The sequence below is a fragment of the Oryza brachyantha genome, chromosome 9, assembly GCF_000231095.2.
Source record: "Oryza brachyantha chromosome 9, ObraRS2, whole genome shotgun sequence".
NCBI classification, from domain to species: domain Eukaryota; kingdom Viridiplantae; phylum Streptophyta; class Magnoliopsida; order Poales; family Poaceae; genus Oryza; species Oryza brachyantha.
This window is the reverse complement of record NC_023171.2, coordinates 5,954,701-6,026,789: the sequence shown is the minus strand read 5'-3', so window position 1 is coordinate 6,026,789 and position 72,089 is coordinate 5,954,701. Positions and strand designations below refer to the sequence as shown.

Sequence of the window (72,089 nt, the reverse complement as noted above, 5' to 3'; positions counted from 1 at the left end):
TTTAGTTTGCATGACTCTTTCCTGGAGCAAAACAACATGTACTCATGGTACTACATATGTAGCGTGTCACAATGCAACAAATCAAAAGCTTTATTATCATTGTTACCACCAGATCAGGGACATATACATGCATGCATGACGCACATATCTCCTAGTCTTCAGTGACCAAGCAAAAGAGAGACAGTGAGAGTGAGAGAGAGAGAGGGAAAAAAAAAAGAACGTACAAAAAAGCAAAGGCAAGGAAGAGAGAGGAGAAGAGAAGAGAAGAGAAAGCAAAAGGAAAAAAAAACAAAAGGATTTACAAAAGGAGTACTATATTACCTACGTGGAGATTCGTGCAGATCGAGGTAAAACTAATTAAGAAAATTAAAACGGTTTGGATGGTACATATGTATGTATGTGGAAGGCTGAGCTGGCAAAAAGATTAATCTGTTCATGTATGTGGTGGAGATGTGTCATGGCATATGTGCAATATTAATTCCCTAGATATATGGTTTATTATTTGATGGCCTTGGCATTGTAGCAAAAATGGCGATGGAACTCTCCTCCAATGCAGCACTTCAGCCTCAGGAAGCTGGGCTCCTTTGGAACGGTCAGGGGCCTCGTCGACCTGTCAATATCAAATAATTAGTTAGTTCATGATATGAATGCATGGATATTAATTATTGGTGTTAATCATTTTTTTTTCTAGAATCAGATTGAAGTTAGTGTTTATTGTTCTAAGTTCTTATAGGTGGCTAGGGAAATCCATGTTCATGAACACTTGTGTTAGCATGAATTGGATATACTATTTAATTTGAGTTGGATTAAGTTACCTGCTGGCTGGTCACAAACTCATATGAATTTGCATTCATATAGGTTCCAAGTTCCAAACGACCTTGTGTAATTACTTGCCAAAAATGCCTTTGTAATAATTTAAGAAAGGTTTTAGCTAACTAGACTAAAACAACCTAAAACCAACCAATATAGTACTAATTTAATTCATGCCCATGCATATTCCTTCCTTAAATAGCATTGAATAATTCCCTAAGTTGTACCTAATTATTCCACTACATGCACCTTAATCCAAGTTTTGTAATATAATGCATCTTTCCAAAAGCCTGGCTAGCTAGCTAGCAACTGATCGTCCAATTTCTTCCAAGTTTTGTCCTGTTTAGTAGTACTGTTTTGTTTCATTCTTGCAATATCATTTTACTCCTTTCTTAAAAGTGCTTTTACTATGCTTATCACCCGTACGGTAGTCCTATTTTCACTATTATACACAGGGAGTGAGGTAGCCACATATATCGTGCAAGATCGACCTGTCATCGATATAGATGATATGATGATATGATATGATTATCTATAAGATATGGTGAGTCATTTAATTAATCTCTTAATTAACATCAATTAATCAGTTCAATTATCTCTGGGTTAATGATGTGATAATTGCCTTTGTGGGTGGAATGGCTTGTCAAATGCTGGCATGAGTTGGGCCTTTGGAACCATCTCCTTCCTCATCATCTTGATCTCACGCTCCTCCATCACCTGCATATATATTTCCAGAAACATATTAGATTAAAGAAGCTTTCTTTATTTGTTAATCATAATCCTAAAATGGTTTAAGAAACCATGCGTGAATGATCCTTCACCTTTGACAACTTCTCCTCAAATCTACGGATAATTTCCATGGTATTTATCTTGCTTGCAACCTGCCAACAATATATATATAACACACACGTACATATATTATATTTGTTCCTCATAAATTAATTTTACTATCTCAGGAGACAATGTATAATAAGTTTGAAAAATAATGTGGTGTTGATCATCAGTTTGTATATACTAACCTGATAGTTGAAGCCAGCTCGCCTGATTGCTCTCTCCTCAGTGTGAAGCCTTAAGTAGCTCAGTGGCTGCTCATGTTTTGGTGATGATCTCTGATGATCAAATAAGTAATAGATACACAGGAAATGTTGCAAGGTGATCAATATATAGCCAGTGGGTAAATTAAAATTCAGTATATATGCTAGTAAATGGGGTAACTCTCCTGTGCATTTTACTGGTAGTATTATACTACCAGTAGAAAATGGGTATTTTTGTAATTTGTTAATTACTTGATTAACAGTATTTTGTAATTTTTTTGCAATAGAGATTACAATAAAAAGGATGATATTACCCCTTCAAAGTTATATATAATTTAATCACAACCGTCCGATAAAAATAGATCAACGAAAAGGATTAAATTCTACTGCCAGTAAATGCACCGAAGTCACCCCATAGTAAATAATGTCAAACTTTGAATTATATATATATATATATATATATATATATATATATATATATATGAACCTTGGGTGATGTCTGTGAAGTTGGAGAACGGCGTTTGCTTTCTTCCTGACTTATCGAGTCTTGACCACCCTTACGGAAGATTTGCGGTTCATTTTTCCGTCCTCGAAACTACAAAATTTACCATTTTTAAATTAAAATAGGGGCAAATTAGGTTTTTTACTGTTACGAGACAAAAATTCCAGACATAGTTCAGAAACGAAATTTCATTCGGATATATGCGACTGGGTCGACATTTGAGAGGGAAGTGATTATTATGACGAATAATTAATGATGATGTTGATTATGATTTGCTTGAGAAACATCCATGCACGGAAAAGGACAATAACAGAATTAGATGTTGCACCTTATTTGACCTGCTACCTCTCTTTGTTTTTTCATGGAAAAATAATCATCATGATGATGAGTTCCACCTTAAAGTAATTATTTTTCTTTTGAACTAATGCAAATTAAGAATGAAAAGGACCATAACTAACTTGATATATATATCTTTCATATCGTTGGTATATATATCCTACTAATTTTACTATTCTTGGTACATGTTACATTAATTTGCTCTTGAAAAGGACACCAAGTACACATGGCAAGTGTGTATAACAATTAATTGAAATCTCTGTGAGAAGTACAGCCATCTCAACAAGTCATTATTAAACTGAAAGAGGTAAAGAATCTCCCAATGCATATATAAATATATTAAAAACAAAAGGAGGGTCATTATCTTGAAAATAAAAGGGAGGCTACGCAATCTCGACAGTGATTTCACTAGCATATTAAACAAACAAGTACAAAATTTTCTATTCTCAGATTTGAAAGAAAGAAATTACATTGCATATATGCGTGTGTTATATGTAAAAATGATAATATATAGAGGTGGAAACTATTTTAGCATAAATGTAACATCACCACGATTAATTCTATTAAACCATATTGGGTGGGACCGGAAGCGTCCTCACCGTGTTGCCTTCTTACATAAGTCCTAGAAAATGTGTTTATTGTCACATCACTCTTTTTAAAAAGTTCTTTAACTTACCAATATTTCCATATATATATATATATATACCCCTCCGTTTCATAATGCAAGACATTTTAGCTATGCTTAGATTCATCTATTAACCAATGTATATTTGTTTATATATATATATCTAGATTCATTGATATCTATATGAATTTAGGATACGCTAGAAAAACGGAGGTAGTGTGTATATATATATATATATATATATATATATATGCGTCTTCAGTGTAATCGAAAAGAAAGTAGCTGTGCATGTCGGTGTAAGCAAAACTTATTTTTTTTGTTGACCATTTTATTTATATATAAAGAAGGAATTTTGATGTGAGAACTTTTTTTAGACATGCAGATATGCTGGAGTGCACTGTGCACATGCATGGTACAAATTTACCTCCGTAGTGTTCTTCTTATGAGGAGGAGATCCTCCATTCCTTACTGGGCTCTTGGGCCCTGTGCTACTAGTCATTGAGCTCTGAAGATGAAAATGCATTAGTTAGTGCTAATGAAAACACCAATGAATTGAACAATAATCCAATTTAAGACAAAACTTGAGCATTAATAAAACCAACTAGTTAATTTAAATAAATAAAGTTTATAATATAAGCTTTTAAGCCCAGGTGTGAAATTAAAGAGCATGTGGATGTATATGTAAGCTTAGCTAGCTAGCAACAAAGAGTTCAGATTTTGCTTTGACCCCTTGGAAGATAGACTGTACAAAAAGTAAATTAAGAAAATGATGCCTAAGCTAACACAGAATCTTCTTCATACATGGGCTTGTTTAGAAAGCCTTTAACTAACTTGAAAGTAACTGACATATATACAAAATGACAACTAGCTACACATGTAACTAAATGAACACGACACACTCCGAAAGATTACACCTTTGCTTGCCTTCCATTGACAACAATTAATCTTGCTGAGAAATCTTAATTATTAACTAATTAAGATTCTCAAGCATGCATGAATGCACTCGAGGATTCTCAAGCATGCAGAATTAAAAACCTTACAGAAAGTACTCCGGATTGAGCTTGCATCTTGATTGGTGAATTAAGATTGCATGCTTTGAGCAGCTAGGTTAGCTTAATTGGCTAGAACACACACATATATATCCTCCCAGATAACTAGTTCTTCAGATGAATTAAGCTATGTGCTGTAGGCTAGTAGTAGAGCACACACCATACACACAAAGAGGCATGCATGCATGCTGGCATGCACAAGATGATCATTGATATATATATATGCAGAATGCTACTAATTAAGCTGCTAATTGCCTACCTTAGGGGAGGTGGCCTTCCTTGTCTTTTCCATAACTTTCTCTAGCTACCTATGTGTATATATCTCTCTGTTCAGATCCCCAGCTGCAGCAAGCAGAGAGAATTCTCTGAATGAATGCAGGTGAGGAATGAGATCGATATGATCACTTAAGCAACCAATAGTTGCACCTATTTATAGAGACCAGCAGAATGCCAATGCAATTAAGCACCAGTACTACTAGTAGTACTTGCTTGCTAATTAACTCTCTCTAGCTAGCTTAGCTAACCAGCAGCTAGCCAGCCAATTAGTGAGTGCATGCACACACTGTGTGTGATGGATGCTCATGCAAGGTAGCTTTCAGCCCTAATGTTGCCATTTCACCAGCCATCCCCCAATTCCATATAAGCTACACTTCCAATTTATTTATTAGCACAATCAGGTTAATTAATTAATTAGCTAAGTAGCTAGCTATAATTAAGTTAATATATCATCACACGTCAGCATATATGCAGGCAAGTACATGCGTGCGTGCGTGCGTGTGTGTGGGTGTGGGTGTTGGTGGTGTTACTACCAACCATCTGATGAGACGTTGCCGTCAGGGGAAACAAGCCTAACAAACTCGATCGATCGCCTCTTCCTTCTTCGACTCTCTGAAGAATATATGAATGAACTTTCAGAGAGGTGAGACTGAAGCTTCAGATCGATCGATGTCGTCGTCAGTCCATCGTCACCAACCTTCCTCCAAGAAAATATTCAGAGGAGTAGCTAGTAGCTAGCAAGCCATGGTGCCGCGGCGAGCGAGCGACGGCGAGGGCGACGGCGACGACGCAGCTAGCTAACCACGCAGTCGGCGTCGATCGATCGGTCTCAGGGGGTTTGTTATTAGGTCAGCAGGGCACCTCCTCCTCGTCGTCGTCGTAAGGGAAGAAGAGATGCATGATCTCGAGCTTGAAGAAGCTTCGTGCATGCTGGGTACGTATAGAAACACACAGCTTGTGCCACGCGCTACCTAGCCAGCCATGGCGCCGAAAGAGAGAGATGGAGATGGAGATGGAGATGATCCAAGCTTGAGGATGACAACTGTAACAACCTTAACATTGCCAAGACAACAGACTCATCCTGTTGGCGTGCGTGCGTAGCCAACGATTGGAATGGCTCATCTTTTCTCTTAGCTTAATTCGATTGATTATTCACATCTATATGCTACGTGCGTGTGTGCAAATTGAGCCCTAATACTGCTGTGTTTTCGTCAGTTTGTATGGAATTTGTCAAGATTCTAGCTTCAGGATTAAAGCGCGCTTTTTGTTGCTTAATTATGAACCTACCTTCTTGTTTTAAACAAAGTAATGATCAAATCGGTGTTATATATATATGGTACTTTTCAAGGGAAAATCAAGTATAGTTTTAGTCCTTCGAGCTTGGTGTTTAAGTGGCACTCTGTGGATTTACCAACTGAATTTGATGTGCTCGTTCGTATTAATTTCGTCGGGACATCTCAGCTTAGCTAGCTTAAGTTTCAGTCGTCCGAGCTAGCCCTTTCAAATTGTACAAGGACCATATGAATCTCTGGCAAGTTTAGAATGATTAAATTGGCAAAAACATTACAAATTAAAACCGTGAAACGCGGGATCGAAAAAATGGATGGACAGAGAAAACACAAGATTCTGTTGGAAATGCAAGTAAAGAAATAGATGATTGCAAAACACAAAAGTAGTCATTTAAATAAACTGCAGAAAAAACACACAAATAGGATGAAAGGAAAAGACTTTAAGAAAATTTTGCAAGAGATTGGAGCTCTTGCTAACTTTCATTCAAAATCTACATAGTACTTAAAAAAAACTCCAATCATTTGTTTCAAAAGACTATATTGAAAAAATTCATATAGGATTTGAATCCTACCCAAATCATTTGATTAAAATGGGCCCCTTGTATTATAAATTTTGTGGGAAAGGTAAAAGATTCCACTGCACACATCATGATACCATATATATATTGCTTTTTGCATGCAGTCAGATTTGACGTCAGGATTGAATTGAAAGGCTAACGAAACAATCTTGTTGTGCATATAACGAAACATCAAATCTATATATTACACTCGTTTTCATTTCGTTATATTTTACTTATGTCTCAAGTTTTGAATATATTATTTTGAAATGCGACCGATCGAATGGACGTCGAGCTGATGCATCAGCGTCTCAAGAGGTGGTTGAATTGCATGCTTACGTGCGTTTTACTCACCCATGCATGCTTTCACACATATATACATGTGACCTAAGTTTTTGACATATTTTAGTGCAAACACATTACCTGCACTGAGAGCAATTTTAATTAGTATGCGGAAGCGTGAAACTGTATTAATAGAAGAAATATAGGATTTGATTAACATCTATGTTATGTATTTTTAGGAAATCAAATGTTATATATATATATATTTGACTAAGTCAACAGGGACACCCGTCTGCGATTGACCATTTGACCCTATTTTCCTAGGGCACTGTTTTTTTCTTGGGAAATTCTTGAAATGTCAATTTTACGAACAATTTATATAAACTTTTGGTCATCCTAAGTGGTCAACAAAAACACCCTACAAATCGTCAAATTGAAAAAGTTACAATTTTAAGGAAATAAATTATGGCAAGTAGTTGAAATAGATCAATTTGGTTTTCCGTCTACGTACATATGTAATAGTCTCATTTCATAGTATAAGACTTTCTAGCACTATCTATATCCATATAAATGTTAATGAATCTAGACATATATATAAATAATATACATTAAATCATTAATTAAGGCATGAATCTAGACATAACGAAAATGTTTTACAATAGAAAATAGATGAAGTAATTATTTTGCAGATTTCTATACTTTAAGTGATTTGTAACATATTTTTAATCAGGATAATAGCAATTTATTAGTAATACTCAAGATTTTGCAGTTTGCCTGAATATATATACAAGTCAAATTTGCAACTAAGTTTTCGTGCTACAATATATTGCTATAAGAGTAAAGTATATGGCGGTCTTTAAACTTGTAGCACGATACCACTTAGTTTCATAAACTTAGAAAATGCACGTTTAGGTCCATGAATTCATTTTAACGTCTAAAATCATGGACCTGGATGGTACATTACAACGAGTTCATGGATCTGGATGGTACATTAAAACAAGTTCATGGACCTGGATGGTACATTAAAAAAGGTCATGGACCTAAACATGCATTTTCTAAGTTTATGGACCTAAATGGTACTGCGCCATAAGTTTAAGGACCAACCATGTACTTTACTCTTGCTATAATTAAGCCGCAGAATTTGAGACAAAACCATCCGTGGCCTCTCTCCTGTTTTGTCTATTACTGTATCATGACAGGTAAAGATTCTACATCGATCAGAATATAATATTGCACGGCAGATTTGGCATGAATCGAAAGGTTAACAGAATGATTGAAAAATTGTTGCATAACGAATCAACAATCTCATCGCCCCTGCAGATTAAGAAAAAATAAAAGATGGTCAATCTATTGTGTATATGTCGCACTCACGTTTTCGTTATTTTCCTTATACCTCAAGGTTTTGAAAATATTGCTTTGCTTGTTTGAAAATTTGATCGATCGATGTCGAGCTGATGCATCACTGTCTCAAGAGTGCGTTTCACTCATGCATGCAACTGAAGAAATATATATATATAAATGCTTTGCGGTAGAGAGGTACACCACAAGCTAATTAGTTACTAATCGGTAGCATATGCATTTCATAATTTTCAAGTATAATTAGTTACACATTCACCTGGCATTTTTTGTGTCATGTTCTTTTACTGGGTGTTTGGATGGATATTTGTGTATTTTTAAAAAAATATGTAAAATGTTCTTTTAAAAATTAAATAAATTTATTTTTAAGTTGCAATAGCTAATACTTAATTAATCATGCGCAAAAAAAGGCCTGCATTCGGTAAGGGTGTGGATAAGATAAATTACCCGGCGCAAAAAACATAGTTATAAATTAGTACATGATTAATTAATTATTAATTATTATAAAATATAAAATAGATTAATATGATTTTTAAAACAACTTTCTTATGGAAATTTTGTGTAAAAATACACCGTTTAGCAGTTCAGTAAGCGTACGCGTGTAAAACGAGGCGGTTAAGTTAACTCGTCGCCCCCGGCGAATGTGGCCTGAGTGTAGTTGTGGATGTAAGATTCCACATGCTATATGTTCTTTTTAAGCCAGCTTATTCTCAGTTTTTTCGTCCGTTTTTATTTGCACGTATCTCAAACTATTATTAAACAATGTGTTTTTTGTAAAAAAAAGTTTTTTAAATAGAAGTTCATCATATCTCACCTATGTAAAGTAAAAAATGAATTTTTCAATTTATAATAGTTAATTCCATCATTTATATCATTAAATAACTATCGTAAAAATTAGAAAATCTTTTATATTTCACGAAGACAGAACACAGTCTTACCTACCTATTGTACGTAAGAGTATTGTGGCACGCACACGTACACATGAAGGTCATAAGATCATGTATTTGTTTTTGGCATCTATTGTTCTAAACATTTCCTTAAGGTGTTTTTCCTGTGTTTAATTTTATCTGAGTCAATGTGCAGCGGATAGAACATTTTCTTAAGGTGGCAGGTCAGAAGATCGCCCGGGCTCCACCATTCCTTTCTCTTCCTTGTAGATTAATTCGCCCGCTTCTGTCGAAGGCTCGAGGCATGCATGGCCACTCAGAGCTAAGATCAATAGTAGCATTCGTTGTCTACTCTAATTTCATTCCATATCATACACAAGTAATTTTGTAGCTCACACATATAATAAGAGACTTTAATTTTCAGCTAATTCTATCATAATAATAATATTATATTCTTTATGTACCTTATCACATCTCTTCTTTTATCTTGTAAGTGGTACTTTTTTGGTTTGTGTGTACAGCCTAGTTATAAATTAAGCATCCATCCATCTTTCTCTCCCCTTCTTTGTTTTTGCCAACTCGGCAATATTTTTTTTGAGTTAGCTTAGCATCTCTATTGTACCTGCTCTAAGGCCGTGTTCGGCCAACTTAGCTCTCTCGTTTTCCATGTGCACACTTTCCAAACTGCTAAACGGTGTATTTTTGGAAAAATTTTCTATAGAAAAGTTGTTTCAAAAAATCATATTAATATATTTCATATTTTTAATAATTAATTAATTATGTACTAATTTATTACTTCCGTTTTCCACGCCGGGGAAGTTAACTAACCTCCTCCACCACCGAACGCGGCCAGCACAATTTGTTGTCCAGACTCGATCGGCGATGTCATTCACTCCTCCGTCCATGGTTTGCGCGTGTAATTTTTCAGAAAAAAAAAGTACGCATGTGTAATAAACACAAGAATTCATGTTCTGATATGTGTTAACTTTGTTAAGGTTGGTTTTGTGGAAAAAGGTCCAAATTAGGCGTTTTTGTATATACGTACGGATTATGGAAGTGGCGTACGTGATTGGAGCTAGCTAATAAATTAATTGCGGCGGTTGTGCAAAATGTTAATATGCTACTGCAACCTACCTTTGTCACTGTACCAAATTCTGAACATTCCAAAAAGTGGGAAATTAAAAATAAAGAAAAATTAATCGGATAATTTACATTGGAACTATTATTGGAAACTCATTGAGCAATCATTCTTCAGCGCAAAGTTGGCCATAATGATGATATACCTTTTTTTTCTCATGCCTGTGAGAGGAATTGCAATAATGACTCTGGTGAATAAGATTATCCCTCTTCTTTTTATTTTCTTTCAGTGGGTACAAAATTATGTGATGCCCCAGAGGTTAGACATGATTGGAATAGTTGGATTGGATTAAACTCTGTAAGAACACAATAGTTGAAACTTATTAGAGAAAAACTTTTTCCCTCACGAAGTAAGTTCTTTTTTATCTTACTATCTCCATCTCTGAATGTTTGACGTCATTGACTTTTTTATATATATTTGACTACTCGTCTTATTTAAATTTTTTTGTCAAATATGTAAAACTATATGCATAAAAGTATATTTAACAATAAATGAAATGATATAAAAATAATTAATAATTATGTAAATTTTTTTGAATAAGACGAGTACTCAAACGTGTATAAAAAAATCAACGGCGTAAAACATTTAGGGATGGAGGGAGTATTTAACAGTCAGTATTTACATTAGCAGGACCTCCCCTCAAGTAGAGAGATAAATCATAGTAACAGTGTGGACTCAACATATTAAGTAAGCATGACCACATTATCAAAGTTACATTAGTACATCAAAAGAAAATAAAGAATAGCAGTGGATGCAAGTTTTGCTTCTTCACGTATCAAACCACGTTTGTACGTCCGATAACCACAAATCTAGTGAAATTATCACAAAAAAAAATTGGTTTTGAACTTGACTGATTTTGCATACCGAACCATGTCTGTATTTGAAACCCCACTTGGACAGAAATCAAAATTGCAATACCTTAAACTGTCACAATTTCCAAAATCCAGTCCCTCTTAATTAAGCATAACTTAAGATGTTAGTACTTGTATTAAAGCCCTTAATTTGGGACTATTGCACCCATGATTGTATACAAGTGCAAGCCAGTGTGCATATTCTGAGCATGTCAAGCATTAACACCAACCAATGATGCACCATGCTTGGTGACCTACCAAAAGACATAGCAACTCTGCAACAACTACTAAGACAAGTTGCCTACCAAAGCCATTGACATTTGTACCTGAGACACTGAAAAATGTGAAACTTTTGAAAAAAAATACATTTATACAGATACAAAGAGCAACTAAATTGACACCAAATATATGTATATTATAAGTACTCAAGCAGCCTTCAAACATAAAAAGCAAAAAAAAAAACATGTAATACCTTATATATATTTTGCCTAGAGAATGAGAGAAAAAATAATTGTGTGCATATTTATATTTTATTATCTGGAAACGGTAGAACACCAGAGTCACCATTGCTTGTAACCTAAGCAGCCTTCAAAATAAGACAGCCTCACACAGATCACTGTCATTAGGAGAATAATATGACAAACAGTGTTACCAAACTTGATGTGCTTGTGCACTAATAATCCACTTGACCAGAAAAAATAAACAGATAAAGGAAGCAAAAGACAGAAGTTGAATTTCCCATGCATGGTAGACAAACAGGTAAACAGATGCATTGTTCCAACGCTCAAAAGACTCAAATGCTGAAAAGATACATTTCTGAGAGAAACAGAGTAAATGCATGCTTCTCTACTAAGATTGTTAAGTATGTCTGAAAAGATATATACACTTTGTTTCCATATTATAAGACGTTTTTATCTTGGCTAGATTTATCCATAGATTAATCTTTATGTTTTGTACATATAAATTCATTAGCATTTATATAAATTTAGGTAAGACCAGAATGTCTTATAATATAGAACGAGGCACTAGAAACACATCAGTTTAACTTGGTCTCTCTTCAGACTTGTATTAATTATAAGTATTGAACTGATTGCAGTAATCTTTCTTGGCAGTATATATAATGATGTCACTGTTTTTGCTCAAAATATATGTTTCTGAATTCTGACTAACTAGTAGTACGTCCAGATGAATGGAAGTGCTCTTTTATCAAAAAATCACCATACAATCTACCAGATTGAGCTATATAAAAATATGAATCAGAAAAAGAAAAGGCCCAGAGCTTAAGATTTTACATTTCAATTTGGCATATATCCTTGCAGGCAGACACAGCAAACAGCTAAAAAAACAGTTAGCCAATCAGTTTCATGTTGATATCCAACATTGCAAGTCAGACATGCATGCATCCTGAGCCCCTTGGCAATGGCAAAAGCTAGCTTTGGTTTCATTTGCAAACAAAAAAGAAGGGGAATAATCTGCTTGTGGCTTCCCCAAAGCAGGATAGGCTTTGCCTTCAAACACAAGTACTCAACAGTGCCTCATGTCCTTGATTACCCAACAAGAGCAAGTGTAGGCATCAAACCGTTAAATAACAATTCCCGGACAGATGACCACTAACCTTGCAAAATAGGGACATTTTGCTTGTAATCAATATGTATGCCTTTTCCCCACATCACAGAACAAATTACTAAAAAGGAGAATAGAATAAATGGACTAATTAGTTTTTGCAAATTTGCAGGTTCATCTTTCAGTTATACTTATGCTCAAATTTTAAATATTAAAACTTAAATTTGAAGTTGATTTTGAGGTTTTCTTTATTTTACTTTACTTTACCTTTTATTTTTAGATCCCTATGAACACAAATTTTACCTAAAAATTATCTTTTATCATCAATAAGTTATTTCGCTTATTCTTCTTATAAGCCAAAAGACGACCATCTGATCACCATAATTTTTATACCTTAAATTAAAGATCAAGATGGAGTCCGAATTTCAATATAGTTGTTGGTATTTGTACTTGTAGTTTCACTGGAGTACTTTGGAAAGCTAAGAAAAAAGGTTGTCAGGCTAGAGCACAAACCATGCAGTAAAATTAAATATGCATGAGTTCTGATATATTGAACTAGCAAGCACATTAACAACCCAATGAACTTTTTCAAAGATGAAATCTTAACAAACTCGACGGATATATGACAAATATTTGGTTGATCTCCTCCTTTTTATCAGAGGTGAGCAGTCACTCGATCCCGGCTTCGATCGATGTTGAGAAGACGACACAGCCAACAACCTGACGAGAGTGATCTGCACTTACTGAACCAAATTCAGCAAATCAGCAGCCGTTGACTAGCAGAGCAGGGCACAGCGTGTGTGTTAATTAGTACTACAAATTAATCCACACCAAATCTCCTGATTTATTTAGACTTGGTTAATTAAGTTTTTTTTAATTTCCTGCTGCTGCAAGCAATTAGTTTAAGTAATGTACGACGAATTAATTAAGGCGTGTAGTGCTTGCTAGCCTTGGATCTCAGGTGACAACAAGACGCGGCCATTTTCAGTATTCAGGTCAGGTGATATACTGCCGCCATATCAAATTGAGTGTTAAGAGGGTACTGTAATTAGTAAGATGGAGGGGTTGTTTGGTGGAGCCTTAAGTTACTCATGTTTGTTTGAGTTAAGGGTAAGGGTGTGTTTAGTTTCTGTCATACCTAGGGTAAGATTTTTTATTTATTATGTAGGCCCCATTCGTCAATGCTAACAAAAAAGTATGGCATGGCAAACTTGTGGCCTCAATCTTGTCACTCCGATTAGGGTTTACTATCATTTTCTTCCTCCGAAACTGTAGGCCGGCAGAGAAACGATTATTGGCAGTAATTGCATAGAACTCACGCGAATTTGAATTCAAATTCTTTTTAAATAAAATGTTATGGTTTATGTGGTCAAACCATTAGATATTGAGCAACAATCAGACGATAATCACAGCTAAAATATGGTGGCTAGCTTAGACAATTTGAGTTTACAAACCAAACAGGCCCGTAACATCCAAGATTATAGCTCGAAGTGAAGTTGAAATTTCCGATAATTTGAATTGATTCGAGTTTCCAATTTGGGTGTTGGGATTTGAATTCAATATAATAAATTTGTCTTATTCAGGCTTTTGATTGATACGGAAAAATAAGATTTCGGAAGTACGACACGATACGATCAACATCTTGTATAACACTATGCATAAACAATTGGGTTAATTAGATATGTGCCATTATAATTTATAAATATAACATCTGAAAGACTACAATTCACAATGCTAGATATTATTCCTTCTGTTTTATATTATAAGATTTTCTAGTATTATCTAGATTCATTTGTGTGCTAATGAATCTAGATATATATACAAAACATATACATAGATATATAGATAAATTTAGTCAAATTCAAAAAGTCTTATAATCTGAAACGGAGACAGTAGAAACGTGTCATTCCTCTGCATGAACCATGCCACCTTCTTCTTTATACTTCATGTGGTAGGCTGGTAGCAGATGCCATTCTAATGGCCTCTTCGTCTTCTTCTTCCTCTCTTCCAGATGAACACACGGCGACGCAACCAAGTGATGACAGAGAGGCAGACTACCGGCGCTGTGCTGCAGTTCTTCATAGAAGAAAAGGCTCAAGATAGGGGCATTTTTGTCCATGCAAAAATACAATAGCTATAAAGATGAGTCAAAACTTGTCGAGCTTGGCTAGGGTGCTCTCTACTGCTAAAATCTTACTACAAAGAATCTTAACTATTAATTTAGAGAGTTTTAGTACCACTAGAGAAATATATTTTATTATTAGTACTGGATGTGGCAGTAGATATATCCGATCTATTGGATTAAAAAAATAAATAGCCTAGATTAGTTCTTCTAAGAACACATATTTAGTTGTACATGGCATGTCATAATTCCAAATATGTGAATAATAATAATAATAACATATTTTAAAATCATTACAGTTATAATGGCATGGATCTAATTAAGCCTAAACAATTAGAGAGTAAATATAAGGGTACTACAACTTTAGTGTTCATTTATTAAATTGCTAGATTATTTGTTATCTTATCTCTACTACTTGAAACAGAGTCGATCATCCGTTCCTCGCGTATGTTGGTTAACTAAAAAACAGCTGGATGTAGTGCTCGGTCAATCCATGCTCCTAACCCATGCACAGCCGTACTGGCTCATACAACTCATCTATAACCGTATGAACCTGTTACGAGCATAGTTCTAGTTTTCTAAAACACGGTGGTAACAACAGGGACTTACACCCTGTTTGGATCCCTCCGTTTTTTTAAGTCCTGTCACATCAAATATTTGGATACTAATTAGAAGTATTAAATATAGACTATTAATAAAACTCATCTCATACTCTGTACTATTTCGTGAGACAAATCTATTGAGCCTAATTAGTCCATGATTAGTGAATGTGATGCTACAGTAAACATTTGCTAATTGTGGATTAATTAGGCTTAAAATTTTTTTTAGTGAAATAGTCTTTATTTATGTAATTAGTTTTGTTATCAGTCTATATTTAATACTTTTAACTAGCGTCTAAACATTCGATGTGACAAGAGACTAAAAAAAAGTCTCTGGATACAAACATCCACTTAGTCTATACTTTCTACTAACCTATCGTCCAAAAAGCCCATGTGTCATTTCTAATGATCCTTTTGTTAGGAAAAAAACAGGCCCATTTGCCTTTTCTAGTTACCTTTTGTTTTTAAAAAAAACTCTAAATAAGTCCAATATACATTCGTGTATATGGTTCCAGGGCTCTCCCAATTTTTGTTAGCTACTACCTCCGTTTCATATCGTAAGACTTTCGAGCTTTGCCTAAATTCATTCATTGATAAATGTATATAATTTATATGTGTCTAGATTCATAAGCGTCCATATGAATATAGGCAATGTTATAAAGTCTTGCATCGTGAAATAGAAGTAGTAGTTAATTAGTTGAAATAAAAGCAACTACAAACCACCAGAGTTTGGTTGTTGGGCTTTAGGCCCATATGAACCGTGAACCAACTTAAAAAAAGAAAGATTAGATAAGCACGCAATAACCGATATTAAATTCTTGTGCCGAGTGCGCTTATTGCTATGATAGAGTTGTAAAACATCATTGTGGAAAGGGGCCCCTACAAATTTATTTTGGCTTGTGTTTTTTGCCTCCATGTTAAAAGCTTCCCATTTAATTTGCATTTGGTTTGTTTGGTTCATAAGAGAGGTGCATGTAACATGTTTAAAGTGGCACACAATACATATATTTTTGAGTAAATTGCATCAACGGTATACGAACTTGTGAGAGGTACACCAACTTGAAAATGGGGTAATTTTGTACAATAATTTGTATGATGCATGCGTACTAGGGCAACAACAACCCATGCAACTAAGAAATTAAGCAATTTGTATCTAATTTCAAGCAATCAAATATTTCGGGAAGCGCACTCACAAAACTGTACCTAACAAATTAAAAGCAAATTGTATGTTTCAGCTTTTGCGCATGCTTCTCAAACTGCTACACAATGTATTTTTTTTACAAAAATTTTCTATGTAAAAGTCCGTCATCTCATATTTTAAAATAGATTTTCAATTTTGCATAAGTTAGGTTCATCATTTATAGCATTAAATAGATATCACAAAAGTCAGAAAATTTTTCATCTTTATCTTCAATGGAAAGAACACAGCCTAAATAAATATATTTCTACTTGTACTTTGATTGATTGGTAAGCTATAGCTATTACCCTGTTTCCCTAAAAAGCATTTCTATCTAAAATTCAATGAGTATATATAAGGAAATTTCAAAACTTTTTAGTAACCATGGGTAACTAAATAATTCACAAGGCAAAATCAGAAAAACATAGCAAAACGTGGGGATCTGTCTAGCCAGGACTCGGTCGGCCTATTTAGCTCACGGATATACGGCAATTTTCACATTTTAGTCTTTTTGAAAAACTTATTTTATAAATACATCCTAAAAAACTTATTGCATAAATAGACCTTTTTTACTGCGCCAACGTCATTGGCGCCGTCGTTGTATATGACGGCGCCAATGACATTGGCACCGTCCTCCAAATGACAATGTTATATTCGGTGCAATTTTCATATTTTGGTCTTTTTGAAAAACTTATTTTACAAATAGACCCATAAAAAAATTTATTGCATAAATAGACCTTTTTTACGGCGCCAATGTCATTGGCGCCGAATGACGTTGGCGCGGTCAAAAAGGTCCATTTGTGCAATAAGTTTTTTTAGAGATCTATTTGTAAAATAAGTTTTCAAAAGGACCAAAATATCAAAATTCCACGCCAATGACGTTGGCGCGGTCAAAAAGGTCCATTTGTACAATAAGTTTTTTCAAGGGTCTATTTATATAAGTTTTTTAAAAGAACCAAAATGTCAAAATATATATATACTCCTTTGTCCCGTAATATAAAGGATCATATCATTTTTCAAAAAAAAATTTAAGGAATATTAATAGTACACGTCATGTCAGGTGGAGAAATAAAATAATATAAAAGTTATTTAATGCGAGATAAAATGGTAAAGAATATATATAATAGTATAAAAGTTGATCGATGGGAAATAAATTATTGTCTCGAGTTCTCAAATATCTCATACTTTGGAACAAAATATAAATCGTAAGTACCTTATACTGTGTCGTCTAATTTATCGTACATTTGTCCTGATACGTGCAATGGAGGCTATGGAGCCCAATTGGATAGAAATTTTCTTTTGGAAGGTTCAGTCGTAATGCACGTACGGGTGTTTCATTTTGTTTTTTGTTTTTTGCAATTTGCTCGGATGATTGCATAGTGTAGCATAAGAGCATCATCAGTAGTTCATTATAACATCCTCTATCCTGAGAGCATAGGATAAAAGGTAAAAATTAAGCTTCAGTACAACATCTATCTTATTCTTTATTTTTAGATGTCATTAGAGAAACTCTATATTTATATATTCTCTCCATCCTCTAAAGAAATATAGAGGATGTCACACATGGATGATCTGCGGGAGTACAAAGAGATATGGAGGATGAAACTATTTTACACGATCATCTAAATAAAGATATAAATGACCAAATTAGATAATCTGCTGGGATGCTCTAAGTATCTGAGTCTGCACACCATTCTCTAGACACTGAAATGCGCCTATCTAATACTAAATCGTAGGGATACAAATTTTGGCCTGTTGATCTCTCCGATCAAGAGGTGACAGAGAAATTTCTTTTGAAGATTTTAAGATGAAATACGTACGGTACATTACAACCTGGTATTACACGACGTGTTTGGCAACTTTAGGAAAGAAGATTGCGAGTTTAGATAGGGGAATCAATGCACAAATTAGCAGGGGAATTTGATTTTCAATTTCAATTCAGTCTTCTTCTTCGATAGAAGTGATAGGAATTACGTACTACTGAGTTTAGATAGAGACCAGATTTTAAGTGAAAATGGATGGTTGCAATTAGACAACGTAAAAGACGAATTACCTACTAAACTCCCTATCCCTATCCCTATCCCAATCTCTATTACTAAAATATAATTCCGATGTCCTTAAACAAACGAAGCAGTTAATAGCCTCTTCCTTAAACGCACCATACCGTATTCCATTAAGGTGAGATTATGATAATTTCGCTAGCCACCGATGATTCTGTTTCGAGTGAAGAAGTTACATCGTCTCACATTGCAGCTTTAAGTTGTAAATTAAGTGCAAGTGCATATGGCTAACAAATTATGCACGTAAACTAATAAAATACAAAAAAGAATTATTTTTTGAGATGGAATACATTTTTAAATAAAGGGTTGGAAATGAGATTCAAGAGTGTATACATGATATGTCTAGAATATAAATATTTCTAAGATTTAATTTTTTTACCATAATAAAAGTATTTTTTTATTAATTGTTTACATGATTTTAATGATTCCAGATAATCGAGAGAATCTAATTAATTTGAAATTAACTTTTCAATTATCATTGAAGTGACTTAAAAAAAATATTTTAATATCTCCTTTAGTCTATGTTAAATGCTAATATCTCTTTAGTCTATATTAAATGCTTGCGTTTTAGAGCAATGCTAATAATATAGTCAACAAGCTGGCTATAAGACTCTTTACCGTCTTTTTATAGCACATTCATACAGTGGTTAGCTCTTTATATTTAATGCAAGACTCACATGTCTCTTACAGAGTGTCTTGGTTCTTTTGCCTGAGCTGACTATAAGCTTATATCTTCTCTCTCCTCCTCTCTCTCATCTATATCAGCATTTAGCCGATTGAGCAGCTATTATAATTGCTTTTACTACACAGACAGTCTAAACCTACGTACGACTAAATCGGAAGACCCACACACATGATTCACTTTGACCACTTTAATGTATACATCTTTGACTACTTAAGCATGTAAATGTAATGATAGCATGAACCCAAATTCCCAATGGGCCTCGTTCTTTTTCAGCTATTTCACCAGGATTGTTGCGGCTGGTCATCTTAGACCACGCCTCTTAAAAATATTTCCTTAAAAAACTTTTTTTACCCATATATAATATGCGAAAGAGCTTTTAAATCTAATATACTTTTATATGTATTCCATAAGGATCACATAAGTCAATACTAGGTTAGTTAGTAATATCATGATTATCACATCTCGGCCATACCAGGCATGATAATGATAACCAGTGGTTCGTTTCCGTAGATACCGTGAGAATTCAAATAAAATTTTAAAAATTGAAAGAAAAATCCCCCAAATAGTGTTACGCGGTAATCATGACATATATCACAATATATTGCGCGGTTTCACAATTATCAATATCACGGAATACACTGAGATTATCATTTCCAGCAAACCTGTGACGATAATCGTTATCTACCGCACGATAATCACTTCCTACCATACGGTTTGACCCCAAAGCCATGACAATTTTATTAAAAGATTGAAAAAAATTAAATTCACATGGCCTATGAAGTAAATGAAATAAATGAAACCGTGTCAATACTAGAGTTTTATGGAGCTTTAGGAGCCGTTTAGTTCCCAAAATTTTTTCCCACAAATATCATATTAAATCTTTGGACATCTAAATAGAGCATTAAATGTAGATGAAAAAAACTAATTACACAGTTAGTTGAGAAATCGTGAGATGAATTTTTGAGCCTAATTAGTCCATGATTAGCCATAAATGCTACAGTATCTATGACAGATTAATTATGCTCAAAAGATTGTCTCGCGGTTCTCCAAGCGAACTATGAAATTCGTTTTTTATCCGTGTCCAAAAACCTCTTCCAACGTCCGATCGAATATCTGATGTGATACTAAAAAATTTTCTTTTCAAAACTAAACGGGGCCTTATGATACATAAATACACCTGGTTATAGTCTTGCGAAACTTCACCTATGGTTCGGTGAAATTTACTTAAAAATTTTATATTTGTAAGAAAAAGGTTTTGAAATGACCAAAATACCCCCCAGCTCCCAGCTCCAGTAGTCTGCCTGCCTCAGCCGCCTATTCGCCTACTCTCCGATCTGCGGGAGAGAGAAGACAACAGAAGAGAAGGAGAAGCGAAGCGAGCCGGAATTAGGGCTCCAGGCTCCTTCTCCCCACCCACCCCACCCCACCGCACCGCACGCCGGCGCGGCGAGGCGAGCGGCTCCCGCGCGGCGTGGACGGGCCTATCCCTCTCGTCCCCGCTGCGCGCGCGCGGGGGGCCGGCGAGAGCAGGTCCGGAGGTGGCTGGCCTCCTCGGTCCCCTACCTTCTGTGTCCCGTCTCGGTTCGAGGATCGAGCTGGAGGTATCCCCCTTCGATCCCCTCCTGCTCCCGGCCGCTTGATGAGCCTGCCGCGTAGTTGGATTGATCGCGAGTCCATCTCATCCGGGGCATGGGCCGATTTATGCCCCCCTCCAATTGAATTAGCTCTCGGAGCTGCGGTTTGTTCGCAAGGAAGTTCGGGGCCGCCATTTCTCACCCTAGGATTTGTAGTGAGTGCTGGTTTCGGTATGCTCGTGTCCATCCTCCCTGTGCGGCGTGGCTAATTTGAGCAATTCACTACTGCCCACTGGAATCGTATGTCATGCTTACTTCGGTTGCATTGCATTTAGGGGGGGGGGGATATTAAATGTTTGAGTGTGAGAGTTGGTGACTGCTATCGCAGAACCGTGTCGCCTAGTTTCTTATCTGTTCGGCGCATCAGCTATCCTGTAGATATACAACCATGTGTAATATATCATATATGTGGGATGGATTTAGTGTTCATAGACTCTACGTCCCACACATTACTATTTCTTGATGTCCATGGTGCTTCTATGCAGGAATATTGGATGCTCATTTGGTTTTCCCCGGTTTGCAGACCAGATGTGCCGCCACCAGCCAAGGGCTCGGCTCTCTCCAGATGAACAGCTTGCTGCCGAAGAAAGCTTTGCTTTGTACTGCAAACCTGTTGAGCTATATAATATCGTTCAACGCCGATCCATTAAAAATGTATATTTATTCCTGCATTTATGTACATATGGTTTTAATGCCGTTCACATCATTATGTATGCATGCTTATATGTAACTTTTATGGGAAGTGCTCTGAGATGCCAATGATGAATCACTGAATTTTGCAGCCTGCTTTTCTTCAAAGATGCCTTCTTTACAAGATTCATGCAAAACGGAAGAAAAGGTATGCTTTGACTCACAGTCAAGATTGTTCTTATTCAATGTCTCAATAAGCATGGCCCAAAACAGGCTGGACATAGTATATAAGTATATAACAGGAAGTTTTAAACGTTATGTAATCTTCTTACTACTTACCATGTATTACACCTAAACACCAAACTAGGTTAATGGGTGCATTTCCTATTACAATGCCCAGGTTAGCAATACAAGTCCATGCAAAGAGCATAAACAACCATGTGAGACCAGCAAATCCGTGTTGATAACCTAATCAATAACAATTTTTTATATAAAATAGGTGTGCAATTTTTTTTATAACCACATGACAGAATCTAAAGGGAAAAGCAAGAGACAGAAAATTTGGGTGTTGTGGCTACCAATCAGCTGAGCCCATAGCCATATATACAATCTGCATGAAAGATCCTAACATCCAGTTGTTCACCACTCCTATCCTCTAGACAATAAAAATAATAAAAAATACAATGCTGCAGGGTGCTGAGAAAGTATATTGGATAAATTCCATCTTTAAGCTATCTATAAATTTGGATAGGTTCCATCTATAAAACTATCCATAAGTCTCCTCAGCAAAAGCTTGGATAAGAAATGCAGACACATTCTCTCCTCAGTCTCTCTTCCCTTTTCTTCAACAAAGAGCTGCAGGCTGTAGAGTAGCACCTCGCGGCATTGACCTGCGAATCTTGTGGCCTTGGAACAGGTACTCTTGAAGGCTTGAGTGTCCATCTTCATGATAACTTTGGATAATTTTCAAGATAGTAAGATAAAGCTGACTTAAAAGCTCTAAGGTATAATTTTTCTAGTTTCTTCTTCATATCAGATGGAAACTGTGAAGTTCTGTAATCTGTTCTAGTAGTAGTATAATCTGTGCCTAAAATCCTACATTGAGGCCCTTTGAACTGAGCTGTATCTCCAAAGTATGTCAAAGTGGGTCTATGTTTTCTGAGCCATGAGAGGACTGCTGGAATACCTTTTATTGCTGACCTGCTGGGATACCAGTAGACTGTAGCTAAGACAAGAAATTACCATAAATTTACACAAAAGCATGGCACATGTATTGAAGATTACAACTGAAGTCAAATTCACAAATTTCAACCAACTCAGACACAAGCTGGAGAAATAATCCAAAAACAACATATTTTTTTTAATTTCTGGCTTCAACGTATAGTTACGATTGTGAACTAGATGACTACACAAGAAGTTATGTTTTCTCAATTCAGGGTGCAATCTTTATGTCAAATTTGTTTGTTGCATCGTGAAAGTACTGAGAAGCTTTCTGCTTATGAATATAGGAGCCTGATAACCATATCACTTTCTGGAGGCACAAATAAAGAACTGCGAGCACAAAATATCTTTCCACTTTATGTTCTGTTAGCTAGACCTACTAGTAATGTTTCGCTTGAAGGGGTAAGTCTACCATCATTTAATTTCTTGTAACATGAGATTTAAGCTTGTGTTTACAAATGATCTCTTTTCTTGTTTATGGCATGATTTGCAGCATTCTCCAATATACCGGTTCAGTCGTGCTTGTTTGTTGACTTCTTTTCATGAATTTGGAAATAAAGACTACACTGAAGCAACATTCATCATTCCTGATGTGAAGAACTTAGCAACCAGCCGAGCTTGCAATCTTAATATTATCCTTATCAGCTGTGGTATAGGGTGCACTCTTTGCAATCATTCTTTCTGTACATTTCTTTGTTGCCATAAAATTTGATTTTTTTTAAAATATTTTTGAAAGGGCAAGCTGGACAAACTTTTGATGGCAATAATTGCTCTGGGAACCATGTGGAAGGCTCTACTCTCCAAAGTAAGTATCTTAATTGAATGGACACACTAATAACATCTTTAGTTGCCTAAGTACTCTCGTGCAATGTGTCACCCAGTTGTTAAAAAGTGTCGTAAAGTTTGGTAGGGGAAACAAACTGGCCCTGGTGACACAGGTGTGCCATACTGTTTGGAACTATAACTGTTTGGCTATAATATATTGCTTCTCTATGCTGGAAAGTTTGGTTTTTTACTTGAAGGTCCAACCATTGACTGGAACGAACGCTGCACACCCTCTGCCTTAGTGTTTCTGTGGATACGGAATAAAGTGTCAACATACTGAATTCAGCTCACACCTGTCCCAAACTATTTATCAACCTACTCAATTTGAAACAGTCTACACTTTGATGTGGTAAACTACTATATGTGGCATGACAAGCCTTCTTGTTCATGTGGACTTATGGGAATATCAGTCTTTCTTATTTGTACTAAAAACCCAACTAATAAACTTTCCTACTAAATGCATTGCTTCTTTTTCAAGTGAAAATTTAATGTGTATCGTGATATCAAAATTAGAAAATTATCCTCAAACATTATGTGAATAGTTTTTCCTAATTGGACAGGGTTAATCATATTAATAGGCTGCCTATTGTGATTAATTTAGACTAATATCTCCACCCCTTAAAGGATCCTCACAGTTACAGCTACTACTTACAGCAAACATATAGTTTTGAATATGCACCATTAAGGTTCAGCATAGAAGCAGATAATGAAGCTAAAAAATCAAACATGCAAATATAGTTTTATACTCTTGTTAAATGGACTAACTGTTAGCCATGTGATGTGTTTTAACAGAGCTTGAAGGGAAGTGTTTATGGGGTAAAATACCCATTGATCTTCTGGCTTCATCTTTGGGGAATTGTGTGAGCTTAAGTCTGGGGCATACTGTGGAAATGTCTTCCACGGTTGAGATGACCCCAGGCTTCTTAGAGGTATGTCATAGACTTTTCCTAGTATTAAGCTTTGTTGTAGTTAAAGTGTGTACTATATAACCTATCCATATCATTTATGAAAAGGATACGTGAACCTCCACTATTTGCAGCATCCCGAACATGCTTTCAGGAAAATAGAACACAGTGATCTGTACTGAATGTTGATGATTTGCCCCTATGTGCTTCTAAGTTAGTGCATATCGCTAGTTTGCTACTGCTACATGTACTTTTAGCTCTGTAGAAGGCCAAAATGCTTGTATTCTAGTACATATTCCAAAAGTACAGCTGGTAAAATCCCAAACCAAATAACCATGTTAACATGAAATCAATAGTGCAATTTGGATATTTGCTTTAGCTATTTACAGAAACCATTCTGGATCTTCAGTTTTCTCCTTTTCCTTGCCCATTTTTCCCTTTTATTTTCTATAGAAAATGTATTTGAGCCTATTTGTCTCTCTTTTCGTTATGCATGCAGCCAAAATTTCTGGAGCATGACAGTTGCTTGACATTTTGCTCTCACAAGGTTGATGCTACTGTAAGGCCCTTCATGTCTCTTCTTTTATTTTATTTTTTATCAGATTATTTCCTCCAAATATATGAGGCACTGGACTATAGTGCGTTTCTGCTTTTCTGATATTCTTGAGCTTTACTATTGCAGGATTCATTTCAACTACAAGTTAGCATATCTGCTCAAGAGGCTGGTGCAAGAGATATGTCTGAGTCTCCTTATAGTGTTTATTCATATAATGATGTACCACCTTCATCATTGACGCATATTATAAGGTAGTGATCATAACTTGATAGATCATTTCTGCAGTTAGTGTTTGGATGCCACAATCTTCTTGTCTTTATGTGTTGCCATCTTATAATCTAAATGAGAGAAATTCTATGTTTTTCCATTTACAAGTGATTTACTATGTGAATTGAATTGCCATCAATGAATGTGAGCTTTACGAGATGCCATCACGCAAGCGTTTTTCTTCCCTTTTTGCCATTGCTGTCAGTTGACCTCTGTTAACCCCACTCAAAAAGTCCATTTGACCCTTAGAAGTGCATTATCAGTCCAGGGAGTACTTCATATATTCTAGGGGTAAAATAGACTTTTTGCATGGGGTTAACCATTAACAGACATCAATTAGTGGTCCACTGACAGTGATGGAAAAAGGGGAAGAAAAAGCTTATATGATAGCATTTCATAGAACTCACATTCATCAAACTTGTCATGACCTGGTATACATGATTCTCCACATAACATTTATGCTACAATGGGGTTCTATTTTCTCTTTAAAGTGCAGTAAAAATATATGCTGGTCGCCATGAATGCCTCTGGTATGTATGATGAACAAATGCATCTGGAACAGGAAGCTGGTCTTTTGCAATAATCGAGGGGGATAATGTGGGATTTTTCCTAAACAGTATTGCACATTTCTGTCCTTGTTTAAGGCTGGGGTTTTGGCTATTGACTATTGAATCGGTTGAAGTCAGTGTAGCCAATCCTGTACTGGCGTTTGGGTTACTTTAGTGAAGATATATTAAATACATTTTGCATTTGATTTAGGATTTCCATTACTGTTTGACAGGTTGAGATCTGGGAATGTGCTTTTTAACTACAAATACTACAATAATACTATGCAAAAGACTGAAGGTACCCACTGCCCCCTTCCCCTCCCTCTTCTTTTTTTCTCTTCTCTCTCTTGCATGTTTATTTGTTTCTTTTCAGTCTAGTTTGCACCTTTTTGCACCCATTTGTTGCCATTTGTTTCTAACTTTTTGATTTGTAGAATTGGTCTGATGTATTGCAATAAATGACCAAAATCGTGGAATGTTCACCAGCAAATTATTGATTTTACAATTGTCTCAGCATATGTATATTAGCTAGTTTTGCCAAAAACAAACTATCTTGAAATGTTCTTACCTTAATAAAATGGTTTTGATGCAGTAAATGTGTTATATGGTTCTTTCTTTACAAACAACATCATTATTTAATTCACTATTTTGTTATGCATCTTTCTGTTACCAAATTATGAATGTCCACTAGTATGAACTGAAAAGGAAACTGCACCATCTATTTTAAAAGTATACACAATGCACATATGGAAGAAAAAAAAAGGCAAACGGGTATTCTTTTGAGGCAGAAGCCATAAACTTCTTTGAATAGAAGCATTATAAAAAATGTGAAATGATTCCCAACATGTAATGGGAGAGCAAAGAATATGTGGCCCCATTTGGAGCCCATACCTTTCCTGATTCCTGTGTGATTGAACTGTTTCCTTTGTAATGTTGTGATGTCTGTAAGTTAGCCCATGGCTGCATGCACTTTCTTTTGAATGCTAGCCATGGCAAAGCAGAGTTAGATACTTTGTGAACATTCTATTCTGTTTTGAATTAGTGGGTGGCATTTGTTAGTTGAGATAATACACTTATTGGATCCTTGATTCTTTACTCTCTGTCTTGACTTTTATTATATCTGTTCTTTGATGACTTCTTACCAGTCACTGAAGATTTTTCTTGCCCGTTTTGCTTGGTACCGTGTGGCAGCTTTAAGGTAAACGTCTTGACACAATTTGCTTCTATCTGTGTAGATTAATATGCCACTGTCTGCTGCATAGTTGGCCATAAGGTTCATGCCACCTAATATATTTATGCTAAAACCTAAGTACTATTCTGTTCTTTCATTTATCATCATTGCACCGTTGCTGTGCCCAGTGAGGAAATTATGTCTGTAATTTTTTATCGCCTTTCTGCAGACTTTCATTTAACCTTTTATCAAATCATATCTAATGTTGTGAATTTTGTTATACTAGGGTCTAGGATGTCACCTAAATGCATCTCATGACCTTTTCCACTATGAGTTTTGGGTTGGTAAACTTCTGGAATCTCCATTGCAATGTTTTGTTTGTTCCTTCTCATATATCATTTAACAATTTTTTGTTTTATTTTTGCACAGATATCTGAAGAGTGCCAGGCTGTTAATGTTAGTCTGAAGACTGATTCCTGGAGAACAGAGGTAAATTAGTGATATCAAACATCAAAACTATGCTGCCAGTTGCTATAATTTGATAAATGTAATGTCCTGGTAGATTACGATAATCTCATTTGGTGCAACTTTGTCTATAAATTTTGGTGTTCAGCTGATTGCCTGTCGTCTAACTTAAGTTAGAAACGAAGATAGTATTAAACTTGAAAAAAATATGGAAGAAGCATGTAGAAACAACAGCCAGATAATAAAATACCTAATATCATTTTGATCTGTCAAACATACTGCAGTAGTTTCCGCAACTGCATTTTCATGACAGATTAAAGAAACACAGCATAACTACCATGTGCAAGTTTAACATGCCACTGAGTGTTTACTAGTTAATTTCTTGATTTTATTGATAGCTTTTGCTCTCATGCTTTGTTTTGCAAAAGCCATGGATGGACCCAATTACCAGTTCATGTTGGAAGATTAACCTACATATCAAAACAATATTATTTGATAATGTGCTGGAAACCTCATAGAATCTGATACAGATATAATTGATATCGATTTAATTGTAACACCATTTTAATTGTCTGGATAACTCATAATAATTATTATTTTCAGCATCTGGCTGAGGGGGTTGATCCAAGACATCAAACATTTTCCTACCGGTAGGCTCACTCTATTTATTTTGACAGTCATTCATTCTCTGTTTGATTTTGCTCACTGTTTTCCATCAGCTCAAGATTTAAGAAACGTAAGAGGGTGGAAATTTCTAGTGAGAAAATTAGGCATGTACATCCACATATTGTGGAGTCAGGATCACCTGAAGATGCCCAAGCAGGATCTGAAGACGATTACGTGCAGAGGGAAAACGGTATTTTCTCATCTCATGGTTTTGTACTGCCACACAATATTACATACTAATGGTGACACAGCAATGTCTGGTTTTTTTTTCTTGTCTTATCTAAGTGGATATCTGTTTGCTCTCTCCCTTCATTTACTCATGTAGCTTACTAAATGTTTTAAAAGGCTGTAAATTCTTTTAATATACATGTGCTATCTTCTTTTTTAACTTTGTTGAAAATTATCATATTGTGCATATAGGCCTTTCTGAATACTTGATGCACTGCATGCTAGGAGTAGTCAGGTTCAAAACATCTCTTGGAATGGACAGCTGAGTTCTTGCTACTGTCTCTTGGACTGGTTATTTCTTGATTTGCGGTTACACTTCTGTTGGGTTTTTTCAGATTTTTTGTGAATGAGGACTTACATATTTTCTGATTTTTATTATTTGGCCACCTTCATTTTCTGTTTTGTTGATTGTCATAAATTTCAGGGAGTTCTGTAGCACATGCTTCTGTTGATCCTGCTAATTCATTACACGGCAGCAATCTTTCAGCACCAACAGTGCTACAGTTTGGGAAGACAAGAAAACTGTCTGTTGAACGAGCTGATCCCAGAAAGTAATCCTCTCTTTTGATGCTCTTGATACTTTATTAGTCATAACATAAATGTTTTAAACTAATTATTTTTTATTTTATTTGCTTATTTTATTTTGCAGTCGGCAACTCCTACAAAAACGCCAGTTCTTTCATTCTCACAGGGCACAAGTGAGTGAATCAATTTCGTTCACCTCTTTTTGTCTATCTTTTTTCTGTCTGCATATATTTGTAGCAGAATCATGGGATTGCATTTGTCGACTTTATTATATGATCTTTACCTGGTTGCTCAATTACATACATGTACCTATTGACAATTGGAATTTGATGACATTGTATTGTTTCTATACTTAGAATTCTGATGCAATTCTTGCACATATCTGGGATTTAGTAACTATATTCACTTTATCTGTTTCTGCTGCTTCTGACGTAAGATATTTTCATATTTACAGACTAAAAGTACATAACTTCTGAGCCTTTATTTTTAGTATTTGATTGCAATACTGATTTCTAGGAGGTCTAAATTATAAAATGTTGACTACTTGAGGTTTGTCTCCTTAAGAGAAGGCTGGGAAGTAATACTCTGCTTCCACCTCTAGATCCCCTCTTGAATTAAAATTTTATTATCTGGATAGATATTGCAGATGAAAAATAAATACTCACTCTGTCCCAAAATAACTTCACTTTTAGCTTCGACCATTTGTCCCAAAATAAGTTCACTTTTCTTCCCTTACCTACCTCTGTCTGCAAATTGATGCATTTTATTCCTTTAATAACCCTTGCCAACCCATTATCTAACTACCCACCATAGTGCTTTACTAACAATGAGGGGTTCTTTGGTCTCTTTCCTTCTACCTTGTTTTGAACACCTTGAGCTACAAAGTGATCTTATTTTGGGACGGAGGTAGTAAATGAGTAATGGGTTATATAGATGGTGGAATTTGCAATGACACTCAAAAGTTTCCTGCAATGTCACTCAGGATGGTCAGGAGAGAAACATCAAAATGACCTCACTACTCTTCTGCATTTCTCATTTAAATAAATATTTGTTTTCTTACTAGTCAGTTACACTTAACCAGGAATAACCAGGACTATCAGTTACTGGTCAATAAAATAGAAACAGAGAAAAAGTAATAACAGTAGGAAAGGATTGGAACAGGGGACTCATGGCTGAGTGCCAAATCAAGCTTGCTGGTGAATTCAGGGGCTCAGGGCAACCACACCAATAGTCAGGTGTTGGTAGGAGGTGGTCCGTTGCTGCAGCAGTAGAGTACAGAACAGTGTAATTGCAGTTTGATGAGGTAGTGTCAGAATTGGGAACAGAGGGGGTGCAGAAGTAGCAAGGGATTAAGTGGTTTGCATCTGAAGGACCTTGGAGAGGAGCCAAACAGAGTGGTGGTGGTGGTGGTGGTATTGATGGTTGAGGCTGATGCTTGGTGAGATTTCCATATCCAATTCATCCACGCAAGTGCGTCCATGTTTGCCCCCACTTTATCCTCATCACTGCCACCACGCTCTTTCCTGTTGCTGGCAGAGTAGGTAGATCAGGGGAACAATGCTAGGGATGAGGGGCAACAGTTAGGTATGTTCAAGCAGGCCAACCTGTTAACATGCAGGTCAGTGTCAGCCCACTTAAATGGCCTATAAGCGGCTTTGAGGGTCAGCCTGTTTGCATCCTATGCAATGGTCTTTAAGCGGGTTTTAGGTCCAGTGTGCTTGCATCCTTGCAATAGGCCATCAGTGCTGGGGAGGTGGGTGATTGCTTCATTGCTCGAGCCTTGTATTTCATGGCTACAGGTGAAGCATCAGAGGAAGTCGAGAAGGATAAATAAACTAATAGGATTCTCAGGCCTTAGTACACTACTACTGACCAGCATAATATTATTCTAATATTATTCTCAGGCCTTAGTATTCTACTGGAAATAACCATGGAACTGTAGTGTCTGGGCAAAGCGGTACTCCTGTTGTGCCACTACAGTGTTTTTTCCCTTGAAATATGTCATTATGGAAAAAGTCTGGTACCCATTGTGAACTTGTATCACCCTACCATGGCGAGTTGCCGCTGTTGGACTCAGCAAGATCTTTCATTCCCTCCTAGGCAAAGCCTCGTGCTGTATGATAGTATCAAGGGTGATGATAACCATGCACATCCCTTCCACAGTTCACCTGCCTCATACCCATTTCACTTGGAATAAGGGCTGACATGAACATCTTCCCAAGTCTGGCTGAACATCTGCTTCACATTTTACTCTGTTTTGGTGAGATTTCACCCAAAACTTCCCATGTTTGATAATCTTGTCAACACTGATGTTACTCTGTTGCTGTCTTCCTCATTTCCGGCCACTGCTGTCGACACAACAATCACTGGTTTGAGCCACTGCTCTCCCAAGGGTTGAGCATGGTGGTGCCTGTTGTGGGCATCTTGGCCCAAGTAACCCAGCATCGCGGGCTACAGCAGTGCTATTTTGTAGAAAAGCTCGATCATGTGGATATGGCAGTAACATGGGCACTCGTCATCACATGCTCCTGTCACATTGAGTCTATGCGGGTAGCACAGCCTCAGCTATAGCCACTATGTGGATCTAGTGCGTGAGGTGGATTTTAGTTGTGGAGTTCCCCATAGCAACTGGAAAGCAATGGTTCAAGGATAATAGAGGAATAAGATGTGATTTGGTCCAAAATTATTCACAATGGCATATTTCAAATTTACTGAACTCTCCAATGGCATATATACAATATGAAACTTTGTAGTAACAAAATACAAAACCAACCACTTTGGAAAGGATGCATCTATGGCTGGATGGGCTTTAACTTAAGCACCCCGTGGCTGGATTGCTTTTCTTCAAAACCACTCTTCAAAACCAGCCACTTTGTTTGTCCAAAATTATTTTTATTATCAAGGCATGAGATTTTTGCATCTTTGTTCATTCATTTGAAGTCTAGCTCGAATATAATTGGAATCTAGCTTCACTAAATAGTTACGCTTTGTTTTAGCCAATGGCATTGGAGCAAGTTTTCTCAGATCGTGATAGTGAAGATGAAGTTGATGATGATATTGCTGATTTTGAAGATAGAAGGGTAAATTTACTATGCTTGCTCTCCTCAAACATAAACATCTCCAAATTTTTGATACATTATCTTTCCTGAGTAAATGCAGATGCTTGATGATTTTGTTGATGTTACAGAAGATGAGAAACTTATTATGCATATGTGGAATTCATTTGTTCGGAAACAAAGGTCAGGCCTTCCCCAATATATCCTGTTATCTATCGTTGCAGTATACAGCATGGTCAACAAACTTTTATATTCACGTGCATATCATGTTTGATACTTTATGACGGATTCCTTCCACTAAAATGTTGCAAGTTTAATTGATTTTTCTTAAGAATGTATTGGTTAAACCTCTATTAATTGAGATGCCACGAATTACCACTTGCAATATGCCAAGTGTTATCTGCATCCCTTAGGTGAAAATGGCTGTGATAAGTTATTTTCTTAGCACAGGAACACTAATACTAGAAACGCCTTCCTCTGTCTCCTTGCCCCTAACCTTAACAAAGCTACCATGGTTGTCAGCATCTCCACCTCGTGCCTTTGCAGATGCTATCAATACCTCTCCGTGTCTCCTCTGGGCATCCCAAGGGCAAATATCACCATGCTGGTGTTATAGTTGTGTACAGTACTCGATCAACCATAGAGGCATAGATTGTTGTGGGCTATCACGCCTCATCTACATTCAATCTCTTATCTAGGACTACCAACTATACCCAATGGATCATTTTACCTTTTTCCCTTTTACCATACCAAGAGTCGAGCAGCGGTAGCAGAACTGCAAGCTCACTCGATTCTGTTCGATCCAAGTATATACTAGTCATTTTATTCAATCGTCTCTGGAACATTTCAACTTACAGAAAAGTGGATTTATTGCAGGGTACTAGCTGATGGCCATATACCTTGGGCATGCGAAGCATTCTCCCGGCTTCATGGACAACAACTTGTACAAAGTCCAGCTCTACTATGGTAAGTGTCCCATCCACGAAAGATATTGATCACCCTTCCCTCGCGTGTAGTTTGCCTAAAGATGCAGACACCTCTGTACAGCAGTTTGTTTCATTGCATTTTTCTCTCTCGCTGAATGAACAGGTGTTGGAGGTTTTTTATGATTAAACTCTGGAACCACAGTCTACTGGATGCGCGAGCAATGAATGCTTGCAACACAATTCTGGAAGGCTACCAAAAGAAAATTTGAGGCAGATATATCATTGGCCAGTCTGTTAATTACTGGATCTGGCCATTCCAAGGGTTTATTTTATTTCTGAACAAAATATGTCTGAAGAATTGAAAGCTAACATGTGTTTTGGAGGGAAGAATTGAAGGCTGAGGCGGTCATTGTTTCATTTTGAACTCTTCTCGATTCTATTTATTGTAATTGGTGGTACTGATAACTGTAGAGCTACTGATCGACCAAACTGTAATGATATGGATGACAATATAACATAAAGTTGATTAGCTGTTGTTGCTCAGAGGGAGGATTTTTATCCGAAGATCTTGCCAGTATAAACCCAATGTGTTTGGATCTTGTTTTGGTGCATTTTTAGTTTAGGGAAAATATGATTGATTTCAGAGAAGGATTGCGAGTAAAACATTAATCAACCCCAGCCATCATGCACCATCTACAAGCTGAACACAAGACAGTCCTATTTTCCTATTGGGCTCAAACAAATGCTAAACACTTAAGCAGACTTACTATTAATTAATCCTTCACATATGATCTGCATCGCATCTGTGTTTCAAACAATGAATTTTATCAATTCACCAGCTACAAACTAAGCAACCATAAGGCGGTGTTTTTCAAAAGAAACTACTACACAAGAGACAGGCCGTGTAGGCTCCAAGAACGCTATCTACAAATTAAACATCACAGCCACAACTAAACTGCCGACAAAACCTACTTTGTATCCCACACTATGTGGGAAAACTACCAAGAATCTGGGCAGGTAATCCATGTGAGCTTGTGGAGCCAAAAGGCCGCCTTTTTGACAGTTGGCGACGCCAAGTGTCACTTAACCCGCCGCTGGATATATGCCCAATTATTCTTCTGGCATTCAGGCATCAGGTGCTTCAACTCATGTAGGAACCCGACATGCTTCCTGGCTGTTGCGCCATCTTCCCTTGTTGCATGAACTGCTGCTGCCCCCGACCATGCATGAACTGCTGCCCCATCCCTGTGCCGACCATCTGCGGTTGCTGCTGCCCCATCCCCACACCGACCATCTGCGGTTGCTGCTGCCCCATTCCCGTGCCGACCATCTGTGGTTGCTGCTGCCCAATCCCTGCGCCGACCATCTGTGGTTGCTGCTGCCCCATCCCTGCGCCGACCATCTGCGGTTGCTGTTGCTGCTGAAGCTGTTGGGGCTGCTGCTGCTGTTGCATTTGCTGCATCTGTTGTTGCTGCTGCTGCATTTGCTGCATCTGTTGTTGCTGCTGCTGCTGCTGCTGTATTTGCTGCATCTGCTGCTGCTGCTGAAGCTGATGGCCTTGTGGTTGCATCTGCATGTGTTGTTGTAGTTGCTGCTGTTGTAAATGTTGTTGCAGCTGTTGCTGCTGCTGTTGCAGCTGGTTCTGCGGTTGCAGCTGGTGCTGTTGCTGTAGCTGGTTCTGCTGTTGAAGTTGGTTCTGCTGTTGTTGTAACTGTTGTTGCATTTGTGGTTGCTGGGTTGGTACCTGAGGTTTAAACACCACCATATCCTGCGGGAAGGAATTACTCAGCTACAGTAGAAAAGGGTAAACGGAAACATGAAGACAGATGGAGAATAGCTGCAACTGCAATCAACATACCCCAGGGAACAGCATACCAATGAGGCGTCCGGCTTTGTCTGACACTGACAACAACAACGTTTGCGAAGGCAACTGAATCACTGCACACTGAAACAGAAGTCCACTCAAAACATTAACAGAGATCTACAAAGTGATGCTTGATTCAAGACAAGGCTAATAGTTCATGTTCCTCATTTCCTCAACCATCAAATGTTGGTTTGATCTGCTGGTAACCCAAGGCCTCAATCCACCCATAACAATGAAAAATGACTGACATGCCCTCAAGTATATCACTCCATTTTTCTATACAACACACATAACAGCAGCCTACTTTTCTCCCTCACTACAGCTACTTAGCAAAACACCAATTTGGTTGCCCCCTAGTCCAGGATAGCTGAAGAGGACCCTAGGTAGCCCTAGCTGCTAACTTTGAGTGAGACCCACATGTAGGCACTGGGACTAAAATGAACCAAGTAACAAACTTTCGGGACTAATTTGACTAGTTCAGGGCCCATATGAGTGGCATCCAATAGTTGTAGGACCAAATGAGATATTAACCCAAAAGGCAAATGATAAAAAAAATGAAACAGGTTAAATTATGCACTGACCAGCTTCTTTTCCTGCAGTTGCCCAAGAAACCCATGCTGATTTAATGTCCGAAATACTAGAAAGTCTGCTTTTCCAACATACTGTCTGCAGAATGAACAATCAAACAATAACAAAATATTGTGGAGTCAAATTATGGCATAATGTAAGATGGAGCATTTTAACATGGAAATGCAGTGGTTGAGAGACAAACTTATTGTTCATATGCTCCTGAGCTATAAGGCGCACAATCTGCATTGTTTCTGGCCAGTCTGCTGCAAGTCTGAACATAGAAAGCACATGTTCAGTTCAAGGGAACAAGACATTTTTGTAAACCATATCAGGCAAATATCCTATTAGGAATTCTATAAGTTCGATTTTGAGGTTCCATCCACTATACTAGATTATGGAAAAAAAATTTAAAAAATACTATTTAAAACAAATTGCAAAAATATGTCAGGTGAGAACATTTGTGAAAATAGGACCCTATTGAAATTTGCTTGGTTGACAGGGCCCCTATCGAACACAGGGCGAACGACAGGGCCCTATCGATAGGCTTCCTCTACACCAGAACTATCAAACGTTGGTAGTTCGACAAGTTGATTCTCCACCTCGAGCGGCCCTCATTGAATTGGGTCATGTCAACAGCCCCCTGCCGAACAGACAAATGTTAACAGGTCCCTATCAACCCGGCCCAGTTCGATAGGGTCCTATTTTTATAACTTTTGATACCCAACACCTATTTTTGCGATTTTCCATTTAAATGGTATTAGGTATTACTTTAAAAATAAGATACTATTTGTGGATTACACCTGAGAACTTGAACAATACTAGCTAAATGCCCATGCTTTGCCTACAGATAAAAGAAAATATATTATAATATTGCCTAAAATAAATAAAAATATATTACCCATGAAATATGTTCTTTTGTCTATAGGGAATATTCACCTTAATTTGATTTTATCTGGCTATCCATTTAGATTTGTTTATTTCTTAATATTAAGAAGTTAAAGGGGTAAATTGCAAATTTACAATGGGAGTAGGTGGGGCCGTGGGGTGGTAGATTCACTACCACCACCATTACCTTTTTTGGAAAGAGTATAGATGCTTCATTTAAATGGAGACCTTTGTTCTTGTAGACCTTTTATACAGTACAGTTTATCTTATTTTTGCAATAAGCAAAGGTACAACATCTAATTCTTACATGGAACAAAAGACTTATGAATATCAAGCTGCCACCAATATTTAGCCATTGCTCCTATTCTTCTACAAAATAATACTAGTACTAAATAGGGCATACCGACATTGCACAATTTGCTGGTTTGAAAACAACCATTAGAAGTCACAAAACAAGAATACATAAATTGGAAGAACATACGAATATTGCAACAATTTGAAAACTTACGTTTCAGATGCTGTTCCACTCCTGTAACCCTGTGATACATGCCAAAAGTCAGAAATTTTAACTAAACCATATGTGTTTGCAAATAAATGCATTGAAACAAAAATTTTAATTACAACAAAAAGATAGGCACTAGATTCCAGTTATGAAGGTGCACACTGAAATTATGAAACAAATAAACATTATTTTGGTTCAATGAGAACAGAAGGTTTCAACAATCATGATCATATGGACTATATATAGAATCCAGGGATTCTTATGTTCTTTTTTTTCCCCTTTTTGAGATAGTCAGCTTCAAATGGGCATAACAGTGATCAAAGTTCCTCAGCGTTTTTGATGATAATAGTGACAGTCAACAGATAATTCATCCTGTCAACAGAAACTTACTTCCAGTTTACAGATAAATACAGGTTGTCCTTGCCTTTGCCCAGATAAAGTTCCCTGAAATGAAAATAGAACATCATATAATTGTGCATCAACAACAAAGACATCATATACTAACTAATAAATACTGGAATCAACCAGCAAACACATCGTGAAAACGCTGTAGACCCAGCAGCCCTAGGTGGGTACAGCTGCTGCTCATCCTTATCTTCATCAGATGGTCTCTGATAGGCTACAACAGAAAAATTACCCAGTAGGACAGGCAGTGATGATGGGAAAGCTACAGCATGCCACTGTCATTTGTGCGCCTTCTAACCTTCAGCACCCTTTGCTAATGCCAACAAAGGGAAGGTGATTTCTGTGTTACCTTGATGCCACAAATGCCTGCCTTTGGAGACACACCATGCAATGTGCCTATAGGGTATTGCACCTCTGTGGAGGTTGGTTTCTAGACTCAGATGTAGTTGAGGATGTTAAAAAAGAATCAGTATCTCTACACTGGGGGTCTACAGCATTTTTCTCTGCTTAATAGGCGCACTTGTAAAAACCACTGCCACATGACAACGCCAGGTTTAATTCCCATAGATCAACCTGCAGACCTATTTTTCCTTTTATCTCAGGAGGTTCTTTCTCGAGGAAAGTGCAGGTCGGGAACTGTTAAATAACCAAAAAGGAAGAGACTAACTCTGACCTTTCAAAACCTTATCTTATTTATAGGAGCCCTGAGATTATACTCCCACCGTTTTTTTTTAATTTAACATTATTGATTTTTGGATATATGTTTGAACATTCATCCTATTCAGAATTTTATGCAAAATTGCATATATGCAGAATTATAAGTCATTCTTAAAGTATCTTTAATGATAAAACAAATCACAACAAAAGAATTAATAATTTTGTAAATATTTTGAATAAGACGAGTGGTCAAACGTAGATCCTAAAATCAACGGTATCAAATAAAAAAACCAGAGGTAGTATATTAGATGGTAATAGTTATTTTTGTTTTTGAGGCAAACTATTTTAATAGTTGGAGGGTGTATATAGTATTGCAATTCATGGTCAGAATTAGAAAAGCATTAAAGTACATGTGTGTCATATGGAATAGCTCCGTTTATATTTAGCAAACTACTAAGCTACTAGAAGGTTAGAGGGTAAAGGCAATTACTACATGGATGCTAGAGAGGCAGAACTTTTACCTCCCAAATTTTGACATACTTGGGCGGTGGCTGCTGCTGCTGCTGCTGGGCATTAGGATGCTGCACTATAGGCATGTTCATGGCAGAACTGTTGGTCACGCCAAGAGTATTTACTCCTGCCTGTTGAGCCATCCCTGGCGTTGGCATCATTGCAGGTGCAGAAGGGATAGTTGCTGCCCCAAGGCTACTCATCACATTTTGGTTTGTATTGATTCCACCTTGTCCCAGTTGCGTAGCAGCCATCGGACCTCCTTGTGTCACAGGAGGTCCTGACAGACTCATGTTGCCTTGGATGTTACTCAAAGAAGATGACACTGCATTATTTGAAGTGTTTGATCCAAAACCAGTGTTTTGTACCATTTGTTGAGTACCAATTGACTGTCCTGTCCCAGATATAGAAGGGATTCCACTTGATATAATGTTTGCCACTGACCGATGCTGTGAAAGATTGTTAAGGATGTTGACATTTGCTGGACCAACAGGTCGAACTGATTGTTGGATAGGGTTTATTAAAGGTTTATGTTCTTGCACGCTATCATTTCCAAGATTTGTATCTTGCGAAATAAGAGACGGTGAGGGACTTTGTACTGTTGATAATCCTTGTGAAACACCATTTGAAACAGGTGTTACATGAGAGAAAGCAGGTGCAGAAACCATGGGCGGTATAGTTGTTGGTTCCTGAAAATGATTATTGCTTTCATAATGAGAAAACACACAGCAAAATGGTCACACAAGGTACGCTGTTTAAAACTTACCACTTTAATATTTGCTGTGGGAATACCTACAACACCATTTGGTTGCCGGGCAAGTATAGGTCCATTAACTGAAAAATATTTATAGCAGTTAGTCATCTTCAGTTTGGAGGATAATAATGGCATGGATATGAGCAGAAGCCAAAAACATATTTCTGTATGAAGCAATTCCAGATTTATCACAATTGGATCATGTAAATAAAATCATCAATTGGCTAGACCCTAAATATGTTCCGCTTTAATTAGGTGGATAGGCAACTTGACATATATTGGCACATAGCAATGTATATCACAAACAATACAAATTTGGCATTTCATAATGTTAAACTGTAAAATTTGCTTCATGAAACAAACAGGGAAGGGGCTTCACCAACTGTCAGGAATCAGGAAATTATGTATCTCCATGAATATTTCTAAAACCATATTAGTGCATGAAAACAGGCTATAGCAATATATTTTGTATCGGTGTTAATTTTGATTAGGATCCTGAATAACCAAACTTGTTTCTATACTCTATACTCCTATAAAAAGGAGCAGTGATGGTGGCAGTGAATCTGCCACCACCACCTACCCTCACTACAGTTTTACAATTTAGCCCTCAAATTTCTTGATATTAAAAACCAATTAAATATAGATTAATATCTACATATAAATTCAAATTAAGGTGACTATTTCATATAAGAAAATTTGATAACACATCATAAAATCCGTTGCAAAGCATGGGTATTTAACTAGTATCCATATACAATTCAGACATGGCTACCGTTTGTCCAAAAACAATGACACCATGACATCCATGGCATTGTGCCAAGTCCAAACAACTAAAACAATTAGCTGATGATACCATGTCAATGACAATGGCTAAGACAATCATTATAGAATAATCCATGTTTTTCATGACACTGGAACTGAAAAACCACCCAGGTGAATCAGGAACAGATATGAACCCAACGGTACAGGCTTTTAGGAGGCAAGTTTTTAAATTGTGAATTCATCTCCAGCTCAAAGGATCTGTACTTGACAAATTGGAGATACAATACTAGGAAATTATATCATAGTCCCATGTAGTGTCAGATGCACACGCACGTCGAATTCATTATAGGAGGGCCCAAAACATCATTTCTTCTAAAGCTTTGAAAACCGGATCGTGTAAGGGCATTCGCAGAACCCTCCCTGCTATTAACATAGTCAATCATACCAATACATGCAACAAGGTTACCTACTGTTGCGACAGCCCATGGAGATTGAAGTGGTTTATTTCCCTTTAGTTTAACAATTTTTTTCTTAACCAAGTTGCATCTAGCATTTGTTGAAGCATACTCACACTAAACTATACATGCTATCAAACATCATAATAACGTCAAAAATCTCTCAACCAAAGGAGGCACAGAACCAAAGGCTAAATATCATGGCAAGACTAGCCAAACATTAGCATTTGATCAACCTGAGGGGTTGGCATTTGAAGTTGGTATTGGAACGGATGTTGCAGTTGTGTCCATTTTTGCAATGGGGTGATTTGAGACCAAGTTGCCAGGTAAAGGTCGAGTTAGAGCACTTCGCGCCTCCAAAAAATTGTCAGACAACAACACTAGAAAATGTGGATTTTTTGCATGATCCACTGATGGGTCAGCAGCTCGAGGATTCCTCTTTCCCTACAACAAAACATGGTCAACATCAGTACCTAGTGCATGTTATTCATCAGAACAAATTGTCCAAAGCTTTCCAGAAGATCAACTTTATATCGTAAATTAAAAATGCTACTCCCTCTGATCCAGGTTGTTTTAGACATGGGCACAAGAATTAAAAAAAAAACAAACCAATGGCTATTTTGCTGTTCATTTTCATTGTATTGGGAAGGTTGAGTCACTTTATTTCTGAGAGAGTATCATTTATTTACCAAGGCCAACAAGGAAGCATAGCTGAAAAGTTGCATAGAAGTCCTAAAATGACTTATATGTAGTAAAGTGTCAAGAAGGCTAAAACGACTTATATTTGGGATCGAAGGGAGTATGAATTATTGATAGCTAATTATGTCAGTCTGTTCATAAACCATAGAAAGATAATAGCTAGCAAGTTCAGGCAGCATACTAACTGATTTAAAAACTTTTAAATAAATGGATTTTTTAATCAGAAAATAAGAAATTTATTTTGGTGACAATGAAATATGAAATTTAGTACCACATACAAGTACAACAGCATATGCAATAGTGGAGTAGCCAGTTGTGCAAGTTCATGCTCGTAAGTTATCCCAAAATATACATCCTTCACTGGTTTTTCAACCTTATGTAAATCAAGATGCAACGATCATACCATCAAATGAACAATAAGTAAAACACCAGGGATAGATTATTACAGATGGCATGTGGGTTACAGAATTCAGCAAAAAGAAAAATAATAGAATTACCGCATTGTATATTGCTTTCAGAGTCGGAAGCTGTTTAGGAGATATCACCGATAATGACACAGAGCACTACATCAATATCAGTAAAGTTAATTAGATACATCAAACGATAATGCACTGCTGTCTTTGAAACACAGGTAATCAACAGAATGCTAGATATCAGTATTTCTGTAGCACCTGAGCAAATGATTTTGCAACAGTCTCAGCATCAGCAAGACAAGATTCCTTTGCTCCATCATTATTATCTTTGAGATCGCTACTTTGAACAAGGGGACGGTAGACCGGCGTAGGCAGTGGGTAAGGATTACTTGCTGCAACGAGTATGCAATGTTTTTGGACTTCAAGGCTTTGATGATTCTGACTGTTACTAGGACTGCCTTGGAGTATCTAGTTGCACACAGGAAACAAACATCACAAAGGCAATAAATATTTATCAATATCATAAAAAACGTGAAAAATAAAATGATCCCACGTTAATAGATCAAGTGTTTTTTTCAACAATGAAGGCTGACATTTTTAATACCCAATGCCATAGGAAAACTTCTAATGTACGAATATAGGTACATGCATAGATTTAAACTTTTGATTCTACTGGTTTCCCTCTGCTTACTCTGGATAATGATCCATGATCCAGTTTCCTAATAGGGTCGACCTAATGAATTTTTTCCTTAAAAAATTAACCTAATGAAATGGTAAAGTGTGACTACAGTTACACTTTATCAGTCTATCTGAATTTTTTTCCTTAAAAAATTAACCTAATGAAATGGTAAACTGGTGATTACAGTTACACTTTATCAGTCTATCTAGTAAGGTCAGACTAACTGTAGCTGATATTCAGATCAGACCATAGCTGATAGTCAGATGTGCAAACCACCTTAGTATCTTTGAATCATATATTGTGCAGAAAGGCATTAGAAGATATTATAGCCAATATTGGAGATAACAATACCAAGGCAACAGGATAGACAGGAAGGTTGAGTAGAATATGTATTCAGTATCTCGGTAAAATGCTACATGTTCAGACCTAACTAGTTTACAGGGCTTACTATATAGAGAAAGAAGTGTAGATCAACTACTTTAGACAGAACTGGACCCTTGTATGCAGGTGCAAGGAGAGATGAAAAGAGATATTTGATATTTCTCTTCAACTAGAATCTGTTAATAGGATACAAACTCTGCCCTTTCTTCGCCATAGCTGGCCCGAGTGCTGACTAAACGAAGAAGGCTGTGCCAACCTTGATAAGATATCATAAAAATCCCAGTCATTCCTGTGGAGATGAATTATGGCTTTGGATAGGGATGCATGAAAACTGGCAATCCGCATGCCAGAATCATGACCTAGGAATCACATATTCTTTAATTATACTGTTAGCAGTACTATACTTTCTTTAGGTTTGTATGGCTGCACATCAGTTTCACCTCTAGCTTATCCCAACTCACTTGGGACTAAAGTTGCTGCTGTTGATGTTAACAGGAAAGATGTGCCATTTGGCAAAAAAGAAACATCCTTTCATATGCCAAATGACCACAACTGCAGAAGCCAAAGGAAATGTTGATGAACTGGAAAGCCTTGGACTGGAACTCACAAGTAGGCAACCATATACAGTACTGAAATTTCAGAACTAGTCAAGCCACAGTTTTTAACTTCTACATTTTGAACAAAAATAATTAAGGAAACACCAGAGGAAGTCATTATGTGAAAAAATTGAAAAGAAGTTAACAATGCCAATATGTCAATACCATAAGTGCTTCAGCGAGACCTTCAGAAATAGCAGCTTCACTAAAGCCTCCACCACTAAATGATATTCCAGATAACCATGAAAGAAACACATTCATATCTTTTGTCCATCCACTCCGTTGCACACAAAAGGCTGCATTGCAACAGAAGCAAATTCCATAGCTTACATGTTTTATTGATGGATAATTAAATATAAACAGTTGCAATTAATCATAACAAATGCCTAGTGGATGGAGGATATCAAAGCTTATACCACTATAAGGACCATGTGTATGGAAGACGACTAATGCGAGTTCAGGGGGTGCCCCTGAGAGCTTCTGCATAAAACAAAAATAATTTACACTTTTGAGTTTTGAGACAAGTCAAGGAAACTTGGATCAAGTAATAGTTCTAATGATAAACTATTGACTGAGGGTAGATTACCTGTCCTGCCATTTCATGTGCACAAAAACTCCTGCATAAATTGAAATTCTTTATGAATGGTAGTACTAAAAATGCAATTCATGTGTACAAAAACTCCTTCATGTATTGAAATTCTTTAGGAACAGTAGCACTAAAAATTCAAGGTTATACTATGTATGGTTTAAGTGCAACAGAAATTGACCAAAATTTCTAACATGGTAGTTCAGATCTTAAGAGATTCAGAATAGTAAGTATATTAAACTGGAGCTGTGGTAGATCACCACCCTTTTGCACATTTATTGATAAAAGTCTCACTGAATCAGGGCATCAACAAATACAGATGGCCAAAGACCAACTAGTGTATCAACAAACCACAAATTCCCATACATTGATGATGCACCTGTATACTTACTCTTTCATCTTTCATAATTATTGTGAAACAGAACTGTGGGTAATGAAGATTTAACTTTTGAAATGAAGACGGTGAGGATTCACAATAAAGCTCCAAAAAATCTACTAATGTTGGGGGTGAACGATATCTGACTAATATATAACTAAAAAGCTAAATATATCTCTATATACGGGTACTTGTTAATTTCCACTTTCAAGAACCAATCTTTCACAGAACGATTGCCTTGAACACTAGCCAACCAAGTAGCTACCCATGTACTAGCTTATTACTGTAGACAACAGTTAACAATCAATAGAAATGTCCAATACTTCTCACAGCAAGATCGAGATAGCACGGATCAGCCATCCCACCACCAGAGACAAAATCCGAACCATCGACATCAAGACACCCATTCTTTCCGCACGAGAAACCCTACCAGGACTAAATCCGCGTGCGGCCCCGCGGTTGAAGCGGCAACAAGAAAGGAGGGGCGGGAGGGGGGGGAAGAGGAAGCGCGCGCCGTACCGCACGATCTTCTCGACGTAGTCCGCCACGGTGACGGGCCAGTACGGGCCCAGCGCCGCCGTCCCCTCCACGGCAACCACCAGCTGCCTCTCCGCCGCCGCCGCCGCCGCCGGCCCCGCTCCCGCCGCAGACGCAGCCGCAGCCGGCGCCACCATGGCTACTCACCGGAGGCCGCCCCCACTCGAGGCCGCTCCCGCGAATCCCCACCTCCTCGAGAGCCTCTCCCCCCTTCCTTCCTTCCTTGCTGCGGAATTTCGTTAGGTTTCGTGAGGGAGAAGACGACGGCGGCGAAGGCGAAGGTGGGGCCTGATTTATATGGGCCCTAAGGCCCATTGGTAAATAGGGGCCTTTTATGACGATGACAGGTGGGCCATATGGCAGAAGGAATAGTTCCACTTGAGGTCACTCAATTTATCGTCCAGTCTGTTTTTCGTTCTTGGACCGTAAAACCGGATACAATCGGTTCCTGAACTATTAAAACCGGCCGCAAAAGAGGTCCTTGGCGGTTTTGAAAGCGGTTTGGCTGACTTGGCACCAACATAGCTAGTTTGACTAGGTCTCTGTCCCACGTGGCATTGATATGACGTCTACGTGGCAATTATATATCAGAAAATAGTGGACTCACCTGTCAGCTACACACAAAATAATTTAAAAATGACAGGCTCACGTGGCCCACAGTCAGCTGCCCAAAAGAAATAAATATGGTGGGCCCCACGTGGGCCCCACGTATCATTCCTTCTCCCATCTCAGCTGACAGGTGGGCTCACTATTTTTCTGATATATAGCTATCACGTAAGCGTTATGTCAATACAACATGGAACGAAGACCTAGTCAAACTAGGCATGTAGGCGCAAGTCAACCAAAATTATCTTCAAAACTAACGAGTGACCTATTTTGCGCCGGTTTTGATAGTTCATGGACTGGTTGTGTAAGGACGAAAAACGGACTGTACGATAAGTTGAGGGACCTCAAGTGGACTTATTCCTATGGCAGAATGGGAAACTTGTGTGAGAATGGCACATACTCTCTTTCGTGGTGTCTTAAATATTGGCGGATAACATCGTTGACTTATCGACATACATTTTGGTTAATGTCAAAATGTAGCAAGATCTTTTAGTAGATTCGGTTAAGAAAATAGTATAATTAGTTGATGAAAAGCTTATTTAGAAGAGTCCAAGTTTAAAAAGAATCATGAATATCATGACATGGCGGTTTAATCATATCTATTAGTTAGGTGGGATTTAATTATTGTTCTTTATCTATAGAAGATTTGTCCCATGGCCAATCAGGATTATGTTTACTTTCGTCTTTAGAAAACGTGCGTCATTTCTCATATGGACAAAGTCTAGTGTCTAATTAGGACTTTATGTTTGCTTCCTTTTGTCTTCAGTAAACATGTGTCGTTTCTAATATGGAATATTCACCGGTGTGTATAAATATATACACCTGGGGTCCCTATAAGTTATCTCATAAATCAATAATATTACTCTCAGCGCATCACCATCCTCTTTTCCAAAGTTTTTTTTTTATCACCGGTAGAACTTGGTACCTAACGTGGGGTTGCATCGGCTTCAATCTTCGACGAACGGATAAGACTTGCTATCGTTGGCCTTGCCAATTGTATCGGCTACATTGGTGTTGTTCAAGACTGCATCGATTTGATCTCTTGGATTGCTCTAGTTCGGTTGGTATATTTGAGTACATGATATTTTAATTCTACCTTCAATACAATATGTTTAGAGACACATCAATTTAGTCGGAACTGTCTCGATTAGGTCATATCTTTTGTCTTAGCCGATATTTCTCTATAATCACAATAATATTTTTGGTAGATTTGTTATATTCATCACACAAGACATATTTATCGACTCGAGATTAGATTATCATATATGGTCTCATGTTGCATTGGTTACGTCCAACCTACTAGATTTTTATTCATAATCTAAATCCTGTTAAGTAAATAGGTTCATGCTAATATTTCATTGAAGGGTTAAGCCGATCTTATCTAACCACTTTGATCGGTGCCATGTCGGCTTGCTTAAATCTATAAGGCAATTATCAACCTTATGGTGCATCAATCGGTTCAACCAATAGTGTTGTGGTTGTAAATTAGATTTATTTAAGTTGGTATGCATCCATCATTGTTTTACCAGGGCTTCAATCGATGAGCTATCTAAGTATTGCAGTGGCTTACGGATTATACACAAGTTGGTTTTAGTCAAATGTAGCGAATGCTTTATTATTTGCCTGACTATTTGAGTCTATTTGTATCAAACTTCTAGTCGATCTAATTCTCCAACAGCTGATTGTTCAATTTATCAGCTATTTGCCGCCACATCAATATCTAATCGTCTAGGTCCTTAGTTGTCCATCTAGTTTGATAACCGACTTATTTTATTCTTCACATTGTTAGTTGGAGGTCATCAAGATCTAAACTTACGTCGTTGGCTATACCTTTAAGAAAGAGCCATTATGTAATACTCCCTTAATATTTTATGTATGATACCGTTGACTTTTAGAATCACGTTTGACCATTCGTCTTATTCAAAATTTATATCCAAATATGCAAAATTATAATGCATAATTAAAGTTTCTATAATAATAAATTATATTATAGCAAAGTAATTAATAATTATATAATTTTTTTGAATAAGACGAATGGTCAAACGTGGACCTAAACATCAACGGCATCATATAAAAAAAATATGGAGGGAGTATCACGAAGAAGATGGATGTTGAGAAATTATATGCTTCAAGATTTGTAGTGGGAGTATAAGCTAAACTATAGGGAGCATTTTAACAGGCTCATTAGCTGAACTTTTCTCTAGCACGTAAAATGAGACATGTACAAATGACTAATTAAGTATTAAATATTAGAAACATGAAATTTATATTTATTTCATTTTAAAGAAGCTTTATAAATACTTTATAAAAATACTAGTACATAATTTTATCTCCTGGCAAATATACTCAAGGGAAACTGGAACTACCTACAAATGAGGCGCTTAGAAAAAGAGGGCAATGTTTCCTCGCACACGTAAGAAATGTTCCATCGTTTGCAGAAAAAATGTACCGACTATTAAAATGGTGAAGCAAAACTAAAACACTTTGTAATTTTTCAGTGTATCCATTTCATATTATGAGATATTCTTGCTATGTCTAAATTTATCTATATATCGATGTATATTGTTTATATATATATGTATAGATTAATTAGCATCCATATGAATCTAGTTAATGTTAAAAAAATTTATATTATAAAACATAGGAATATCAAACATAACCAATTTGACAGCAAACAAAATATCAAATCATCGAATTTATCGATATTCTTTTATCGATCGGGCAAAGGGCAAAGCGCAAAGCAATCAGCCAAAAGACAGGCAGGTCTTTTTCTAATACCTTTATCCGGTCACACTGTTTTCACTCCACACAAGCCCACACTCCCAACTCCAAACGCCTACTCTCTCTCGCTCATGGCCTCCTCCTGCTGCTGCCGACTCGCCGTCGTCGCATCCGCCGCCGCCGGCGGGGAGCCCGTCCGCCGCATCCGCCGTCGCGCGCCTGGCCCTGCCCGCCACCCGCTCAACTCGGCCCCGGCCCCGGCCCCTCCCGCGCAGCCGTCCGTCGCGGAGGTGCGGCGCGCCATCGGCATCGGCGACGACGACCCGTCCGCCGCCCCCTCCTCCCGCCGCGCGGAGAGGCACTCTGCGTTCATGGACCTCATCGCCTCCACCCCCATCGGCCAGCCGGAGGGCGACGCCGAGCGCCGCCTCCGCGAGGCCGCCGAGTGGGTCGTCGACACCACGGAGGACGGCGCCTGCCAAGGTGATGGGGGAAACTTTTTTTTCTTATTTAAACATTTTTTTAGATAGTTGAAACATGCCATTTACTAGGAAATATGTTTTCTTGTGTGTTACCGACAAATAGAATACATTATTGCTTTTGGATGACGTTTGGTTATAGCAATCGAGTGATGATCTTCATTTTTTTCATTGTTTTTTAAGTCACGGTGTAAAAAATTATGCTGAGCTTGTTCTTAATGCTTTTGTTTTCAGCACAAAAGTCCCTGTTGCTACTATGCATGAAGATCTTTCCTCTATGGCTCCTCCTGCTGTGTATTGCCCTTGGTGCTATAAAGTTACCATTTGATATTCCGGGTCTGGATGATCTCCTGATGTAAGGTGTTAGTTTGTTCCCGTTTTTATTTTCTCGATTATACAAGCTGTGGACAATTGAAAGAAATAGTAGCAGATATGGACCATTGAAGTCACTTCTGTTGTAAGCTATGATTAAGTTGTCTAATTTCTGTTCTTCTTCGCCTGCTTGCAGTTGCGATAACATTTGGATATATGCATTATATGATGGGATGCTTATAAGCATAATAAATACTTTTGTACTCAAGGGCTGGTTTGGTTCTCTACCTTACCACAATTTTGTAATGCCAAAACGGGAAAGGTTTTGGCATTACCAAATTTTGGAAATTAGAGGTGGAGGATGTTTGGTTTGCTAACAATGTTTGGTGATGTCATATGGGTGCATGCACATGACCAAAATTTTGGTATGGTAGGGTTCCTTAAGGACCGATTCACTCTGCAAGGAGTTTGCCAGGGTATTGCTACTAACTGACCCTAAATCATCCTGTTATTGCCATATATCTTCTGCTATTGCACCATATACACTTTTTTCAATATGTCAGCCATGGTCTGATGAGCAGCCACTTGCTCCTTAAATACTCGTATCTGGTAATCAATCTAACTTGGTTACATGCTGCATTGACAAATCACAAACAGATCAAAACATATTTTGTTTTCTACTTGAAGTAACCTAATAGAATGATCTTTGTCATTATTTGCCCCCTCTATTTGTAAGAAGGCAACTTTCTATCCCTTCTCTGTGCTTTTATTCCATTTATTTGGTAGATATATCACATTGTAGATTTCATGACCAATATATGTTGCTGCTCTTTTAGGGGAGACCGTATGCTATAGGAGTGCAGTCCTAACAAAGTGTGAGTAGTATTGAGTTCTGTAATATGTAGGACTGGCTTAACTGTTGGGAGTATAAAGGCTTCAGTTGTTCAATGAGAACACATATGAATCAATCCTGTTATCTTGTTATACTGGTTTCTTCCTCCCTTTTATTTGTTCTCATTACATCAAATTCCTTTTCCCAATCCACTGAACTCAATTAGGAATGTGGGCTATATTTTGTGATTTATACATTTTAAATTTTATAGCTTATGGATTATGATTGAAACCTTGCAAATCACTAGTTGTTATATACCTTGAAAGATCTGATGATGTGATTTGCCATGAATAGATTCATTTGTTTGTTGAATGGGATCAAATGTGGTTGTTGGCTCTTGATATGATGTACATAATGTTTGTGATGTCCTAGTTTTTATCATATCAGTGATTCGGTATTTGCGTAGAATGCTGATGTCAAACATTTTTTTTAGGATCCCTGCAAAAAAAAAATCTTTTTTTATATGAGGAGAATGCTGATGCGAAATATTATTATTCTTAGTGTTGCAGTCTTGCAGGTCCTATGGTACTGGGTATTATCTTTCAAGCCACACTCAGTATTCTCAGCATTTTCAAGCAGAGCAGAAACAGTTCTCAAGTTTGATTTTTGTGGTCCTTAATAGTTGTGTAACACAAATTTAAGTGATAATAATTGTTGACTGCATGTTCCTAGATGATACATTTTTTAAGTGAACATTAGGCTTCATTGGATCTCCAACAGATTGTTACCTATCCACTACACAAAGCCAAAATACCTGGCATTTTGTTACAACCCTTTGTCTCTTTGACTGCAGCATTAAAGTAAATAGTAATGTTTGTTGGTGGTCCTTAGATCTTACCATAAAGAAGCACTGGCATAGGAAGAACATGAAGTCAAAGGACCCCAACGTTGAATGGAAAAGTCAATCCATTAAACACTAGCATTTCATGCAAATGAAGTAATTAACATATATTTGAATACAAGTAAGATCTATGTCTGAGTAGAAGTAAAATGCAAGTGGTTCAGTTCCCTAATGTAGAACATTAATTCTGTTATTCAAGCTCTGTCTCGTACAAGGTATGCAAAAGTCAACTCATTAAATATTACTGGTTCATGCCAATGAAATAATTTTACATGTGCTTGAAATACAAGCAAGATCTATATCTGAGTATAAGTAAAATAAAAATAGTTCAGTTCCTTAAATAGAAGGTACTTCCTGTTTATTCAAGCTTTCTTTGGTAAAAGCGGCACAAAAGTCCACTCATTAAATATTACTGTTTCATGCCAGTGTAGTATTTTTCCAAATATATGAATAGAAGTAATATCTATGTCTGAGTATCAGTAAAATGCAAGTGGTTCAGTTCCCTAATGATAGAAGGTTAATTCTGTTATTCAAGCTCTGTCTCGTAAAAGCTATGCAAAAGTCAACTCATTAAATATTACTGGTTCATGCCAATGAAATAATTTTACATGTGCTTGAAATACAAGCAAGATCTATATCTGAGTATAAGTAAAATAAAAATAGTTCAGTTCCTTAAATAGAAGGTACTTCCTGTTTATTCAAGCTCTCTTTGGTAAAAGCGGCACAAAAGTCCACTCATTAAATATTACTGTTTCATGTCAGTGTAGTATTTTTCTAAATATTTGAATAGAAGTAATATCTACGTCTGAGTATCAGTAAAATGCAAGTGGTTCAATTCATTATGTAGAATGTGCATTCTGTTATTCAAGCTCTGTTTGCTACAGTCTACAGAGGGTGCAAAAGTCAACACAATAAATATTTCCCTTCATGCCAATTTAGTAATTTTACATGTATTTGAAAACAAGAATCTATATCTGAGAACAAGTAAAATGTAACTGGTTCAGTTGCTTAAAAATTGAGATTCCATTCTATTCAAGCTCTGTCTTGGTAAAAAGGGTGCATGCATCCCTAGAGATGCATTGGTTATACATTTTCAATTTGAATTCACAGTTAAATTTTACTAGTATCGTGTCCTTGTGTTATGACATATCTCAAATGAAAACATGACATCTTCTGAGTTAATAAAACAATTGTACTCTAATATAATATTGCAAAGATATAATCATATTATCAATTCACAAGTTGACAAACACATATATGTAGATATTGCAAGATAATAGGAAAGTAAAAAATGTAAATACAACATGTATTTCTACATAAACCCATCCACAAAAGATATAGATTGAGGTCACATATAGCACCAATAACATAACCAACTCCTCTTTCTGAATAAAGAAAATGCAAAACCAGAAATTAACTAACTGTACCATAGACCTTGTTACTTACATTATCTCTTGAATTAGTAATGCATTTACCATCTCTTCTGTGTAGGAGCTATTTTTGCCTATCAATTCCCTGAAGGATAGGAAGCAGCCCTCCCTACCATAAGCAATTTGTTGCATTATGTGTTTATGTTGAACACCCAGATACCCTGTCCATCTATGAAGATATTGAAGGCTACACTGCGTCAGGTAGTATGCACACTTGCTTACCTTGTATCATATTAGTTCATGTAGCTTACACTGCAGAAGTTTAATTTGTTACTATTGTTGTATGTGTAAACAAAGTTAGTGACTGAAGTGTTTTTTCATAAAAGATTTCTCAAAGTAATCTCTCTCTGCAAATGACAATAGAAGATCTGTTATAGTCACTTTTCTGATATGCTCATTGAGCTGTGAAGCTGATGCCTGAATACCTGATGATTAAAGGAGATTAGAATGAATAATATGCATTCTGAATTTGATTTGTTGCTTTAACTACATACAACAGCCAGATAATCCAGAGCCTTCAGGCTACCTTTTCATTATTTGCTAGTGGTACAAGAAACATTGTTCCCTTAATTGATGTAAGCAATTTACAGCTGACGCAATCTAATAAGAAATGCTTAGTTTTATTAGCAGAAAGAATGTACATCCAATTTGATCTAATACAAAAACAAAATACTACTAACCAGGCAGGAAAAGGTAAGAATTACAAATCTTTTCTCAAGTGACAAACTAGAGAAGTTGCTTTCATAATCCCAACAAAAACAGTCATCCCACTGTAGTTTGATGTCTCAGTTCGCTCTTGGTCGTAACACCTTGATTCCTTGACATAATGACTTACACTTAAAAGATTTTATATAGGCCAACAAAAAAGAACCTTGGGTTGAAGAAATGTTGATGACGGATGCGTTGAAGATTTGAAGTCAATCATGCCAACAGAGGAGCCTAACCAGGCACCATCGGATGATGTACAGCCGAGTTTGACACTCTTTCCGGGTTCTAAAGTATCTTCCCCTTCTCATGTTCTTCCTCTCTGCTTTCATGTGCACAAGGCTGATGGCGACTTGTTTTGATTGGGAAAGTAGTGAGAGAAGCAATGTAAGAGTTTGCTGATTGAGTTTATCTAGATCTGGTTATCATGTGAAGAGTTAGGGGCCTTTTATAGGGCACTTGGTGAGCTCATTTCATCATTTGCATGCAAATCTGCAATATAACTAAGTTGAATATGTTGAATGCAACTTAGGAGACAAAGTTTACATGTGTTATTCTCTCTCATGTTGAGAGTTGAGAATGTGCCATGGATTATGAAACATATAATTGGCTGAAGTTAACCATAAGAATATATACCGTGCATCATACCATGTGACCATTCATGATCTCACACAAAAGCTGCATTTAGTTCAGGCAATTTGGATTGGATTATAGGTGGACTTGTTAAAACTCCTGCCTGCCATTAAAAGCCTTATAATAACATGCAAGTTGCAGTGTGCAGAACTGTTTGATGATTCCTACAGAGTTGCTCCACAAGAGCTCATTTGTTCCAGACAGGGCTGTTCTTGGATAGCTAAATTATATGTTTGTTCTGCTTTGTTTGCCTCTTTGAGCTACTTTTGAGATCTCTCTAGGGAGGTTTACTCACCTTTACAATCTGTGTGAAGGGTTGTTAGGATCTTATGCATATTTGGACAGTTTTGAGCAGCTTTAAGGATTTGGTGCTGCTTCTTGAGTACTGTGTAGGAATAAGAGTACTTTATTGTTTTGCTTAGTTCTTTTTTCCTTTTATCCTTGGAATGGTGCAGCTTGCAAGTACTTCTCATGAAGGCTATCTAAATGAGTTTATGGTAATTTAATCCTGGAAAACTGAAGGATATGGTCTCCTGTCTTAAAACTTTACATAGGAAATGTACTGTTCTACGAGTATGGTTGTACCATATTACCATTCCTAGTTCTAAATGCATAACTTTCAAATTAACTCAATGCAGCTAGGCTCTTCCACATTTTCTGTAGCCAAATGAATCAGATGTTATAATGTAACACTGTTTTTGCTGTGCAAATTGTATGCGGCATGATCCATGCTGTAGCTCTTTTAGGGATTTTCCAAGATATGTAGGTCACCATCTTTGTCTTGTTGCTCCGATTAGTGTATCATATGCAGAACAACTTTGGGTGTTGAGTTCCGATACTTGGAACCTTTTCGTGGTAAACTTGGATTGTCTTGGTTCTCACTCATTTCTGATTCTCATGCATGCATCCTGGTAATGATGTTGTGTTGTAGCACTGAAGAGATTGACAAGCTGGTTTTACCAAGACAATACTGCTAGTCAAGAGTACAAGAATATTATAGACAACTAGAATTGAATAGACTCAATGGTCTTTCTGAGGTGATAGTAATGCAACTTGCCTGTTCCTGTCGATGGGCTGTTCCTGCAGCTCAATGAGAGGTATGTGCTCCACAAATGTACAATTATTATTTTGAGAAGGAATCGTTTGAGGCCTCCATTTAAAATTTTGTCGAGCTTTATTGCCACATTCCTACTAATAACTAGGGCAGTATATTCTTCTGTTGTGTTCATGAATCATGTAATTGTTCAGTAGATGGCAGACCATTTAGCTGCTAGTAGGAAATGAGCATGTAGGATCTATTTTACTTGAGCTAAAAACACAGTTTTGGAAGAAGATATACATTAAAACTTAGCTTGAAAAATTCACCAAGAATCATCAGAGACTTGAATTCTGTCTGATGAATAGAATAAATTGCTGACAGCCAAAGGTTGCCCCCTTTCACTGATTAAAACTAAATACTCAGATTATGCTGCATTATCCTTCAAAATAAGAAGTTCCTTTCTGGTGCCCATTCAATTTACCTTGTCTGACGTCAATAGTAGAGACAAATTCAGTGCATATGGAGATTTTCTTCTGATTTGATTCCCCAGTGCATGATTAGCGTCCAATTCCCTATTGCACCGTTTTGGATTTAACAATGTCTTGTAGAGTGACTAGTGACTTCACTGATGATGCTTGCATAGCTGCACAAACTGTACATGATATTTTCGACGGCAAAAGAGCTAGAGCCACTTCGTTGTAAGGCAAGTGATTTTCAACTGGAATCACTATATCTTCAATCTTATTGAATTTTGAGGAGATTCATGTTAGGCATTGGAGTTCGTGAAACACCTAGGTTAAAACATTATGTCAGGAAAAGAAGACAACATAAGAGAACTTGTCATCTGACCAGAAGGCAATTTTTTTTTACTGTAAAGAGCAATCTGAAACTCTGGGGACATGGATAGGTCAAATCCGTATTATAATGTTTCAATGGGAAAATGTCGAATAGTAAGGAAAAAAGATAGAAACTATCAAGTTATATGTTTTTTCAAATTCATGCAGTTCTCAAGTTGCATGCAACTGAACGACCTATTTTTAAGGATAGTGTCCTGAGTAGATGGAGAACACCTTTCATGGGCTCTACTACTGAAAAATTATCCAGATTCCATGGTATGAGGATTATATATGTTCATTCTACCTTGAAAAGCTCATTAATTAATAACACAATCTTATTCCTAAGTTGCCGATTGAGTCACCTTCACCTAATATACATGCTGAACATTGTACAGTGACTAATGAAATTATAATGTTGGAGCGACCCCCATCCTAGTGCGTGGAATGTAAAAGCAGTTCAGAAGTTTAGCAGACAGGTTTCCTAGAAGAAGTCAAAGATTTATTCATGGTTTGTGATCTTGTAGGTAATTTCTAAGTCACAAGTGCAATATTTTTAGTTCTTAATGCCTGTCAAGTCTCATAATGGAGAAAATCTAAGAAATGCCATTGACAAACACATAGTTCTAAGAAATGTCATCAACAAGAGCGATTTCTACGAAATGCCATTGTACAAACGTCTTTGTCTAAGAAATATCATCATCGTTAGGGTTGTGTCAGCAATCATCTGTGAAGTGTTATAAGATGAATAGTGTATTTGATGGTGCAAGATGAACGGAACCCTAACGGCGGTGGCATTTCTTAGACAAAATTGTTTGTACGATAACATTTTGTAGAATTCACACTTGTCGATTTTATTTTTTAGAATTATGTGTTTGTTAATAGCAATTGTTAGATTTTCTCTATTGTGTTAATATCATATTTAGTTACAGCCCCATGCCAGTTCATGGAAAGTGAAATCAGACAATTCTCATAGAAATTTGAAGTTTTTACCCCCCTCGGCTGACGTGTAGCACTTTGCAATGACAGCTCACCAGGTCTTAACATCTGTTAGTGATAAGCTTAATCAATTTTATTCTATGCATCAAGGTGACCTTCCTGGAAGCTTCCTACTAAGCATTGCTAGGACATTTTGGAGTCCCATTCTTGGGGTTAGTAAACAATATACACCTGCCTTTGTTGCAACAATGGATGGATGACCACTTGGTCTTGTCTGGTTTTACCACAGTAACTCTTTGAGTTTGGTAATAGTCATGCATAATTTAAGTTTTTGCTAGCTCCTAAGCCCTATGCTGATAAAATAATGATTATGATAAGTTTAGGGTCAGAAGTGTGCCTCCTAGTGCATAAGCAAACTGCCTGCATGTGGGGGTATGATGTTCTTTTCATATGGCATATCCCCTCCTGTACATCTATATAAAGGCCCCCCAGTGCAGCTTCCCTCTCATACCACACTAGCCATTACATTCTACAACTTGTCTAACGTCTTCTCTTCTCTCCTTTGCCCTGCACCAAGCATTCTCATCAGACTATGAAGATTGAAGGCCAAAGGGGGCAGATGGGGAGGCTCAACAGAGCTTTCAGGGAGAAGAGAGCTAGGTTCTACATCTTCCGCCGCTGCGTCATCATGTTGCTCCGCTGGAGCGATTGATCGATGTCCATTGGCAATCTTGTTTTCCATTCCGTTCTGGATGGAATTTTTGGCTCTGCCATTTTGGTAGGACTTAGAAGTTAGAACTGAGGTGTAGTTGCTATGTATAGTCTGGCAATGTACTACTCTGTAGTGTGTAGACTTCATTTTGGGAGGTGTCCTTTTTTTTCTTGCTTGCTTGTTTTCTCAGGCAGGGTGAGAGATCCAATTCTACAGTCTTGAGATGTACCCCTCTTATACAACTTAAGAAAATTGATATGGAAAATTACTTCTTAATTGTGCTTCAACTTGATGGTTCTGTTTGCTGTTGATGATGGCTACCACCACCTTGTTGAAACTTGCAAATTCCAAGACTGAGATTGAATGATGACACTTTACTATTTATTTTTTGAAACTGTACCTTTTTAAAATGATGACACTTTACTATTTATTTTTTGAAACTGTACTTTTAAATAATTTCAGTGATTTCTGATGCTTTATGCTTTGCACCTTTTGATGGAAAATCTAGAATTAGTTTTTTTTTGTCATACTTTTGATGCTCTATATGTAGTGTGGGGCCTTATGTGCCATTTAACATGATGCATATTACAAATATTTGTTTACCATAATGAACAGAATTAACAACCGCAAAAGAAATAATTAAGAGAAGTAAGATATTGTGCATAAGGGGGCACAGAGCTTTACCCAATTCTTTGGTTAATATGTTAGTCTCAGCCACTGGATTCCCTTTGTCTTAGAGAAAGACACTCAATTTGTTTTGGGTGACCAACTGACCAATGCAACAGAGGTATGGAATCCAGTAATCTACTAAGATAACACTACACTTTGTTGCTGAGTGGAAGCTTAATCATAGTTTATATGAGTGGCTGAATCTTGACTTAACCATGCTACTGGAACATCATTGCTAGTACCAACTAAAGCTTTTCTCAGTGCATCAAAAGGACAGTGGGCGCTGGTGCTCTCATTCCTAGTAGCCAGAATTCACTTTTGACTTGAGCAAAAGCAGACTAAAATGGACTCCATCCTGGCCATTGTTCAGAAGATGTCCTGCACGTGCCTCAATGCCTTGGTGACTGCAATGCATGCGTGCGTGCGTGCGTGAGTTCGTGCGTTTGTCAGTTTGCTCACCTTTGTCTGCATCTGTTTAGTCATATCTGCATTACTGTTGTTCTGCATCATGTGTTTGTTTTCTTTTGTTCTGATAACTTAAGATATGCAGGAGGAGCTCAGCTCTTCCCAGAAGACAAGGTCCCTGCATTCCTGGTGAGTACTGTTTTTCTCTGTATCTGTGACTGCAGCTGGTTAATTAGTGTTTTTGTCCTATATGTGGATGATAATATCATATGATCTGGTAGCTAACCTAGGCCTCAGCTAGAGTCCTGCTGCTTGCATGCAGTGTTGCATGTGGACAATTAAGGACATCTAATAGGCTTCATTCTTTCTGCTTAAGACATTATAGTCAGTAATGATTCCATTAATCAAGTTATTTGCTTAGTCACCCATGTCAAGAAAAGACAGATATAGATTCATTTGATGTTGACATGTAAAAAAGTTCAATTTCACTCGACAAAAATTGATCAACTTTGCTTTCTTATGCTGCCTCATTCCTAAGTAGACTGCTTGCTACAATACATAGCATGTACAAAAAGCTAGACCTACCATATCCCACTGCTAAAGGGATAGCAGGAGGAAAAAAAGGGAACTAAATGGGGGAAGAAAACTCATAACAAACAAATTGTAGAAGGTCTAAACCTCCCAAGCACAAGAGTTTCTACTTCTAACTGTTTTACTTCTAACTGCTATCTGTAACCTCTCTCCATGGATCCTTATGGGATTCCATGGAGGAACATTCAGACTGGAAGTTCATTCATGCCAGCAAAGGAGCATGACGATGCATCGGCGGATGATATAGAGCCTGGCTCTATGCTCTTTCAGAGCTCTGGTCATCCTCCCTCTCTGCTTGCTTTGGCTCACTGTCTTCATGGCTTCAGCTTAGCCTGATGAACAGAAGAGTGGTGATGAAGGTAGGTGTCTCTGCTCTGATGATTACGTTTGGAGCTTGCTGCTGTGGTGCAGAACTTGGAAGGAGGCTGAGGCTTTATAGAGAGGAGGCAAGCATGTAGCATGTAGCACCGCTACTCTCATGCAATCGTGCTAATACTTCTTTTTTTTTTCTTTTCTTTCTTTAATATCAGGAGACAAATCTCTGAACCTGAATGTAGCTTATTGTTCCTGTCGCCGACAAAAAGCTTGATCTTATTGATGGATATGATCATTTCAGATAACAGACAGCTCATCCTGCTGCTACCCAGCATACGTGTAGCAATCTGCAGATTCAGTGGTTCAGCATGGCTCCAATGAAGGTTCTTGGTATCTGGCAGTGGCGTGCCACTGGTATCTTAAACTATTCCTTTATCTTGCTTTTCTTCTCCATGGAGATACTTGGATATCTCACTGCACTGTAATTTGCCCATCTGATTTCGTTCGAAGAATTGATTATAGTTTTGTTGCATTCCCCAGATCTTCTTGGACTCGTTAGAATTAATAATGTGTTAGTACTGTAGTATATCCACTTGTCGGTACATTGTGTGGTTAAAGAGTTGCAAAAGTTCTTGAACACTAGTGTTCAAGTATCTTAGAGATTTCCTCATGTCTCCTTGATACGTTCCGAAGTTGCTAGGAAAGATGGAACGAGTACACTGATCATCCGTGCAATCAGCATATCTTTTGACTGGAAAGTACTTTGCAATGTACTTATTCTAGATGACCAGGAAATAGCTTTTGTGCGTCCTTTGGTTGGGGGGTTCTTGTATTGTGGACATTGTAGCCGTTTGATGCTGTGTTTACTGTATTTCCATGTCTGCCTAATTTCCAGTCAAAACACCAGGCACTTTGTTATGTAGGGCCTGTCTACTGCTTGCCACTTGTAGTTGTAGACCCCAATGTTTTCATTTGTGTGTCTGTTGTTAATATCATGCCATGAGCATATTTTCTGTCATGAGTTAATTACCTTTATGTCACTAAGTTTAAACCTTCTGAAATCTCTATAGTTGGATTAAGTTGGCCTTTTTTCTTTATTTTGAAGACAATTTGGATTAAGTTGGCTGGATTTTAGTTTTGACCTTGATTTAATGTGTTACGAACATATGATTGATAATAATTAGCACATGCAATTGCAACATTGTTTGACCAAGCATTGAATCTTCTGTATGAATGTTAGTCAAGCATGTGACATTAGGTGTCTCAATGCTGGTCATGTAGCACACAGGCAGTGTCTCATGTTAACCAACATCTTGGTCTCGACCAATGAGTTGAACTTAATCTCATTATCATGTTTAGTCGTCTCTGTTAACTGCTTTTGTCATTACTGGGGTAGAGATTTAACATAGTAGACTTATTGAGCACATGCAGAGTGGGGTCTCTCGTTATGGAATTCTTGGGAGGAAAAGGAACACACTACCTTATAGGTGTACAAATATGTAATTTTCATTATTGACCTGTAGAAGTTTAGATCAAGATGTGAAATTTTGAACTGGAAAAAAACCTTGAGGTTTCAGTCCCCCATGATAGAACTTCATAAATGCCCAAAAAAGTGCAGGAAAATTCAAATTTTCCCACTTCTGTTTTAAATTTATCATAATTTCTTGTTTCCCAGATATTTGTTTGATTTACATGTATAATGACAATAAAAACCTATGATGTTTAATACTCCATCTGTTACATATTGTAAGGCTTTTTGGCTATACCTTGATTCATCTATTAATAAATGTATATTATTTGAATATACGTCTAAATTGATTAGCATCCATATGAATTTAAACAATGCTAGAAAGTCTTACATTGCGAAAGGGGGGCTGTAGCATCAACAAACTGAAAGAAACATTCTTGTTTAATTGAAGTTCCCTAAAAAATCGAAAATTCTGAGAGGATTATGAAATTACTGGAATTTTAGTGACCCCTGAAATTTTTATACTACCACTGACAGTTGGAACACTGGGTATGACCTGTGAGGATGGTTTGAAATGAAGCATTGCATCTGAATGTTAAAGATCTTTGTGTTTTGGATCACGATTTCCATTGGTCATGGTCTGGTGGTTTTAGTGTTTGATTCGTTGCCTAGTGCCCCTAGTTTGTAGTTAATTGACTGTTCAAGTTGTTAGTTTGCTGTCTTTGTAATTGCCTATCCGGGTAGCTGCAAGGGTAATGTAGGTGCCTTGGTTGTGTCACTTCAGTCAGTTCAAGGGTTGTCCCATTTGGATTATCTCATGATTGGAGTTACTTTAGCTCCCCGCCTTCATCAGTTCATTAGTGCCAGCTAATGTCGATCCAAACATTATTTGCTTGTTATGGGATGAATCTCGTCTGTTTTCTTGTTTGACAAAAAAAACAGTACTAGGATTTATCATATCCATGAATAATTATTATTTACCTTCAGCTGTAATAGATTGATCAAGTGTATCAACAAAAAAAATCTCTTCTTGTAAATATTGACTGATGAATCTGTGATATAATTTTCCTTGGCAACAACTCATTTTTCCAACCCAGATATGTCTGTGCTGTCCCTTTCTAGTGTGAGGAAAACTCTAGTATATTCTGAAAAGAACTTGAAATCATGGATCTGATTAGAGTTGTTGTAGCCAGTATGAACAATGCACATGAGCAATCTGCAGGTAAGGAGAAAAGATATATCTTATCCAGTCCCTTCACTAGTTTTCATATTTCCAGAATTGCTACAGTGTGCCAGTGCCCTTTTAGCAGTTTTAAGGGCTAAGCCTCTGCCTTGAGCAACCCAAAGTGCAAAGATTATGGTAAGGCTTGGCTGCTTGAGGACAATGAACAGCCTCCCTTGGATGCATTAAACAATGGAACCATGGTTGCCTTTCTTGCTTGCAGGCATGTATGGCCACTTGATCCTGTCCGCGGCGCGGCGCATGGTCCTCAATCATGGAGCAGCCCCTGGGTACTGTGCCTCAGCACCCATCAAGGGTCCATCCATCCATCCATGATCACATACTTAAGTAAGTGTTCAAGCCCCTTAACCATTATCATAAGCAATATAATAGTAAGGGTATGCATTTGGACTTGGAAGTGTCTCCTCCAAGGCACAAAAGTATTGAAATTGCATGTGAGGTGGTGGGTGGTTGTGGTGCAAGCTCTTGAGATACTGCACCACACACACAGCATATCCTTGCCCCTTCTCTATATAAACAAGATTGCATCACTGCATTCTCATTCTCTCCCCACACCATATTCAGCATTTGCCTGGAGGATAGAGCCCTGAAACATTTGCTCTGCATTTTCATTCTTTTCATTGCATTGCTTGCTCCCCAGTTTTGGTAGCCATGGAGCAGGTGAAGAAGCAGAGAGGGAAGCTGCAGAAGGTCCTGAGGGAGCAGAAGGCCAGGCTCTACATCATCCGACGCTGCGTCGTCATGCTTCTCTGCTGGAATGACTGATCAGAGATCAAGGGATCATTTCAAACCTGTTTACTGAGTTTTTTTTCTTCTTTTTTTTTCACCTTGTCATTCTGGCAGGGAGAGAATCAATGCATGTAATCACATTGGTCATTTTCCTATGGATTTTCCTTGTTTTCTTGCCTCTAGGAAGGCAAGGGTAACTTAACTACTCTTGTAAAGCTAGGAGAGTGTAAATACAGACTGACAGTATATGGTTTCTATCCTCAACTTGATCTGTGTCCAACTTGAAATTTCTACACCTTGAGTTCACAAGAAGGCATCCTGCAGAATTCTTTCCCCACTTGGGAATAACATATTTGTGAAATGTTTGTGCTATTTTTCATGCAGCAAGCAAGCAAGACCTGCATGGTAATCTACCTTGGTTTGTATAAAGAAGAAATAACCTCTCTAGAAAGTAAGTACATATGGAAGGCTGCAAATGGCCAGATTTGTAAAGCTGCTTGATTAAATTATTGACTGCAAAGATTAACTGGACTAAACCACCACAACTATATTTGTGCCCTTTGTCGGTGGGCTAGTAACGATTAACAGAGAAAAATTAAATAGGCTCAGTCATAACGGATAAGTCACAGAATAAATATATAGGTAAATTTTCTAAATCTTTATTATCAGCAGTGTAAAAGCCAAGATTAGAAAAAGAAACTGCGATGAAGTAACTACAAAAACCAACTCTTTCATTAAGTTTAAATATTCATATTTCGGCTGTGGCTGATAATCAATAATTCAGGCACCGAGTAAATATGAATTAAAATTATTTGAGGATTTGCAAATTAATATACTGGATCAATTTATTTCCTGCAAAATTTCTACAAAATTCCTCCTTCCAAAGGACCGAAAGAGGCCTAAATCAGGTCTAATTAGGCCTTTTTGGAATGTTTGAATACCTTTTTGAAAACCTTTTCATGTTGAGTCTGAAAATCTTTATGTTACTTAGGTCCTGCATCTGATGACTAGATTATGTTAATGGATGTAAATGTTTTCTCTCTCTCTCTCAAAAAAAAAAGAGATGCAAATGTAATGCTGCCATGCCTTTTGAGAGTTCCTATGAGCCATCCTTTGCAGGCAAACAGTCAAACCGTGCATATTAGTTGCTTCAGGATTACTACTTTTAATCAACTTTAATCATAGGCTAGAAACCTGAAATGTACGGAACTTTGTATTAGCTTGTTTCCCATGGAAGGAACTGTTTTAGCAGCCTGTCATTGAGTAATATTCAGAGAAGTTTTTGTTTTCTCTCTTTATTATTATTATTTTTCTGTGAGAGGTCTTAGAGTTCATAATTGAGGGACAGTCATCATATGACAATTGAAATAGGGTAGCTCTTGTCTCTTTCAAAAAAAGGAGGCAAGAGGTTTATAGGGGAAAATGTCCTTATTGCGACATCTTTTGTAGTGAAGCCCATAGCTTATAGTAGTGTGCTACTGTAATTGATCTGATATTGATAACACATTATGTGAATTTATTTGGCACTTATCATTCATTGTACTGTTCCAGTAGCAAAGCACTATCTAAGAGTAGTGTACCATACTGTTTCAAGATTTGTGAATCCCTATGGTGCAGTTGCAATGATTATTCCATTACCTGAACAAAGATAATCATTGAATAAGTTCAGAAGTTGTTAAAAAAATACATGGATGACCTGAACAAAACTATTTAATTTACATAATGAAATTGGCTGGCCGCTTCCTTGGCCTTCCTGGTTAAAAAAAGAATTGCCGTGCAGCTGAACATGATTACTACAGTTCCTGTTATCTCTGAAGAATTGCATATATGCAGCTGGTAACATCACTTTGTTCAAGCTATTAAGTAGATGACCTGATCAAGCTACTCCCAGAATTGAAGAGGTTCTGAAAACCACTTTGGATTCAGCAGTATCCCTCAACTACTTGACTTAGAGTTATTCTGAATCCAGGTATCGATCATTGTAACTGAACCTTAATCTATGATTGACACTGTATTTTCCCTATTATATACCAAGTTCCAGTTAGAGGAAAACGTTTGACAATGCTCCAATGGTCGCCCTGAAACATTTTAATTACTACTGTTGAAGGCCAAGGGTTCATAAGTAATATTGGTTACAGGGAAAAACTGCAAAACCTGTTCCCAATGTGTGTGTGGCCAAATGAGACCAACACCATGAGTTGAGTGCCTTTGTCCATGCATGCCTTCTTCTTGTCACCATCTTGTTGTTGTCATGCTGCCTTGCACAGTGGCACTGCACCATCTGATGGGCCAGAATGCATGTGGTCCATGCATGCAGTGAGCCTGAAATTGCAAGCTGCCTAGCTCTCTGAAAACTCTGAACATAACATGCTGCTTCTTGTGTCTGGTGTAGCATTGGCATCAGCAAATGAGCATGGCACCTTGATTGCTCTTGTGGCCTTATTATTGAGTTCTGTCACATCCCTCCTATCTTTATTCTTTACCTCTGGCTATATGGCTAATTATATAAATTAAATAGTTAAGCCTTAGATGAATCTTGAACCAGAAATTCATTCTAGTATTGTTTCCAATCTTTTTTTTTCCTTGTTTTTAGGTTTGCTCAGTGACAATTTGCTTCGCTTGAAAGTTCTTCGACAAAAATTATGTACTTATTTAATGAGGCAAAATTCCTTATGATCACTGAATGAATATAAGATCATCTTGCTGCACCCTTGAAACAGCACATCCTGAGGACAAGCAAGCAGTCTGTCTTGTGTCTGGTTGCACACTGTCCCTAGTGTTCTTAGGGTATCTAAACAGGCTAACAGCAAAAGCTACAAAGGTGCCAAGAGCAGTCAAATGATTCCATTGGTTTGTGTAAAATGTGAAGCATAGAAAAAAAAGTTTTGCTTAATTCATGGCTGGGGACATTGGCACGGTTACGAAGCAACGGTTTAGTGAACGGTAAACATGCTTTATTGGATGGCTAACCAGAGCTGAAAAGTTTGAGCATCTCTGCAGAACATGGCTAGGTTCATCAAAGAACCCTAATGCACAGAGAAATGCAAGTGGGCTCTAAAGTAGTACTGAAGCCCACTACTCATCTTGTTCACCTGTTTTTGAACAACAGTATATTAGTGTTCTGTGATTCCATCCCTTGTTGGGTGCCAAATGCTTGACCGTTTTGCAAGTGGATAGTGATGCAATTCCCAATTGCCACACTTAATCTTTGTTTTGTTTTGTTTTGCTTAATTGTTTTTTTGGATGTTGATGGGTTTAGCTCATAATGCATGCATTAGGCTGGTTATGATGATGTGTCCTTGCTCATACTCCATTAGGGGATTGATTGTCATTTCATAAGAACATCATTGTAGAAACAATTAATAATATTTAAGGACAGTGTACCGTCTGTGGTGATTGACTAATAAAGGTATGCATTCATCCTGCACTTTTACTGCACGTCATTGGTCACATACCGGTGATCGGAATTGCACTGTTTGCTTCATCTTCCTTTTTTTTTTCTGGTACTTCTTGTAGTGAATGGTGAGCTGTAGAGGATTGTATTAGAAAGGTTGATAGCAGAGGATAAGTTTACCACGTCTCCATGCAATCTTGATCAATTTCTTTTTGGGTAAATTCATACTCCCTCCTATTTTTTTATATGACACCGTTAACTTTTAAATCTATATTTAATCGTTCGTCTTATTCAAAATTTATATCTAAATATGCAAAATTATAAGACATACTTAAAGTTTTTATTAATAAATCATATTATAACAAATAATCAATAGTTATATAATTTTTTAAATAAGATGAATGGTCAAACGTGGAACTAAAAGTCAACAGCTTCATATAAAAAAATTATATAGAGGAAGACTAAATATTACACAGTTTGATCGTGAATACTTGTCACTTAAGGCAAAGTGTAAACAAATACTTATCCTATTTTATCTAATGCGGACTAAAAGCCCTACTAACCTATACCGTTTAGCCCACCACCAATAAATGCTTTTTTGTTATTTTTTGAACCTTTTTAATTTTCAATTTCAAAAACTAAACTCTACTGAGACTTATTTCCAGATCATAACCTTTTCTTTGAGCCACTCCGCCTGGCATGGTGAAATAGCACTGACACACCAATCTTGTTGCCATGGCCAAATAATGCTGTCAGGACATTCTCGATAGCATGATTGCGTAATTTGGCCACGCTAGGTGGGGTAGCATGGCCAAAAAGTTTAAATCTTGATATAAGTTATAAGATAGTTTAATTGTAAAATTTAAAATTTAAAAGTTTCAAAAATTTAGGGAAAAAAATCAATGTTGTGTGCTGGAGGGAAAATGAATAGTGGGAAAAAAATAGTTTTGACAATCTCAGCTTCTTAAATTAATGGATGCAGAGCCCACCCATATATGTGAGGGGCCCAAAATTGCACCACTATTCTCGTCAACGTTTATGTTTACATTTATACGCAACTTTTCTTTAATTTTTTGAACGAGAAGGGTAGGACCGTAGGAGCTATGCCTCATGCATTAAAAGGAGGAAAAATAGTTACAATACAACTCCTCCACTCACAACCATCTTAGTTCTCTATGTAAAACCAAAATTTTCTGCTCTGCAAATCTTGTGCTACTATACAAACAGAACAGTGTACAACAATGATATGTACTTTTGAATAAATAAAGTTGTCAAACTTTACTTGTATTCATTCAAGCCCACTAAGCGTAGTTAATGCTAATTCTTTATTCTCTCATAAAGCCACATCACCTCAATTGTTTTTAGCTTTAGAATGATACATCAAAAGTATAAATTACATCTCTTCGCATCACCTCAATTATTTTTAGCCTTTGGATGATTCATTAAGAGTGTGAATTGCATCTTTTCTCTTAAAAGACACACCATATAATCCAATCATTTATAACTTATGGATAATTGATAAAGACACAAAAATATATAAACACACGAAGAAAATCGTATAGTAGGTAAGAAAAAAATAGAACTCATATCTGCTATATTATCACACAGTTCTCTCGCATGAACGCGTGGGTATCCATCTAGTTTATGAAAAGAGGGGTGCCGTGCCACAAACTGACTGAGTTGTTGCGATTCACATTATCACACGGCAAGTGTTTTTTTTCCATGAAAAGGGATGTTTCTGTTATATTGTTTGGCTTTCCAATTAAATTTTGTACAATGCATGCATGCCTTTGTGAGAAGCAATGTCACCATTGTTGTTGCCCTGGATTTTGTTTAAGATTCTCTTAATCCAAAACTAGGACAGTTACTTAGCAGCAACCATCCAATGTCATTCCTTTCAACTCGAAACACTGAGTACTGACTGACATATACATTGTATATAGCTGGACATATACATTAGATCATGAGGTCAAATGCTTTGTTAGTTTCTTTAGTTGTTACTTGTCTTTGTTTGTCTGCCAGCTTCCCTTTTGGGAGCAAGGATTCAGTTGGCATCAACTTGAATGGTTAACATATTGTTCTGACTTTGCACAAATAGTTGACAATGGGTTCAATTTAGTTTTACTTCATACATACCCTCCTAGTTGACAGACTATTTTGTTTTCTCCTCAAGGGATTGACTTTGGATGTTAATTCCATTTAAAAAAAATTAGATGCTAACGCCGTACACTGATAGTACTACCAAAATTCAGTTATCTCTCTGCAAAGCTTGCAAAAGTTTGGTTACTCTGTATTGATCTTCCTTTTGGAAGAAGGGTACCCATGACAGTGACAAGATGTGTGGATTGGCAATATGGTGAAGAATTTGATCAATAAAAATTTTACTATCCCATCGCTCTAAATCCCAACTTAGAACCATGACAAAGTGTAATGTTCTTTTTTCTTTGAGAAATAGAATAGTTTTAATTGTGTCTATCACATTATATGTTTATGTAAGAGGGCATATATCAATCTGTTAATGTACACGTACTCTGCATGGTCAGAGACTTAGACCTGTTGTCTGGAATTCCCCAATTAATCATTTAGTTGACAATGTTTAGCACATGCCTGTATGATATATAATGGCAGACTTTTCAGTGGTGATTTATAATGGTGGACTTCTCTACTTCTCTCAAAATTTATGAACAAACAAAGTGGTCAAAGATGACAAGCAGACTCATGAAGCTAAGCATTATGAATTCCTTTGTATGTCTGTGACTTACACCGCCGAATTTCGTGCGATGCGTTGCTCTACACTAGATTGTGTTTAAGATTGTGGTTACTTAGCATCACCATCCCAATCATGAGATAAAAAAAATGAGCTTTGACTATCAGGTACATTGTACATAACCTGAGGTTAATTAGCTGATTGTCAAATGCTTTGTTTAGTATTTGTCTGCTGAGCCTGCCTTTTGGGAGCAGGGTTTTTAGTTGGCATCATGCACAAGGAATAGCTGTCTGTCAATTTAATATTGCTTTGTACAATTAGTTGAATGGGGAACACTTCAGTTTCACTTCTTACCTCCTTGTTGACATGATATATTTTTATCATGAAGCATCTTTAGAAGTTAATGGATATTCCAATTGTCTGACCATATTAACTCAGTTTGACCATATTAACATCTTTAAGAAATATGGTACCTACTAGTACTTTCTCAAGATGGTGGTAAAATTGCGTTTCTATTATTGTTTTATCATATCAAAGTAACCTTCATAGAATCATCCCCATAGATGTATTCATCTTGCTTGCCATGTGAGCATCATGTATGCAGGAAAACTTAGGACAAAATCTGCCAGCAAAGAGACAATGAAACAATATTCTCTTATCATTTTCATCCTCTCTGAGATCAACGATGATTTTTTTTTGTGTGTACTATCCTTGGTCAAACCTAATATTTTGGAACTCTCAGTTAAACCATCTTGTTGACAATGCTTAACATGTTATCAGCGATATATACTTTATAATCGTTGACATTTCTGCTTTCCTTTTGTTTTTGAATATATTGCCTTTTCTGTAGTTGACATTGTGTTAGTTGTCTTGCATGGCATATGCTTAAGTTATCCCTACACCAGACAGCCGATGTTGTGTCAACAAATGAAATCTTGTAGGCTGCAGGCTGCAGGCTGCAGCAGAATACTTAACAATATTTTTTCACTTTTCACTCTATGGAGATCAAGTTAACCGAAAATCTCTTCATATTGGGGAAGCACCGATGGTATTGTGGTGGAGTCACGAGTGTATGACTCTACTCAACAGACATTAAATCATAACATCCCTCTCTTTTTGCTTCTGTTTATGCTTATAAGCTAAAAATATAAATTTTTAACTTCAAATTTGGAGTTGATTTTGTTTTTTTCATAGAAGTTTATTTTTAGTCTTGGCTTTTAGATCGCTAAGATACATATATAAAAGTTTTATTCATAATTTTTTTTCATCTTACAAATATGCCGTAAACAATCACCCCTACCTACGAATATTATACACAAATTCATGCTTTTAGTATAAATTTAGTATGGTTAAGGATTTGCCGCTGATCTCTATCTTTTTTGAGTGTATGTTAGAAGATGAGTGTCTGTGGAGTGTGCATGTGTAGGGGTATGTGTCTTCTGTATAATCATCAAAACAGTTCTTGATATTGGATGTATATGTGAGCTACATAACCTTCAAATACAGGTCAGCTGGTGCCGAGAAAGACAAGAGTAAGCATTATATTGACCTAAGCCGCTATAACATTGGAATGAAAAAGGCAAAGATATTTTTCTTTTTTTCAGACATTAAAATCCTAATAATTCTTCTGCCATTTAAAAACCATGATTTCTGATCATCCTTTACTCCGGTTTCTTTGTTTTTACTACTGGTGTCTGGTCAACAGCCGTATTCACCTGCAAAAGTTCATCATATATCTAGGGACTTGGAAAATAATAGAAGGACCTTTTGAAATAAAATTATTAAATTGTGAAAAAAATGAGGGTTGTAACACAAAAGGTAAAGAAGATAGAAAATTTGCATCTTCAGAATTTAAACTACTCCTTAACAGTCGGGGACACTTTTAATAAGCTTAGGAGATGAGCCGAACCGAGGTGGAGTGAAATCAACTTTTATTCAGGACTACTACTTTTAATTTTGAAATAAAATTAGTATGTTTCGAGCAATTTGCATCTTCAGATTTGATTGTTTGAATTACGAATGACTGTCATAAAAAAGAGAAAGATGTAAGACCGAATGATAAAGTAAAATACTTGACAATGCACAGGGAAAATTAATTTTTTTGTCATTGTCAAACCCAAAAATATGCTAAAACCCATCATTCACTGTCATTTTCAAGAAATTCAGCAGTAATTATTTAATCACAAGCCACAGCGCACAACTCCTAGAGGATAACATTTTCATTGCTTAATCGTCCATATTGTGCACTTATTTATGCTAATCCATCGTGCAGAGCAAATGATGCCATTACGCGGTTATTTATTATCAAGTCAACCAAGAGCCTCAGGAAATTTAAGTAGGTTGGTTCAAGATCACATAAACTATCTGTTGTTTATTCAAAGCATGAAACCAGTTACAAGTTAAATTGCTCAGATATGCCTAATAAGCAGAGTAAAAAACACCTAAGATGCTGACACAGCCCACATGACAACAGGCTATATAAATCATACCATTGCTATCTCCAAAGTCCAAACTCAAGCCAAAGCTTGAACTTTCCAACTCCAAACTCAAAGCCTGTCTCAATCTCTTTCAGTGAATCACACATCTCTTCAGATCATGCAGATGAGGATGGCTGCTCAAGAAATGAAGCTCAAGGGCCTCAAGAGGGCTCTGAAGGAGCAGAAGGCTAGGATCTACATCATTCGCCGATGCGTCGCGATGCTCATAAGATGGCATGATTGATCAAGTGATATGGGATGGAATTTCTCAACAATTTTGGTTACTTCTCTATATTAGTTTGTTCTTTGATTGGCCACTGCTTGGCTGCAATTTCATCTTGTATACCTGTGATACATCTAGTGTATATAACATTCAGAATAGTCAGAATTAGAGAAGATTGTAGCTTGTGTTGAATTTTGGAGTACTATTTCTTTGCCCCTTTTGTCTTGGTCAGAATATCTCAAATTTGGATCTCTCTAACAAGATGTCTTGGTTGCGAGTAGTGAAAGATACCAAATTTTACTTATGGCAGAAGCAAGCATGAGCAGGAGTAAGTTCAGACTCAATGGCACCATGGAATTTGCCAGGACTTATTGGTTACTATTTCCATGTCTGATGCTGATGTCTCCATTTTGTGAAGTCACATGCCCACATATTCCAACAGCGACAACTGAGCAGTTATGCCTTTATATATGCTCTTGTTGCATCAATTTCTCTGAAAGTTTCACCTCACCATCCATTAATCAGTAAGCTCAGAAATTAAGAATGATAGCTCACCTTTGTATATATAAGAGCTTGATTGAATTAAAGCATATTTACTGTAGGGAAAGCAAAAGATTTGTCTTCCAATTAGGTGAACTTAAGGATTATTAGGTTCTATGTATCCAAAAATTCTGAAAGAAAGGATGCATGCATCCAAGAGGTTTATGCAGAGAAAGAATCAATTCGGTTTACTGAAACCTGAGGAGATTTGCAAAAAAAGTGATTTATGGAATTGGTGCATGTGGGAGCACATAGCTTTTGCCAAAGCACAACAGTGTCTTCCTGGTTTGTGAAATAAAGGGTGATTGGTACATTATGAAATCCCACTTTGGACAAAAAAAAGTTGATAAGTGCTCTTACTGTTCTACAGTACATACCAAGACAGAGAGCTATCAATCTTTCTTTTGCTTCTCTTGTGGGCCTTGCCTGCTTACGCATCTTCTAGATTTTTTTTCGACTCAAGGTTGGTGTTGGCTGGGATTTCATTCTGGTTCTTCAACAAGCAAAAGATTCGTCAGAAGTAGTACGGTTTTTATTGGGCAGATAGAAGAAGAGAACAAGAGAAAATTCACATCTTCTCCAAACATATTGATGTGATATAAATGTTCAAACTTGAAATTAGCACCCGCCAGTGGTGATAAATGCTTCGATGGCTCTGCGATATCTGAAATGCTAGATGAAGTCCATAGCCAAGAGTAAAACTGAACCTTTCCGTTTCAACGATGAAAAAAAGT

General features: G+C 37.0%; 5 protein-coding genes across 6 annotated transcripts; 3 read left to right on the top strand and 2 right to left on the bottom strand.

Annotated features, from left to right (window-relative positions):
- Positions 1–72: 72 nt before the first annotated feature.
- Positions 73–4,745, bottom strand: LOC102706873 (protein TPX2). Its single transcript, XM_040527843.1, has 7 exons — positions 4,616–4,745; positions 3,732–3,812; positions 2,332–2,439; positions 1,830–1,919; positions 1,632–1,691; positions 1,433–1,527; positions 73–610 (listed from the first exon to the last, which is right to left on the bottom strand). Exons 1-7 carry the CDS (start codon positions 4,646–4,648, stop codon positions 499–501), a joined length of 579 nt encoding a protein of 192 aa, XP_040383777.1. The 5' UTR covers positions 4,649–4,745; the 3' UTR covers positions 73–498.
- A 15,811-nt stretch (positions 4,746–20,556) lies between these two features.
- On the top strand, positions 20,557–33,364 carry LOC102706593 (polycomb group protein EMF2B). Of its 2 annotated transcripts, none has more exons than XM_006660458.3 (21): positions 20,557–20,799; positions 21,318–21,486; positions 21,615–21,670; positions 22,971–23,085; positions 23,177–23,333; positions 23,420–23,488; positions 24,301–24,437; positions 24,913–24,972; positions 25,096–25,220; positions 26,018–26,082; positions 26,930–26,982; positions 27,242–27,295; positions 27,385–27,444; positions 28,024–28,070; positions 28,140–28,276; positions 28,739–28,865; positions 28,964–29,012; positions 31,836–31,919; positions 31,999–32,078; positions 32,772–32,861; positions 32,985–33,364. In XM_006660458.3, exons 2-21 carry the CDS (start codon positions 21,361–21,363, stop codon positions 33,088–33,090), a joined length of 1,797 nt encoding a protein of 598 aa, XP_006660521.1. In that variant the 5' UTR covers positions 20,557–20,799; positions 21,318–21,360; the 3' UTR covers positions 33,091–33,364. The 2 variants fall into 2 exon arrangements, with proteins under 2 accessions (XP_006660521.1, XP_015696687.1); XM_015841201.2 differs by having other exon boundaries at positions 20,718–20,799; positions 21,356–21,486.
- A 200-nt stretch (positions 33,365–33,564) lies between these two features.
- Positions 33,565–44,706, bottom strand: LOC102707150 (mediator of RNA polymerase II transcription subunit 25). The gene is made up of 15 exons (XM_040527582.1): positions 44,435–44,706; positions 43,540–43,570; positions 43,370–43,433; positions 43,119–43,249; positions 41,556–41,765; positions 41,382–41,447; positions 40,422–40,629; positions 38,981–39,048; positions 38,226–38,903; positions 37,033–37,086; positions 36,649–36,677; positions 35,458–35,526; positions 35,267–35,351; positions 34,680–34,766; positions 33,565–34,589 (listed from the first exon to the last, which is right to left on the bottom strand). The coding sequence occupies exons 1-15, from the start codon at positions 44,587–44,589 to the stop codon at positions 33,963–33,965; spliced, it is 2,562 nt and encodes an 853-aa protein (XP_040383516.1). The 5' UTR covers positions 44,590–44,706; the 3' UTR covers positions 33,565–33,962.
- Positions 44,707–47,848: 3,142 nt separating this feature from the next.
- LOC102706874 (probable NAD(P)H dehydrogenase subunit CRR3, chloroplastic) lies at positions 47,849–49,171 on the top strand. Its single transcript, XM_015840808.2, has 2 exons — positions 47,849–48,262; positions 48,493–49,171. Exons 1-2 carry the CDS (start codon positions 47,911–47,913, stop codon positions 48,615–48,617), a joined length of 477 nt encoding a protein of 158 aa, XP_015696294.2. The 5' UTR covers positions 47,849–47,910; the 3' UTR covers positions 48,618–49,171.
- An 11,288-nt stretch (positions 49,172–60,459) lies between these two features.
- On the top strand, positions 60,460–62,289 carry LOC107303398. Its single transcript, XM_040527584.1, is given in 3 exon segments — positions 60,460–61,264; positions 61,488–61,616; positions 61,926–62,289. Coding segments are annotated over 3 exon segments (312 nt in total). The 5' UTR covers positions 60,460–61,206; the 3' UTR covers positions 62,051–62,289.
- Positions 62,290–72,089: the final 9,800 nt, after the last annotated feature.

Bases quoted from the DNA above. Each gene is read 5' to 3' on its own strand.
- LOC102706873 (XM_040527843.1), bottom strand. From the start codon at position 4,648: ATGGAAAAGACAAGGAAGGCCACCTCCCCTAAG. The intron at 1,692-1,829 runs GTTAGTATATAC...TATTGTTGGCAG, and splicing joins GAGCTGGCTTCAACTATCAG to GTTGCAAGCAAGATAAATAC. The intron at 611-1,432 runs GCAATTATCACA...TGATATTGACAG, and splicing joins AAGCCATTCCACCCACAAAG to GTCGACGAGGCCCCTGACCG.
- LOC102706593 (XM_006660458.3), top strand. From the start codon at position 21,361: ATGTGCCGCCACCAGCCAAGGGCTCGGCTCTCTCCAGATGAACAGCTT. The intron at 23,489-24,300 runs GTAAGTATCTTA...GTGTTTTAACAG, and splicing joins GGAAGGCTCTACTCTCCAAA to AGCTTGAAGGGAAGTGTTTA. The intron at 26,083-26,929 runs GTACCCACTGCC...ACTTCTTACCAG, and splicing joins TACTATGCAAAAGACTGAAG to TCACTGAAGATTTTTCTTGC.
- LOC102707150 (XM_040527582.1), bottom strand. From the start codon at position 44,589: ATGGTGGCGCCGGCTGCGGCTGCGTCTGCGGCGGGAGCGGGGCCGGCG. The intron at 36,678-37,032 runs GTAAGTTTCTGT...CATGTATCACAG, and splicing joins TATTTATCTGTAAACTGGAA to GGTTACAGGAGTGGAACAGC. The intron at 35,352-35,457 runs GTTTGTCTCTCA...TTCATTCTGCAG, and splicing joins CAGGAGCATATGAACAATAA to ACAGTATGTTGGAAAAGCAG.
- LOC102706874 (XM_015840808.2), top strand. From the start codon at position 47,911: ATGGCCTCCTCCTGCTGCTGCCGACTCGCCGTCGTCGCATCCGCCGCC. The intron at 48,263-48,492 runs GTGATGGGGGAA...TTTTGTTTTCAG, and splicing joins GGAGGACGGCGCCTGCCAAG to CACAAAAGTCCCTGTTGCTA.